Source organism: Artibeus jamaicensis, unplaced genomic scaffold (genome assembly GCF_021234435.1).
Source record: "Artibeus jamaicensis isolate MK-2021 breed Jamaican fruit bat unplaced genomic scaffold, CSHL_Jam_final scaffold_286, whole genome shotgun sequence".
In the NCBI taxonomy this organism is placed as follows: Eukaryota; Metazoa; Chordata; class Mammalia; order Chiroptera; family Phyllostomidae; genus Artibeus; species Artibeus jamaicensis.
This window is the reverse complement of record NW_026522034.1, coordinates 1,102,729-1,169,704: the sequence shown is the minus strand read 5'-3', so window position 1 is coordinate 1,169,704 and position 66,976 is coordinate 1,102,729. Positions and strand designations below refer to the sequence as shown.

Sequence of the window (66,976 nt, the reverse complement as noted above, 5' to 3'; positions counted from 1 at the left end):
GGCTGTGGGGCCAGCCTGCCTGGTGCGAAAGCCCTGCCTGGCCTCCACCGGTGGCCCTGGGCTCCCTACCCGAGCTCCCGGGGCCTCAACCGCTTCACCTATGAGGTGGGGAGGCCGCTGGTGCTGGCCTTGTCAGGTGCTTCTGTTACTGGACTTCGCTCCCAGAAAGGGGCGGAATGGACAGGGCAAGGCTGGAGGCTGGGGACCAGAGAGCGAGGATGAGGCCTAACTGAGGGAGGCAGGCATGGAGACAGTGAAGGGACAATGCCCAAGAAACATTTACAATAAAATGGCCAGGGGGCTCAGTTGGTTAGAGCGTCGTCCCAATACCCAAGGCTGCGGGTTTAGTCCCCATTCAGGACACGCGAGAATGAACCAATGATACACAAACAGGCGGAGCAACAAACTGATGTTTCTCTCTCTCCCCGCCCCCTTCTCTAAAAAAACCCAGCAGAAGCCCTGATTGGTGTAGCTCAGTGGATTGAGCACGGGCCTGTGAAGCAAAGGGTTGCTGGTTTGTCAGGGCACATTCCTGGGTTACAGCCAGTTCCCTAGTAGGGGACACATGAGAGGCAACCACACACTGATGTTTCTCTCCCACTCTTTCTCCTTCCCTTCCCCTCTCTCTAAAAATAAATAAATAAAATATCTTTAAAAATAAATTAAAATCCCCAGCAGAACATAGAGATGCGTGGGCAGGGCTGAAGCTGCCAAGGAGGGTAAGGGGAGCTTAGCATAGGTGACGGGGCATCTCTACGGGGCACACGGGAGCAGGGGAGATGCTGGGCTGCATTTAGAACTCCATGAGTGTGAGGAGCCAAAGGGGCTGCTGGGGCAGGTGGTGGTGGGGCCTGCGACCTTGAGGGATAGACACAGGAGAGAATTCTGGAACAAGCCTGGAGGTGTCGGGACAATGGCAGAGGTGGATGCTGTGTGGACAGATGAGGTTCAGGGAGAATGTGACATGTAAGAATGGCCCTGGGGTCATGTGTCAGTCCTACTGTGTGCAGCTGCTGACTCTACATGTTCCTCTGAACTCCCCTCCTGACCATGAAATAACTCAGCAATTGAATCATGCTGGGGTAGGTTGGGCTTCCTAATTCTGGTGACTCCAGGTTTGGGTCTGCTACTCTTCAGGGAGGCTTGGGCTGAGCTGGAGAGGGGCGGGAGCGTCCCGATGCCCCAGGTATGTTCGTTTGCTGGGGCTGCCGTAACCAAGTGCCACAGGTCTGGGGCTTCACAGACACACCTCACTGCTCTGGAGGCTGGGAGTCCAGGCCCGAGGTGCCTGCAGGGCGGGTTTCTTCTTGGCTTGTCGATGCCGTTGTCTCCCTGTGTCCTCCAGGGTCTTCCCGTTCTGCTGCCCACGTCTGAACCTCTCCTAACGGGTGTTGAACTCGCCCTTACCAGGGCCACCTCAGCCTTGTGTTGTCTGCAAAGGGCGGAATGTAAGGTTAGGGCTGTGTAACTGCAACTGCTTAACTAGGGCAAAAAGCTCAGGGCTGCCACCAGGTGGAGACTAGGTGGGGGGCCGGATTCAGCCCGAGGGCCTCGGGTGTGCCACCGCCTGTGTCTCGAAAGAACGCCAGTCACGCTGAGTCAGGGAGGGCCCGCCACAACAGGCTCGTTTTTCCTGAAGTCCTCACCTGAGAGTAGTTTTTAAAAATTGATTTGAGAGAGAGAGCGAAATTTCACCACGAGAGGGAAACATTGATCCACTGCCTCCTGTGTGCGCCCCAACTGGGGCTTAGCTTCACCACCTAGCTGTGAGCCCTGATGGGGGATTGAACCTGCAGCCTCTCAGTGCATGGGCCAGTGCTCCTGGGCCACTCAGCCGGGGCCTAGGTTCATTCTTCACTGCCTCCTTAAACACCCCACCCGCAGAGGTAGAGTGCACTCTTTCTGCGGTCCTGGGGATTAGGGCTTCAGCAAGTGATCTCAGGTGGGGGCGGGGGACACAGGTTCGCCCCATGAACCGGGGGAAGGATCACTGGAGCGGTGAGGCCACAGGAAGCACTGGCCGGGAGTTACACCACCTGATGTGAATTCCCATTTCTTCCAAATTCTGCGAGCAAAAGACTTGGCTTCTCGAGGTTTGGCTCCTGAGTGAGCTTCTTGGTGGTCTCAATAACAGTGCACACTCACCCTCAGTTCTGGAGGGCAGAACGGTGAGCCAGGACTTCTCCCTCTGGGAACCTGGTCTCAGGAGGCCAGCACCATGGGCAGCAAGGACCCTTGGTGGGGTGCTGCCGGGCCCCCCTTTCTGTGTGCCCCTCCAAAACCCCACAGCCCTGCCCCCTCCAGGTTTGGAGGGGCCGGAAGTTCAGCCCCCCACTTACCCGCCAGCGTCTCCGCCCACCCCCACTCATGTCGTTCCAACTGCATCAACATCCTCTCTGTTCCCCGAACGCCGCAGGTTCACGCCTCAAATATGGCATCTTCAGACCCCGAGGCCACCGACACGTCCCCCTGACCCTCTCTCTCCTTGCCTGTGAGTCATTCTCCACCATCGTTTTATGTGTTCATCTCTACCCAACATGCTCCAGCGTGTGTTTCCCCACGGGAGAAACCTTCACAGAAAAGCCCTTGGCTCTCAGTAGGTGCTCAATGAATGTTTGTTGAATGGGATGAAGCCCCAAAATGAAGCGAAGATGCCTGAGACGTCTCCCACTCTCGAGAAATTTCAAAGTCCCGCACTGAAACCACGTAATGTTCCCTTTCCTTCATTCATGTATAAACACTGCCAGGAGCAACAACAACAGTGATTAATTTATGGCAAGATTACCGCATGGCGGGCATATTTATTCTCTCTGGTTCCTCACAGTAACTCTATGGAGAGCACAGTATGGTCCTGTAGAGGAGCCAACTGAGGCTCAGAGACGCATCGCAGTTGCACAGCTGAGTGATGGAGTCAGGGGTCATGTTAGGCTTACCCCCCCCCCAGCCCCGTGCTGTTTCCCCGGGAAATGGGTCTGTCAAGGTCCCCACTGCAGGCTGCAGTCCTGGGAGCAGCACTTGACCTTCAGGGAAGAAGTCCCCCATGGGCCTGGGAGTCCCTAGAACCTACTGCTAAGGTGTCCCAAGTCTCGCCAGCTGAGGCTCTCGTCAACCACCCTTGCCTTCTCACTCGTCCTGGACGGATGGGCCCCCAGCACCTTGGAGTTGGTTGGAATGGAGTCGGTCAGGGCCTGAATTGGGCCCCTCAATTTACATGTGAAAGTCTTGACCCCAGCACTCAGAATGTGACTCTATATGGAGACAGGGTCCTTACAGAGATAAAGAAGTTAAAATGGGGTCTTTGGGGTGGGGTGATCCACTACAGCTGCTGTTCTGATACATAGAAGAAACTGAGACACACGCACACACAGAGGAAAGACAATATGAAGACACAGGGAGCACATCATCCACAAGCCACGGAAGGCCGGACCACCAGCTCCTAGGACCAGGGGCCGTCTCGGCCTCAGGAGAAACCAGGCCTGTCAACTGCCTGACTTCAGGCTTCAGCCTCCAGGACTGCGAGACCACACATTCCCGTCGTTCAAGCCCCTAGTCTGTGGTCCTTTGTTGAGGCAGCCCCAGCCAACTGATGTAGAGCCCTTGGCTGGAGCCCGGTGCCGTGATGTGGGTGGGTCGACTATCAGTCAGGATGAGTTACACGGTGCTGCTGTAACAAGGGGGTCCAAAGTCTTGGAGGCCTAAAACAACGCAAAATTAATTTCCTGCCCTCAGGATATACCCACTACAGGTCATCTAGGGATTATTTCTCATGTGCCCCACTGCACCAGAGTGATGAAGCAGCCACTCTCTGAAGTGGTTCAGGTCACTGCAGCAGAGGAAAGCAACCCCTGGGAGCCCTCGCACCAGCAATGAAGTACTCTGGCCTGGAAATGACGCCATGTTTCTGCTCACTGCTCATGGGCCAAAACAAGTCACATGGCCCTACCCAACCAGAGGAGACACGCCCCACCGATGTGTCAGGGGTGTAAACATTTGTTAACATCATTCAACACTAACAGTTGATTGGGCTTTCACTGGAGTTTCCAGGCCACTACTCTCTGGTTCCAGAGTTTGAGATTCAGCTAATGCCAAGAAATCATGGGGTTCCAGTGAGGGCCTAGGGTCCTGGGTCAGGGCACCGGCGCTGCATGCTGCCTGCAGGAGTTGGCCAAGAAGAGTGGAACCAGAGCACATTGATGGAACCAGGCTCCCAAGATGGTTTGCTTGGTGTGTTTGGGCCTGGTCTCTGGGAATGGCCTCATAGAAGTCAGGGAACTGGCAGCCAGATGGGACCCCAGGATCTGGGAAGCTAAGTTAAAGGGTCTCTCATATATAGTGTTTGCATACGACCCCCCCCAATCCCCTTCTAGATATCTACCAAGAGAAATGAGAACACATCCTATCAAAATCTTGTACATGAGCCCTGGCTGGTGGGGCCTGTGAACCAAAGGGTCATGGGTTCAATTGCCAGTCAGGGCACATGCCTGAGTTGTAGGCCAGGTCCCCAGTTGGGGGTGTGTGAGAGGCGACCACACATTGATGTTTCCCTCCCTTCCCCTCTCTCTAAAAATAAAATCTTTCTAAAAATCTTTTTAAGAATCTTGTACATGAAAGTTCATAGCAGCATTATTCATAATTGCCCATCAAAGCCCACCAGCGGGTAAGGGATGAACAATCTGTGGTGTACTCATACGATGGAGTATCATTCAGTCACAAAAAGGAGTGGAGCCCTGATACAAGCCACGGAGCGGATGACACTTGGAAACATTATGCTGAATGAAAGAAGCCCAATACAAAGGCCATATATCCCACGATCCCATTTGTACGAATGGTTCTATCTGTATGAAATATCTATAACGAGCCAATCCCTAGAGGCAGACAGTGGATGAGCAGTTGTCGGTGGTGGGGGGTGGGGGAATGTGGAGTGACTGCTAGTGAGTACAGGCAGGGCTTCTTTTGGAGTGATAGAAATGTTCTTTTTTCAGCTTTATTGTGGTATAACTGACAAACAAAACCGTATACTATCTAAAGCATACAACGGGATGATATGTATGTACACATTGCCGAAGGATCCGCCCACTGAGTTAGTAACACCTCCCTCGCCCCACCTGTTTACCTTGCTCTTGGTGAGTTCATTTCTGTTCTCCTCTCTTAGTGAATTCCAGTCCCAGGATACAGTGTCACTGACCACAGTCTCCACGGTTCACATCAGGGCCTCAGACCTCATTCACCGTGTAACCGGAGCTTCGCAGAGTCTCACCGACCGCCGTCCTTTCCTCCACCGCCCCCCCCCACCTCTGGCAGCCGCTTCTCTGTTCTCTGCTCCCCTGAGGTCCACGTCGTGAGTTCAGATTCCACGTAAAAGTGACACCATGCCGCATTTGTCTTTCTCTCTGGCTTCTGTCGCTCAGCATCATGTCAAATGTGCTGCTAACGCCAGGATTTCCTTCTTTTCAAAGGCGGCATGATATTCCCTTGTGTAAATACATCACCGCTTCTTGACCGACTCACTCACCCACAGCCACGCGGAGTGCGTCCGTGTCGTGGCCGTTGTGAGTAGCGCTGAGACGAGCGTGGGGTGCAGCCCTCTCTTCGAGATAAAGATTTCACCTCCTCTGCATACAGTGCCGGGAGCGAGATGGCCGGGTCCTGTGGCAGTTCCACTTTTAGTGTTTTGAGGCCCCTCCACCCTGTTTTCCGCAGCGGCTGCGCCGGTCGACACCCCGCACCCCCATCGGTGCGGGAGGGCGCCCTTTCCCCGCACCCTGTGAGGGAAGTGCTCCCACGGAGAATGGCAGCGGTCGTCCAGCTCCGTGAACACACGAAGGCCCATCGACTCGCACACTCTCCGCAGGTGAGTTGCACGGAGCGTGAATCGGATCCACGGGCAGGGGGGCCTTGGGAACAGAAGACTCAGTGACTGACGATAGGAACCTGGACTTTTCTCAGAGCGAGGGGACTCTGCCCCTCGTCGCCGGGCGGCTCAGATTTCTCACCTGTCTCTGACATAAGTTTAGTCCCCGACTCAAAAGGTTGCTTTGTGATTTAAGCGAAACGAGACATTCCTACGGGGACCAGCGCACAGGCACACAGGGCCCGCAACCCTTCCTGGGCCGCTGCGCATTTCTCTGCCGCCAGGGGGCGGTCCTGCCGCGCGGTCCCGGGATCTGGCCCCGGGTGTGCAGCCGTCAGGGGTGGAGTTTTCCTCGGGAGAGTTCGGCGCTCCCTGCGTGCGTGTCGCAGTCCAATAGCTCTGTGCTCGTTTTGGGGTGAACAACATTCACTGGGGCGCGGGCAGTGCTTTTTCCACTATTAAGTGATTATCGTGCACTTAAAATAAAGTTTAAAAATAAAGCATAAACGTAAAGGTGCCATGCCCTGGCCAGGTGGGTCAGTTGGTCGGAGCCTCCTTTCGGACAGCAAAAGGTTGCCGGTTCAATCCCCAGTTGGTCCGAGTGCACTGGGGAGGCAACCCACCCCCATGCGGAGGGGAGGGGAGATGAATGTTTCTCTCTCCCTTCCTCTCGCTCTCAAATCAATAAACAAAAAGTAAAGGTAATATGTGTTCATTCGGAAATACAGATCCATGAAAATATTTGGAAAACAGTATAAAAAAGGAAAACGAGCCACCCAACTTCCACTGCCCAGATGTGAACATTGCTACTATTTTCTTCTCTTTTCCCAGTTTCTCACTCCACGTTCACTTTAAATGTCTGGTTTTGCTTTTATGGAAACTCGAAGCCATTTTAAAAAAAAAAAACGATGGACAGAAACGATGACATGACAAAGACGAAAGACCAACAAAGCAACAGCCTGGAAGGAAGTATTTGCAACATAAATGATAGGCAAGAACTTGGTGGTCCTCCATCTTTATTAAACACACAGCCAACTGCTCTGGCCACCGCACACACACACACACACGCTGCTGTCACGCCAGCCCTCTGAGGCAGGCGCCGTCACTGCCTCCGTCCCACAGACGTGAGCCAGAGACGCGGGGGAGGTAAGCGACCTGCCCCAGGACACAGCCAGGAAACGTCAGACCTTGGATCAGAGCTGCTTGGCCCTGCGGCTCAGACTCCAAACCTTTACCTCATTACGTGGTTTGTGTAGGGTCTATGTTCACACCAGGACTGTGTAAACAGTAGAAATACAAACAGCAAAAAGAAATAAAATAAATAACAACATGCTCAGCCTTCCTAGTAATGAGGCAAATTTTCGTTTTCTTTCTTTTAATTTTTTTGTTTTCTCCCTCTTTTTATTCCCTAACCTAAAGTTTCCACTCTTTAACTTGGCAAATGTCAAAAATATCAACTACGTCCAGTTTTAACAGAGAATTGGATCAATGGCACGCATTGCCACACTGTTGGGCGAGGAGAGCACACATTACTGAAAGTTTTCGGGGAGAGAATTCGACTGTGGTTGAACACAGGATTTACAGTGCATCACTGATGTGGCCATTCCACAGCCCACAGTCACGTCCATCAACACAGGGCCTGGTGACGTGTGCTCGTTGCGATCTGGCTCACCACAGAGCCGCTGTTTGTGAAACTGAAACACGGGCAACAATCTCAGAGACTGACAGTAGGAGCATCGTTAGAGGCATCAGGGCGTGGCGTGCTAGGGGACACTCTGCAGCCGCTAAAAGCGAGACAGACAGCCCTGCGTTCCTGGCATGGAAGAATCCCCAGGCGTACGGCTCCAGGGGACACACATCCAGGGAACACCATGCACCACGTGCTCGTGTGCCAGCGAAACACAGGCACGGCCTACAGCCAACATCATACTCAACAAGTGAAAACTAAAAGTTTCCAGCCTTAAGTCTGGAAACAAGACAGGGATGTCCACATTCCCTTCTCTTATTCAACACATTAATTACTGCAAGTCCTGGCCACAGCAATGAGGCAAGAAGAAGAAATAAAAGCCATCCAGATTGGAAAGGGGGAAGTAAAACTGCCATTATTCACAGATAACATGCTATCATACATAGAAAACCCTAAAGACTTCACCAAAGAAGCTACTAGAACAAATGCATGAATTCAACAAAGTAGCAGGAGACAAAATTAATACCCAGAAATCAGTAGCATTTCTATGCACCAACAATGAACTATCAGAAAGAGAAACCAAGAAAACAATCCCATTTACTACTGAAACAAAAAAATTAGGTACCTAGGAATAAACTTTTTACATCCTCACCCAAGACTGTGTTTATAGATTTTGGAGAGGGGGGAAGGGGAAAAGGAGGGAGAAGCATTGGTCCGTTCCCTCCTGTACCCGCCCGGACCGAGGGTGGAGGTTGCAGCCCCGGTGTGTCACCTGACCCACACTTGAACCCACACCCTTTCGGTGTGTGGGACGGCGCTCCAACCAGCTGAGCCACCCAGCCAGGGCTGCCTAGGGAGAAATTTAACCAAAGAGGTGAAAGGCCTGCAGTCGGAAAACTAGAGGACGTTGAAGAAAGAAATTGAGGAAGATACCAATAAGTAAAAGCACATACTGTGTTAATGGATGGGAAGAATGAACATCATTAAATGTCCATACTCCCCAAAGCAATCTACAGATTCAACACAATCCCTATGAAAGTACCAATGACACATGTCATAGAATTAGGCCAAATAGTTCAAAAGTTTATTTGGAACTTAAGAAGACTCTGAATGGCCTCAGCGATCCTGAGAAAGAAGAACAAAGCTTGAAGGGATCACAATACCTGACATCAAACCACACAAGGCCACTGCAATCACGACAGTCTGGCGCTGGCACAAGAACAGACGTAAGGTCACTGCAACAGGAACCGAGAGCCCAGAAATAAACCCACACCTTTACAGTCTATTAGTATTTGACAGAGGGGCCAGAGCATACAGTGGAGTAAAGACAGTTTCTTCAGAAAATGGTGTTGGCAGAACTGAACTGGTACATGCAAAAAAAAAAAAAAACTAGACCACAAAACTCACACCACAGACCAGAATAAACTCAAAATGGATAAGGATTTAAATGTAAGCTGTGAAACTATAAAAAAACCCTTCAGAAAAACACAGGCAGCACAATTTTAGATACCTTTTGTAGCAATATTTTTGCCAATATATCACCTCAGGCAAGGGAAACAAAGGGAAAAATAAACAGATGGGACCATGTCAAACGGCTAAGCTTCTGCGCAGCAAGAGAAACCGTCGGCAAAACGGCGAGGGAGACGCTGCCTGGGAGAACACATTAGCCATCTGATGAGGAGTTAATATGAGACATCTGATAAGGAGTTAATATCCAAAACTGCAAAGAATTTTCACGACTCCACTTCAGGAAGACAAACAATCCAATTAAAAATGGGCAAAGGACATGAATAGACACTTCTCCAAAGAGGACACACAGATGAGCAACAGACATATAAAAAGTTCTCAATGTCATTAATCATCAGAGAGAGGAAAATTAAAACCACAGTGAGATATCACCTCACACCTGTCAGGATGGCCATCATCAATAAGTCAACAAACAGCAAGTGTTGGCGAGGATTCGGAGAAAAGGGAACCCTAGTGCACTGTTGGTGGGAGTGCAGCCACTGTGGAAAACGGTATGGAATTTCCTCAGAAATTAAAAATGAATCTGCCTTTTGACCCAGCAACCCCACTTCTGGGAATATAGCCCAAGAAACCCAAAACACCAGTAGAAAAGAATATATGCACCCTTATATTCCATAGCAGCATTATTTACAATCGTCAAGATCTGGAAACAGCCCCAGTGCCCATCAGTAGAAAAGTGGATAAAAAAGTGGTGGTACATCTACACGATGGAATAAATATTACTCAACATGAAAAAGAGGGAGCTCCTGCCCTTTGTAACAACATGGATGGACCTGGAGAACATGACACTCTGTGAAATAATCCAGTCAGAGAAAGACAAGTGCCACCTGATTTCATGTGCATGTGGAATGTAATGAACAGAACAAGCGGACAGACCAAATAGAAACAGAGGCCTGGACACATGGAACAGACTGACAGCTGTCAGAGGGGAGGGGGGACTGGATGACAGAAGGTGAAGGGATCAGCCCACAATCACGCATTGCAGAAGTTGGGGACACAGAAAACAGTGAGGTGATGGCCAGAGGGAAAGGAGGAGGGCGGCTGGGAGGAGGGGCACCAAGGGAGGAAGTGCGGATGTCTGCAATAGCGTCAACAATTAAAGAAAAAAAGAAGCCTGGAGTTCAGCACGGTGGGTTGAGACCCCGAGGTCATGGCCTCTCTAGCTGTACTCCCTTCTAGACGTCTCCAGTGCAGACTCCATGAGTAAGGACTCTGGGGCTTGGGGACCGTGCGATCTGGGTGGTGACCACTCAGCTCTCCACCTGGGACGCACAGGTGGCCAGACCGTGTGTGGAGGAGTGCGGCTGTGCTCCAGCAGAGCTTCATTTTCAGGTGCTGTCAAGTGTTCTTCTTTCAGGGTTTAAGAACCATTTCAGATGTCTGACCCGTTCGTAGCTTGCAGGCCACACAAAGCCAGTGGCAGGCAGCTGTGGTCCCTGAGCCCCAGGGGCCCTGCTCTGTCTCAGCCATTCGCTGTGTGTCAGAGAACCCATTGCAATTTTATGTTGCAAATACCTCTTTTAAAAATTTTTACTTATTTATTTTTAGAAAGAGGGGAAGGGAGGGAAACATCAATGTGTGTTGGCCTCTCATGCGCCCCCTACTGGGGACCTGGCCTGCAACCTAGGCATATGCCCTGGCCGGGAATTGAACCAGCAGCCCTTTGCTTCGCAGAGCAGCGCTCAATCCACTGAGATATACCAGCCAGGGCTGAAACTATTTTTATACCAACTTATTTTGTGGCTTCAGGTTTTTATTTGTAGTTCTTCTTTCAATCTTGAGTTTATTTTTTTATATGAGGGTTTGAATTAATTGTTTTCCCAAATGGTCACCCAGTTGTTCAAGCCACAGTTATTGGATATTCTATCCTTTCCCCACACATTTGAAATGCTATTTTATTACAAAATATTAAATATCATTAAAATGCACTATGCTACATTTTATAGGTAAGAAGAAGGACACACAGATAGATTAGAGCTAGAATCTGTGTAACCAGATAAGAGCTGCACTTCTTCAATGTGATTTCTTCCTTAATTCAAGCCGGCATCTCCTGTCGAGTGGCACCACGACACAGTACGTGTCCACTCCCCCAACTGCGATCGTCATGATTGTTGAGGCACCAGTGCAGCCCCTGCCAAGAAATTCTTCTATTTTTATTTTTTGTTTATTGATTTTTAGGGAGAGGAGAAGGGAGGGAGAAAGGGAGAGAAATACTGAGGTGGAAGAGATACATGGATCGGTTGCCCCACTGGGGACCCAGCCCACAACCTGGGCATGTGCCCTGACTGGGAATCGTACTGTTTGGTTCACAGGCTGGCACTCAATCCACTGACCCACACCAGCCAGGGCTAATTATTATTATTATTATTATTATTATTATTATTATTATTTAAACTTCCTTCCTTCCTGTTTTAATCTGCACCCAAGGATAGGTTTATTGATTTTAGAGAGAGAGGAAAGGAAAGGAGAGAGAGAACATCTGTGGGTGCCTCCTATTCATGCCCCAACCAGGGTTGAACCCGGAACCCAGGCAAGTGCCCTCCTGACTGGGAATTGAACCTGTGCCTTTTTAGTGGATGGGACAGTCCTCCAATCGACAGGGCTGTCCTGCCAGGGCCATTCCCTTAATTATTATGTCTTTAGGGCATGAGGTTCTGGTCGCGGTGTCCAGTTGCCTTGAGGATAAAGCCTCAGGCCCTGGCAGCTCAGTTTGTTGGAACACCGTCCAGGCACACCAAGTGTGTGGGTCCCACCCGGTCAGGGCAAGCAGAAGAAGCCACTAGCGAATGCAGGGACAAGTAGAACAACAAGTCGATGTCTTTCTCTCTTAAAAACATCAATAAAAAAAAGAAAGAAAGAAAAAGTTCACGCATGTTGATCAAGGGAACAGAGTCTTGGTCAAACTGAAGATAACATCTCGACCTCAGCTGCGTTTCAGCCTCAGGCTCTTGAAAGCGGAACGGACTGCGCTGACCCGCCAGCCTGCACGAAACCGGACGCCGTGACGCCACAGCTGACGCCAGGACCTGCCCCTGCCAGCAGCTGCCCTGCCCTGCCCCAGCCCAGCAGTGCAGCCCAGGGCCCAGCTCCTTCAGTCACGGGGACTGAGGATTCATCCCCTGTGCGCCTGGTCCCCTGCAGGCCATCGGGGAACCCGCTCTCAGGTGCTCACTTACCTGTGACTCTGGCTTGGTGCCATTTCCTTAAACAAACTTCACTTCTGTTTGAATTCCCGCTCACATTTTATCAGGCTTTGATGCACACGAGCAGATGAACCCCTTTAGGTTTTCTGTTCTTTTCTCTTAATGTTTTTTTTTCATTTTGGTAATAGTACACACTCTTCAGATTATTGTTCTTTTATGGTCATTTCATCCTTGTCTTCCCAAATTTGATTGTGATGTTGTTGCTTGTTTATCCTTCCAGATACATTCAAGGTCAGTCTTCCAGGGCTTTCCCCAAGTAGCTTCTTCCCCCCAGGGTGCTGGGATTTCTATCTGAAAGTATTTTAAACCTGTAAATCAATTCAGAGGACATCAGCAAACTTATAATGTAAAGTCACTACCCAGTAATGCTTTTGTTTTCCATGTAACTGAGGAGCTTACCGCGCCATTTGTGTCTCTCACAATATCACGTCCTGCCCAGTTCTTGTTAATTTCATCTTAATTCTGTTCCTATTGTGAACGAGTCTATTAAATGAGTCAATTATCTCTGGCATTTAGAAGAGCTATTGAATGTTCTATTTTTGCGTTGTAACTGGCAACACTTAAACTAGTTCTAATAACTTTGGGTTGGTTTTCTAAGCAAACAGTGATGTCAAAGGTGAGTCACCTCAGTCCCCCAGCAATCGCTTGTCGCTTCTGATGGCTGCCTTGTTGCAATCTCTGGCCCCTGCACAGATGAAACCAAACACTCCGCATGGTGTCAGTCGTTATTATTTCCTTTGAATTGTTCGAATTCACCTTGAGCATGCTGTCGGCTTTGATTTAGGAGCTTTTACTCAAGAAAAAGTGTTAAACTGACTGACCCTTTCTAAGGTGTGGGGATGGGTAAGGCAGGTGAGCTGGGCTATCCGAGTTCCCCTTGGAGGCAGTCTGCATTATTCAGGGACCCTCTTACCTCTTGGGGAATCTGAGAAAAGCCCCCTTCTCTGTGACTAATCCGAAATTGCCTCACAGACTGAACTTAGACCAGAATTTCCCCCAGATGAATCCCCTAAATTCTCTCCAGGAGTCGGGTAAAGAGGGTCTGTTCTGTGGGCCAGTATGTGCCTGAAGCTGGAGCTCTGCCGTCGCGGTGAACGGGCTCTGGGGGTCCACTCGGCAAAGCTCTGCGCCGCCCACTGCGTGTGACTACGGTGCTGGAATCTGTGAACACAGCGATGAGAAATTTTCAGCGACTTTGTCCCTGCCCTTCCATTCCTGTGGGAAAGTGAAGTTGTTGTGTCAGATGATACGCGTGTATTTGACTCCGTAAGATGCTGCCAGACTGTTTTCAGAAGTGGCCACACCACCCCCATCCCTGGCAGCCAGGTGTGAGCGACCACCCCGCGCGCAGGCCGACTTTTGCTGTCGCCACATTTTATCTCCTCATCCTGCTCTGGTGGCGCAGGGGCGTCTCCTCGCAGTTTCATATGAACTCCTCTGATAATTGCGCTGAACACCTTTTCCTGAGCTCATCTGCCATTTAGATAACTTCTTCCGTAAAACACTCATTTAAATCTTTTTACTCACGAGGGTGGGGCGGGGTGGGGAGTGAGTTGTTTGTCCTGATTGATTCATAAGGGAGTTTGATATATTCTGGATACATCTTTTATCAGATCTGTGTTTTGAGAATATTTTTTTGCCCATCTGTGGCTCGTGTTTTCATTCTCCTGACAGTATCGCTGAAAGGCAGAAGTTTTACGTTTTGGTTGAGTTCGGTTGGTCATTTTGTGTGATCCGTTTCCTGTCCGGGGTCCAGCCTGAGAGGCACTGGCCTAAACCTGCAGCGCGAAGGTTTCCTCTCAGGTTCTGCTCTGCAGGGGTCCCGGTTTTTACTTCTGGGCTTAGGTCTAGTTCTACTTGGAGTTATTTTCTATATCAGCTGTAAAGTAAGGGTTAACTTTTATTTTTTGCATATAGGTACACAATTGTCTTTATACTATTTGTCAAGAAAAGAACCCTCTCCTTTTGTCACCGAGCTACTTCAACACCTTCAACAGGAGGAAGATGTCAAAGTAACTCAATGAGAAAAGCTCTTGGGACTCTGTCATCTATCCTGCAGATGTGTGTCTATCTTTATATCAATGTCATGTTATTTTGCTTACTCAAACTGTATAATTCGTCTTGAGATCAGGAAATTTTTTTTCTTTTTAAAGATTTAATTTATTTATTTTTAGAGAGAAGAGAAGGAAAGGAGAAAGACAGGGAGATATCCATGTGTGGTTGCCTCTCACACACCCCGCACTGGGGACCTGGCCCCGCAACCCAGGCATGTGCTCCGACCGGGAATTGAACTGACGACCCCTTGATTTGCAGCCCGGGCTCAATCCAGTGAGCCACACCAGCCACGGCTGAGATCGGGAAGTTTAATTCCTTCAACTGCATTCTTCTTATTCAAATTTCTTAGGCTGCTTGAGGTCCTTTGCGTTTGTTTCTGTGAGTTTCAAATCAGCTCATCAGTCTGTAAGAGAAAACAGGCTGGAGTTTTTGTAGGCATTGCATTTAACCTAGAGATCGTTATAGGGAGAATCGACGCATGAGCAATGCTGAGTCCCCTCCTCATTCACGAACGTGGTGCATCTCTGTGTTCTGCGGCCTCTTCGGTTACTCTTCACAGTGTTTTTTAGTTTCAGTGCAGAGGTGTTACACACATTTTGTATATTTATCTCTAAATATTTTATGTCTTGCTATTATTAAAAGTAGTATTGGTTTTTTAAATGTCTGCTTGTCTGCTGTCTGAATGTAGAGATAATTCAAGTTCACAGATCCCCTTGCATCCTGCAGCTTTGCCGAACTCACCGGAGGTCTGGGAGCCTTCTTGGGCTTCTGCACTTGACCTTAGCCAACTGGCCAGCAAATGGTCTTGTGCTTTCTTTATGACTTTCTAAATAGATAATTATATTTTCTTTATTTTTCTTTTTGTTTATGTCGATTATCATGTTTAACTTTTTTCCAAATGGTGAGTTTTTATTACTTTTCTTGCCTTACTACACTTTCTGGGATTTCCTATACAAGGTTGAATAGAGGCAGTTAAAAGGACAGCCTTGCCTTGTCCCCAGTCTCAGTAGTGAAAAACATTTGTTCTTTCACTACTAAGTATGATGTTAGCTTTAAGATTTTCATAGATACTTTTTCTTTGGTAGAGGAAATTCCCTTTTATGCTTAAGTTTGCTGAGAGGTTTTTCTCTCTCGTGAACGAGCGTTGACTTTTGTCACATAAATTTTCTACATCTGTTGAGATGATGATTCTCATTTGATTTTGAAATGTTGAGCCAACCTCGAGTCTGTGGGATACATCCCACCTAACCGTGATGTGTTTTCCTTTCCGTGTGCCGCCGGGCTCCACGTGCTGACCTTCTGTGGGGACTGCTCGTGTCCGTATTCATGACAGCCCCTGGGCTGTGTGCTTTTTCTGGTAAAGTCTTTTTCCGACTGTGGTACCAGGATAACGCCAACCTCAGGGAGCTGATCGGCAAGTGTGCCTGCTCTTCTGTCTTCAGCAAGTGTTTGTGTTGTTTCATTCACCAGAGAAGCTGTCTGGGCATGGAGTTTTTTTCATGGAAAGGTTTTCAATCACAAATTTCATTTCATTTTTTAAAAGATTTTATTTATTTATCTTTAGAGGGGAAGGGAAGGAGAGAGGGAGAGAAATATCAATGTATGGTTGCCTCTTGTGCATCCCCTGCTGGGAACTGGCCTGCAACCCAGACATGTGCCCTGACTAGGAATCAAACCGCGATCCTCTGGGTCTCAATCCACTCAGCTACACCAGCCAGGGCACAAATTCTATTTTAAAATAGAAACAGGACTATTTAGGTTATCGGTTTCTTCTTAAGTAAGCTTTAGTAGTTTTGCATCTCCGTTTGTCTATGCCCTCTAAGTTGTGAGGTTTATCGATGTGAACTTGTTCCTAAAGCTTCCTCATCATCCTGTTACCGTCTGATGGGTCTGTACTCTTCTGCTGCCTTTCATTCCAGGGCAGCAAATGCTGCTCAAGCCTCGCTTCCGTTACACTCCCATTGGCCCAAACGAGTCATGTGGCTCTGTCCGGAATCACTGTGGGAGGGGCCTCCAGCCGTGGGTGGAGACGGGCAGAGGTGAACAAATGCGCAGTCCCTCTTAGTGGCAAGTTCCTGCCTTTAAGGAACAGAGTTGTTCACATTCGTTGCTTCATGACTTTGTGTGGCCAGTTTTATTTATGTAGGTGCAACCAAACCATTGAATGCACATCAAGACTGCCTGGTTGTACAGGTTACCTGTCTGTACTTCCCCGACACCTGTCCCCTCCCAGTGCCCTTACCACAGCTACAGTTAAATGGTGGTGTCTTTGGCTGTTCGGTGTCCGCATTCCCACTAGAACAGAGGCTCTGTGAGGAGAGAGAGACTGTCTGTCTTTGTCCGGGTGGTAGCTCTAGCTCCTAGCATGAGCAATTACTTAATGTGTTCTCTACTAATTAATGTATTCTAAATGAAAACCTGCATTGCTACACCTTGGCGATTCTCTTTATGTCTAGCATACATAATTTAATACGGAAGCTGGAAAATGTGGAGAGTAGCAGTGAAACAGATTCCACAGCATGCATTGAGCACCCACTATGGGAATACTCTGCTGAAGGAACAACACTGTACCCAGCAGAGCCAGAAGGGGCTGCTTCGTACAGTACTGAGCTCCCTAGTCATGGAAGGAATCAAGGATGGGCTGGGCAAGCGGAGACACAGTCACTGGAGAGGGGCTTGTGTGAGCTCTGGGTGAAGGTTTGGACGAGCCAGTGCCCACGGTCCTTTCATCTGTGACACAGCCACCACTCCTCAGCGGAGACGTTCGAGGAAGGAAAGGAGCACAAGGGGACGACCCCAGGAGAGGCAGCGTTGGGGCTGGGGGCAGAATGGCTTTGGAAAGAGGCAGAGGAAAGGCACGGGGGTGGCTGGAGGGGCAGAGGGGTGTCAGAGGCAAGATGCTGGGTGTCGAGTTGGCCCCCTCAACTCACTCAACAACCCGACTCCCTGCCTCTCCAGACGCACCCCCCTGAGGCTGCTTTCCCCGAGGGCACTGCTGAGCACTCTGTCCTCATAGCTCCCCGGGGTGCTCGCCAAGTGCCTGCCCTCCAGGCCGGTCCTGAATCCGGAGACCTCCGCACCTTCCAGGAGCCCTCGCCTCCACTGTTGCTCCTCCCCCGGCTCTGTCCTCAGCCTGTGTCTCAGGATCCAGGGGCCTCGGTGTCTCTGACACCCACAGGCCCCCTCTTGCCCTGATGATGACACTCGGGTCCAAACTGGCACTGCCCAGAGCCACAGACGCTCAGAGCCACGGAGGTCTCCCTCCTTGTGGTATCCCCGCCTCCCTTCCGTCCACCCGGAGAACTCCGCCTCCCAGGGGAGGGAAGGGCAGCAAGTGCTGACGGACAGAACATTTCTTTCCCTCAAGGACATGCAAAGGAGAGCAGCACGCTGAGATAATCTCTCCATGCTGACCAACATCGAGACAGAGGGTGTGCAGGAGTGTGTGTGTGTGTGCAAGAGACTATTTTTAGAGCACTTTTAGGTTCACAACAAAAATTAGCGTACAACTGCTGCCCCTACACAGGCACAACCTCTCCCTTTGTCAATACCCTGCACCAGATGGTGCCTTTGTTAACACCATTGACCCCACACCGACACGCTAGGGTCACCCAGCCCCGTCCTTGACCTCGAGGCTCATCCTGGAGTTGTCCACTGTGTGGGTTCAGATAAATGCACCGTGACAAACATTTATCACGTTGGTATTCTGCAGAGTCCTTTCAAGGAGCCGGAAGCCCCACCTGTTCACCCTCCGCCCCCCGCACCCCGTGCCCGGCAGCCACCCACCCTTTTGCAGTCTCCACAGACTCTCCTTGGCCACTCAGCGTCACGGTACCACTGAGCCGGAATCATGCAGCTCGTGGCCCGGTCGGGCTGGCTTCTTCCTCTCAGTCAGATGCATTCAAACTTCCTCCTGTCTTTTCACAGCCTGACAGCCCGTTTGTTTTTAGTGCTGAACGGTGTCCCATTGTTCGCTGTCGCCCAGTCCATGTGTCCACCCGCCTGCTGGGGGGTATTGTGTCCCCCAGCAGGGCAGGAGCCCACGATCCCAAGCCCAAGGCCCACTGTGTCCATGTGCAAGAGGAAAGGGGCTGCACTGCCCTCTGGGGCCCTGCACATCTGCAGACACGTGGGCTCGGGATCGTGGCTCCTGCTCTCCTCCCGGTCCCTCTGGGACCTGAAACTCAACCTGTCCAAGGCGAGACACATCACCCTCCCTCCCCAACCCAGCCCCTCATCTCCTGTGCCCATCTCAGCACAGGACACTGCCGTCCACCCAGCTGCACAAGGTGGAGACCTGGGCACCCTCCCAAATGCCTCCCTCCTGTCCTTGCCCCCCGCCCTGCCAGTCGGCGAGACCTGTCAGTCCTCTTTCCAACTCTCTCTACCCCCAAAGCCGTGCCCCAGGCCGCGGCCCACCTGGCACCCGTCCTGGAGACACCTGGACCCCCGAGGCAGCGCTGAAGCTCACAGACACAGACGCCTTTTCCCACAGCAGCTTCACAGAGTGACTGTCCCCTGCATGGGCATGTGCTTTTCAACGGGAGAGGGACTCAGCATGCGGGGGGACAGCAGGCGGCGGCTGCAGACATATTTGCTCGTCACAGTTGAAGGGGATGTGCTGTTGGCATCTAGGGGGTTTAGGTCCGGGATGCTGCTCAACCCCTGCAGTGCACAGGCCGGCCCACGGCGAAGCACAGCCTGGGCCTGATGTCCGGAGGGCTGAGTGGGAGCCCTGCTCCGAGCCGCTCCAAGTCGTCCCCTGGGGAACCGCCTGTCCCGATGAGAGAGCAGAGGAAATACCGTGTTTAGAAACGTTATGATATCTTAGCACAGACATTTTATAACTGTTAGGCTCCTGTTTTGCATGTCTCTTAATCTTTTTTTAATCAGTAGACTTTTGGAACAGTTTTACATTTAGAGAAATATAGAACAGATAGGCCCTGACTGGTGTGGCTCAGTTGGTGGAGCCACAGAGCAAATGGTCAGTGGTTTGACTCCTGGTCAGAGCACACGCCTGGAACTCGGGTTTGGTCCCCAGTCGGGGGCCCCCGCCAGAGGCAGGCCATCACGTTTCTCTCTCTCAAAAGAGAGGGAGAGAAACATCAACTGGTTACCTCTCATGGGGCCCCAACTGGGGGCCTGGCCTGCAACCCAGGCATGTACCCAGACTGGGATGTGAACCAGAGACACTTTGGTTTGCAGGCCAGCTCTCAATCCACTGAGCCACACCAGCCAGGGTAATAAGTAAAATCTTTTTTTTTTTAATTGCCCTGGCTGGCGTAGCTCAGTAAATTGAGCACGGACCTGTGAAGCAAAGGGTAACCGGTTCGATTCCCAGTCAGGGCACATGCCTGGGTTGCAGGCCAGGTCCCCAGTAGAGGACACATGAGAGGCAACCACACATTGATGTTTCTCTCCCACTCCTTCTCCTTCCCTTCCCCTCGCTCTAAAAATAAACAAAATATTAAAAATTTGATAGTACAGTTTCCATGTATTCCCTCCCCCAACACACACACACACACACACACACACACAGCGTCTCCGCCATTTGTAACATCTTTGCTAGTATGGGACATTTGTTACAAATTATGAACCAATACCGATACATTAGTATGGACTAAAGACCATGCTTTATTCAAATTTCTCCAGTTTTCTTGGAGTGTCTTTTCTCGAGTCCAGGATCCCACACGACACTCAGTTGTCACATTTCCTTAGGCCGCATTGGCTGTGCGTCTTTGGCTCGCTGTCAGGTGCCCTGGGGGACTTTCTCGGGTCGTCCCTGCCCCCCACCGCCTCAGGGTTATGGGTTTGGGGGGAGGATGTTCCCTGAGGCAACGAGCTGTGTTCACAACAGCACATTAACAGTGTACACTGTCAACTGCGTAACTGCTGTGGGCGCTGACCTTGGTCACCGAGCCAGGGGACACAGCGTGTGTTTCAGGTTCGTCCCCGGAAAAGTGACTCTTTCCCAGTCTTTCCAAACTGGGCCTTTTGGAAGGAAATCACCACGTGAAGCCCCACCCTTTCTCGAGGGCGGAGTATTTACGTAACATACTTGGAATTCTGCGGGTCAGGTTTGTCCTTCATTTGTTAATGAATTCGACCAGTCTTTCTCTCCGCCTGGACGCGGGAGTGAGTGTTTCGTTCTCGGGGCGATGCCCCGCGCTGTATCCGTTCTGTGGCGGCCGCCACCCGGCCTTGGCCGTGGCCGTGGGGAGCGCTGTCAGCGGACCCCAAGCGCCCCGAGCGCTCCGCGCGCCCCGTCCGGTCAGGGCGCTGTGCGCCTCCTTTTCCATGTGATGGTGCGCCTGGAAACGGGCGTTGATTGCATTTAGTTTGACAGAATAAAGAAAGCGGTCCCTCCGCTGGGGAAAATCGGAGAAGCCCTCCGAAACCTTCCACCGCCCCGCAGCTGCCGGACCCGCCAGCGTCCGCGCCCGGCCCGACTGCGGTGCCGGCCCTTCCCCCCACTCCCGTCCCCTCCCGGCCGCGGGCCTCACTCCCCCGCTGTTAGCTCGCGGTCCCGGCGCCGCGCCCCTCGCCGACGTGGTCTCTTCCGACGCGCTGGTTCATTGCCTCCCGGCGCAGGTGCCGTAAGGACCGGGACAGGCAGCCCCGAGTGCGCACAGGACCGTTGGTTCGTTTATTTGTTCGCTATTTCAGAAATGTCTCCCAGAGGTCCGTGGGGGTCAGTCATAAACTACCTCTTTTTCAGCTAACTTTTGGACGCGGACATTACTGACACGAATCTCTAGGAACGATTAATTTCACAACTCTGAATTTCTTTCTGTTTTTTATTATTATTCTCTTAATCCTCACCTGAGGACCAGCTCTCTGACTTTAGAGAGAAGGGAAGGAAGGGAGGCAGAGGGACGTCGATTGGCAGCCCAGGGCATGGTCCCCAACAGGGGATCTAACGCACAACCCAGGCGTGTGCTCCCACGGGAAATCCACCCCGTGACCCCTCCGTTTACCACGCCACCAGCTGAGCCACACCAGCCAGGGCCGAACTTCAGAGAGGCCACCAAGGGACCCTGTGTGGGAGGGGAGGGCAAAACCGGTGGCCACACCTGAACCCCATCACTGCAGCTCGCTGTGGGCTGGAGGGACAGAGGGGCTCCTCTGCTTGGCCTCACCCAACCCCCTCTGAGAGGCGAGGGTGTTTGGGGAAGGCGCAGGCTCAGGCCGGGAGGGCAGCGTAGCGGTTCTGCGGAGGACCCCTGACCCAGGGACTCTCGCTCAGAGCCTCCTTCCCGTCTCCTCAGGAAGGGATGTTGTGAGGATTTAATGAGATTGTGCTGGACACAAAAAACCCTTAAAAATCCTCACCTGTTAGTATGATTCCGGGAGCGTGCGCACGCGCACACACACACACACACACACACACACACACAGAACTGTACAGGAGATTCGGGAGGTGTTCTACACTCCCCCAAGTCCATTCCTGAGGCCTTGACCTACAGACACTCTAAGTCACCGGCCTCCCTGCTCCCCAGCTGCATCACCAGGGCCTAGCCTGTTGGGAGGCACGACAGCCTGAGGCAGCCCAGTTAGGAAGGGGCGGGAGACAAGGAGTTGGGATGGGCCCAGGGGTGCACTCAGAGGAGCCGGTGTGACTGCACCTGCCTGGGCCCAAGGAGCAGGCCCTCAGGGGCAGGTGGGACCTGATTCCAGCCGCCCTGTGTGGGTGGGGAGGTCCAGCCGGGCCAGGAGTTCCGGTTGGCCTGGTGTGCGGGAGGGGCCCATGAGGCCTCTGGCACAGGCAGAATTGGACAGGCCCAGCTCTGACTGCTGACCCCAGGCCCTCCTGGCCCAGAGCGCTGAGGGCCCACGGGCTTGTGCCAGGCTCGCACCTCTGTCTGAGTGTGCGCTCTGCCCCCGTGGGAGTGTATGCTGGTGGGCAGTGGGCACTGCCCTTACCTATATTTGGTTTTTGGGTCCACAGAAGTGGTAAGAACCTTCCCAGGAAAAGCAAATATGTGTGTGAGCTGGCCGGTCATGCCACACTCATTGGAGAAGCAGGGCACTGAGGCCCAGTAGGGAGAGGATTTGCCCGGGTCTTCCAGGGGGCTGGGACATGAGCCAGGGCATGTGCATCACACGCATCCTCACGTGTGCTCAGATGCATGCACACAGGCCTCTTTGTGCACCCATGCCCACTCCTGCACGGGCACATCCAGACAGGAGGGGCCACACCCCAGGTCCCCTCCCCTGGGCACACCCAGCCCTGCCCCGTCACACACTCCGGAGCACGAGACTCAGCCTCAACCACACCTGTGCAACAGGGCCTGGGACCTTCCTACAAAGGGGGGCACTGAGGGGCCGCCACCTGAGGAGGGCACAGGGTGGGACCTCGGGATGCTGACTGGCTATCGTGCTTCCTCATCTCATAGAATTTCATGTAGCTGAGAAAATGCACGTTGTTCCATGTTGATGGAAATCCCTCTGCAGCTGCAGCTACAGCTGCACAGCCTCGTGCTCACATCCCCGACCCAGAATTCACCCACCCGGTCGCACTTGCATGTGATGCACTAATGCCACTGGACACCCACAATGCCCACCCTACACCTACAGACCATTTCAAGCACAACTTACACACACATGCCTACACACCGCCGCCATTGTGTGCCACAACCAGGCACACCCAGACACCCACAAATGCACTCAAATGTAAAGCGATATGTTCAGCCACTCAATTTCCATTCAGAAAACTGGCACACATGCGTGTGCAGCTTGTCGCACTCACACTCAGCCCTATGTAACATTCACAAATTCACACAGATGCAAACACCAGTTTCCTACATACAAACACACTCAGAAACAAACCCAAACACATGTGCACTTATATACACACACAACCATAGCTGGATATGCACACTGAGACATACAGACATACAGGCCACAGAGACCTAACACACAAACACTGTGCATTCACTATTACATACAGCAGCAGACACGCAGCGGATGCTTCACTGCAAAAGCACAATGCAACACAAGCAACTATTAGACACATAGCCACAAATAGGGGCTTACAAATATGTCCAGACACTTACAAATATGTCCAGTAATGTGCACACACTTGCATGTGTGCACAACTATATTCGCATGCCTCCACACTGACACACATAATCAAACTCTTATCACACACAAATGTACTTACACAAATATGCAGTCCCTAAATAAATCTGCATGCTTGCACTCTCACAAGTGCATCCAGAAATGGATCTTCTTACAGAGTTACACCCACTTCCACGGCTTACACACCCTGTCACACCTGGCTGACACCACAGACTCAGACACAGTCACCTATAACCACACTCATGATGCATAAAGACACTCTCCAAAGGTGCCCCCCACACGCACCCACCACACCGAGACCATCACATACAAATGCACTTGGACACAAATACCCCCCACTACACACTGTTGGAGCCCCTGGCAAATTCTGTTGAAACCAGAAATACACATGTGGACGTTTGCAATTACACCCAGTAATAGCCACGCGAACACACACAGACACAGTCGCAAGTACACACTTTCAGCATCTGCCACACACTCCTTCACTGCCCTTCACCACACCCTGGTACAGAACACAAGTACATTTGTGTGTTCACAAATACACAAACTCTCAGAGCCACTGACGAGACACAGACACACACACACTCACCACTCCCACACCCTTAGGACAGACACCTACACAATGCAGGCCCTCTTACACGCATCACGTGGAAAACATATTTGTGCGCGTCCGCAGACATCCTCACACACACTCGTTCGGCACCTACACACAGTCAGCGACACGTGGAGATACGAATACAAACATTCTTGTACGCTCACAACACACTATCAGAAACAGGTGCACCCACACACATGCTCACACTCGCATCTAAGGGTACACACTCGGGCCAGCACGCACATTCAGAAACAGATGGTCCCTCATCCTTTCCAGTGCGTTCACAGGAACATAAGCGCACACACGTGCACGCGCACACATACTTCTCCGCAGCCTCCCCGCCCCACCCTGCGGCGAAGGCCCCGGCGAGGCGCGGGCACCGGCCTGGGGGCGGGGCGCACCTGGGCTCCGCCCCGGGGCGGGGCCGACGCTGCGTCGCGAACGCTGGCGGCCGCACCTGGCTCCGCGGCGGCCCGGGTGCGAGCGCCGAGCAGCGCAGCCCAGCCGGAGCGAGCACGGAGCCGGCGCCAGCAGCCCCGGCAGCGCCATGGTGGAGGCGGCGCCCCCCGGGCCCGGGCCGCTGCGGAGGACCTTCCTAGTCCCCGAGATCAAGTCGCTGGACCAATACGATTTCTCGCGGGCTAAGGCTGCGGCCAGCCTGGCGTGGGTGCTGCGGGCCGCGTTCGGGGGCGCAGGTACCCTCTGGGGGGCGACAGGTGCGGGGGGCGGGCCTGGGAGGTCGAGGTCGTGGGAACAATAGGGCGGGCCGCCGGGGTTCCCGGGCTCTGGGTTTGCGGCTCGGCCCCGGCGTTGGACTTTGGTCTCCGGGCTGCGGGAGCGCGGTGGGGGTGGGGCCAGCGGCCCAGCTCCGCGCCAGGACCCCGGCGTCGCTGGCCCCAGGTGAGCGGGGAGGTGCCAATAGGCCGCTTGGGGTCTCCAGGGCGGGCCTTGCCTTGCACGCTCTCCTCCCCTTTACACACTCGCATCACGCGTGCGAGGACTCCCAACTCACACCCAGGACCCACACCCGGAGGCCCGGACGCACACCCCGCGTTGGCCCCGCCTGTGCTGCGGGTGGCGCGGGGAGCTCCGGAGACCCTCTTTTGGCCTCCACGGCCCCGGCCAGGGCTGGCAGTTGTGACTTATTGCCTCGTTTTGCCCAGGAGGCGGGCGAGCCCAGTGGATGGGAAATAGCTTGTCCAAGATCGCCCGCGGCAGGGGCCCGGGCGCAGGCCCACTTGTGTGAAGAAGTCAGGCCACCCGGAGAGGGGAGGATGGGGTGGGTCCCCAGGATTGGAGGCCCCAGGCAGGCTCAGTTAGGGCCACATGTCAGAGCTGGGAGCCGGAGCCTGGCCATGGGGAAGCTGGGGTTAATTAAGGACTGGGCCTTCCTCGGGGGACGCCCTGCCCACCCACCGGTCCTGGCACCAGCTGGGCACAGCCCATCCTCCCTCAGTGGCCTTCCCAGATGAACCTGTTCTGGGCGTGGGTCTCTGTGATAGCAGTCCGACTCCCGGAGCCGCCCGAGCCTGTCTCTCTCTCACAGTCTCTCTCCCTGCACCCTTGCACACAGGGCCTGTTTGCCCCGGAGGATCGGCTTGAGGAGGGAAGGCGGTTGCTGGGGAGAGGCCCAGGTAGCCTCAGCCCCTCACACCCCAGGTTCTGAGGCCCCACAGCGCTCACCTCATGGAATCGGAGCTGGGTTTGAGTCCTAGCTCCACCAGACTGCGGGCGGTCTCAGTTCTTGAAGCTCCCATTTCCCCCTCAGTAAAAGAAGGCATTCCTTCACCTATTGGTCCATTTGCAAGTGGGCTGGGACAGTGCACGAGTGAGTGGGAACCCAGTTGGTACCTTCTGTGGGGCAGAGGAGAGGGTGCTACCACGGAATTCTCCCCACCGTACCTGGCCCACAGGAACCACTTGCTATTACTGCTGCTGGCACTGGTGTGCTGACTTTATTAATAACGTGAATAGTGTTCATCGCCCCCTGGCCAGGGGACAGCAGAAATCACTATCCCATTCCACAGAAAGGAAAGCGGAGTCCCCCGAGCAGATGCACTGACTCTTAGACCCAGCCTTCCGTGCCGTATGACACTGAAGGTCAATTTCCACCAGTTTCCCACCCACCTTCGCTAAACAGAGCGGGCTGAGGAAGGTGGGGCACCAGGCCCTGAGAGAGGGCAGAACTAGGCTTGGTTCACAAACTCCAAGACTCTTGACTGATGCCTTTGGGTGCCAGGCCAGTGCTGGGCTGGGGGTCAGGTGAGAGAGAGTGGCCTATGGGACGTGAAACTGGACCATCCCTGCCTTGAGCGACACCGAGAGGGATGCAGGAGGGAGGACGTTCCTGGAATCTCCCAGGGAGGGGAGAAAAGGAGAGGCACCCTAGAAGGAGGGCTTGAACCTCGAAGTATGTGTAGGAGTTTGCCAGGGGGAGGGGATCACATGTGCTAAGTAAGGCATGGGGTATGGACCAACAAGGAGAAGGAAGTGGGGGTCCTGGTGGACACCGAGGGAGGTGAGGATGAAGGAGGCGCATGAGACCGAGGAGGGCCTCTCCGGCCATGGGTGAGCGTCTGAGGGCACTGGGGGGTCATGGAAAATGTTTGGGGACTGGCATGATGATATCAGACGTGCAAGTGTGTGCCCAGGGGGGTCGTGGCTGGAGAAGGGGTAGTTCTGGTGACGGAGAAGCACAGATGCGAGGAGGCCGGGCAGCACGGCAAGTGGGCGGGCTCCACAGAACTCTAGCTCAGAGATAAGATGGAGGGGTGCCATTGTTAAGCAAGTTTGAGAAACAGCACATGCAGTCTCATGCCTTCAGAAAGCCAACTTGATGCACAGGGAAACTGGGTCCGTGTCCACTCTGTCGTTTACTAGGTGCGTGAGCTTTGGCGAGCCCTGGCGGGGGTCTGGACCTTGGTTTTCTCATCTGCACCATGGGCATCAGGACATCAGTGCTATAGGGACTAAGCAACTGAGTATGTGATGGTGACTGTGAAGCAGTGGTCACCATCAGTGCTGCTTCGCGCTGCTGAGCCAGGGCCACCAGACTGGGGGGCACGGTCAGTGGGACAAGCACAGTGGCTTCTGGAGACCTGGGGTGGGAACAGAATGTAAAACAGCTCAGTAATGATGTGTCAACATCGTTTACATGCTGGAAGGACACCGTGTTGGGTGTCCAGGGGACCCTTGAACAACACAGGGGCTGGGGCACTGACTCCCCCCCACCCCACACAGTTGAAAACCCGTGTGTGACTTCTGACCCCCCCAGGAACCTAACTACAAAGAGTCTGCTATTGACCTTACCAATAACAACAGTGGACTCACACACGTTTTTACGTGTTCTATGTATCACATGCTGTGTTCTTGCAGTGAAGTGAGCTAGAAAAAAGAAAATGGAATTCAGAGAATCATAAGGAGGAGAAGATGCTTTTACAGGATTTACTGGGGAAAATCCACGTATGCATGGGCCCATCTGGTTCAAACTCATGTTCAAGGGTCAACTGTGCGTTAGGTTGAAAGAACTACTAAGCGAACGTTATTCGATTCTACTTTTTCAGTGTGGCTCCTGGAATATCTAAAACCACATGTGTGGCTCGCACTATGTTCCCTCAGGCGGGCCCTGCTCTGCTGTCAGCACGTCACAAACAGTGTGTGGCACAGAGCGCTGGTGGGTCTCGGGGACACTGGCACTGTCCGTCCGCAGACACTGTCAGTTGTCGCTCCTTGGGAGGAAGGTGCTATTGGCCTCCAGTGACCAGAGACCAGGGATTCTGCTCAACACTTTACAACCCAGGACAGCCTGCCCCACCCCCAGGCAAACACAAAGACTTGTCCAGCCCCAAGTGCCAACAGAGCAGAGGTGGAGACACACTGGGATAGAGGAAGTGCTTGGTAAACATTAGCCATCGGTGCCAACATCTCACCTCAGGTTTCATTTCAAAGGCTCTGACAAGTCCTGCAGAAAAGAAACTTGTTCCGTTTTCGCCAGTGGGAATGAGCAGGAGCTGGAGACACAGGGAGGAGGGTTTGGCTTTGAAAGATGCCAGGAGGTCGAAGTTGACTGCATGTTGGAGGAGAGTGAAGGAGGGATGGTGATTTTTCACTGCGATGGGAACAGAGAGAAGGGGCAGGTTTGGAGCAAGATGCTAAGGATTATGGGAGTTGCCAAGGCCACGGCGGGTGCTCAGATGGCAGTGGAAGCCATCATACATGTGTGGGGGGTGAACATGTCTGTTTACAAGGCCGCCGAGACAGCTGTCAGGAGCTCTGCCTTGAGGGGGGCAGGTGTGCAGGGCCCTGGTTTGAGTGGTGGGAACCTGGGAGATGCCGAGGGGAGGATGGCTCCCGGAAGGATGAGGTCCCGGGCAGAGAGCCCAGGCAAGACACAGGCTGCGATTGTGCTCTGGGTGGCCACTGCTGGCCTTGAGGAGGCAGGGACCTGGAAGGGCAGGAGCCAGGCTGGGGAGGCTGGGCTGGGGTAGGCTGGAAGGAAGGGAAGGCTGGAGAACTCTTCTTTCAAGGAGCTAAGCTGGGAGGGGCAGGGAGTAGGCACAACTCTCCACTGGGGTGGGGCGTTAAGTGGAAGGTCAAGTATGATTTTAGGGGGTGGGGAGAGAGCCCAGCCTGGGAGGCACTGAAGGCAAGGATGCCCGGGTCCTTGTGGGTGGGAGGTATCTGGGAGTGTGGCCGAGTGGAGAGGTACGGAGGAAGGTCTGGTCACATTCAAATGTTCCAAGTGGTAGAATCCTGCCCACACTCTTTCAAACACATGGGGAACCCCAGTATACAAAACAGCTTCTCTGACTGGAATGAGCGTGGCCTCCCTGGAAGAACCCCCACACTGGCCTTCGTGACCTCTTCCTTGGCCTTCCTGGATTTTTCTGGCAGCTTATTCTGATCTTTCTCCTCCCCACCCTTGGGTCCTACTTGAGGCCCCGCCCCTTGTGGGGCTTCCTCAAGCCTCTTCCTAGTCTTCAGGGTGCCCAAGGCTGCATCTGTGACAGGACCCCACTGCTCTCCTAGGCCCCAGCCCCTCATACTGAGCCTCATGAACCCCCCAACCCCCACCCCAGTCACCACCCTTTTCCCCATGGGCCCCGGCACCTCCCTCCACATCCTCCCTTCAGTTGCCCAGTTCGCACACCCCCAAAGTGTCTGCAGTGTGTCCACCTCCCCCACTGGGTGTCCTGCCAGCCAGCCCCCACATCTGAGCTGAGAGGGTGTAGGGTCTACTAAAGGTCTGGATGGGAAGGCCGGCTCCACGGCTCCCTCACTGTGCGGTGGCCTGAGGCAGGTGCCTCCAGGGTTGCATTAAGGTGTAAATGAGCCTAATGGGGTGTCCTGCTTGGGGCACCAGCATGGGTGATTGAGCAGTATGGCATTGTAATGGTCCTCTCTCCCCTCCCCTCCCCCCCAGCAAGACCTCCCACCCTCTGCCCACATGCTCCTGTGCACGCTTCCTTCGCGTGCATCTGGAGCACCATCAGCCCTTCCTCTGGCAAACTCCACACTTGTGTCTTCTCTCCCGGTGCCATCCTCCCTGGCCCAGAGCCCCCCTTAGCTGGAGCCGTGTGACGGTGTGGGTGCGGTTGGTTGGTTTCCAGCGGCCCTGACCTGCCCTCACCCCCCTTGCCCGCACAGAGCACGTGCCCTCGGAGCTATGGGAGCCCTTCTACACCGACCAGTATGCGCAGGAGCACGTGAAGCCCCCGGTGACCCGGTTGCTGCTCTCAGCCGAGCTGTACTGCCGGGCCTGGAGGCAGGCGCTGCCACAGCTGGAGACGCCCCCCAGCCCCTCTGCACTGCTGGCCCTGCTGGCACGGAGGGGCACGGTGCCCGCACTGCCGGAACGCCCTGTGCAGGAGGCTGACCTGCGACACCAGCCTATCCTCATGGTAGGCCCCACCCACCAGGCCTGGCTCCTCCCACCAGGCTTGACTCCCTCCAGAAGATACTGCTGTGGCCTTTGAGAACTGGCCTACAGGGCCCGCCGGATCCTAAGACCTAGTGTGTGACCTCAAAGCCCAGCCCACCAAGAAGTAGCTCTGCCAGAACCCCTGTCCTGGTTGCTTTCCTGAGGCCCCCACTCTCAAGCCTGTCTCACTTCCAGATTCTTCCCCTTGATTCTGTTCTGGTCTCACCCTTCAGTCCTTGTGCCCGCAGGGAGCCCACCTAGCTGTCATTGACGCCCTCATGGTGGCCTTCGCCTTAGAATGGACAAAGACGCCGCCTGGTCCTTTGGCCCTGACCAGCTTGGAGCACAAGCTCCTTTTCTGGGTGGACACGGTAGGTGGGGTTAGGCCCTGGTGGGGTGTTATGCCAGGGTGGGCTCAGGGACAGCATCGCCCAGTGACCACAGTGCTGCCCTCTGCTGGTTCCCCAGACGATCCGGCGGCTGCAAGAGAAGACGGAGCAGGAAGCAGGCCAAAGAACATCTCCCGCAGCCCCTGCAGACGGGGCCGCCCCAGCGCAGCCCTCGGTGAGACAAAGGCAATGGATGGACGAAAGGACAGTCAGAGGCCGGGTGGGCGGGGCGGGCGGACCTCATGGCCCTTTGTGCACTGAGGCTGTTGGAGGTGACTCTCTCTCTCCCCCACTCCGCCCCTCCCCCCTGCCCGCCCCTCTCATCTCTCTGCCTCTGGCGTCAGTGCCCCACCCGCTGGTACTGGAAGCTGGTTCCTGTAAGTGGGGCCGTCTCTGCCCCGTCTGCCTGCCCTGCCTGTCACTCTGTGTCTGCCTGCCTGTCTACTCCTCCTACCCGCCCCAGCTGTGAGCAAAGGAGGCATGACCCCCAGCCCTGGGGGACAGACAGAAGGCCCCTGTGAACCGAGGTGGGGGGGGGTATCTCCGGTGTTCACTGAGAGGGTGGGCCCCTGCTCAGTTACCTGACAGAAGGAACCTCCCCTCCCACAGTCAGGAAGGTAGAGCTCCCTTAGCTGGTCCACTGAGCCCAGGTGGGGAGTCCCCAGGAGTTTCGGGAGGACTGCAGCGCAGCAGACACATGGCCCTGCCCTGAGTGGCCAGGCACACGGACAAGACCCCTCCTAGCCAAGAGGAAGGCCCTCACACCCAGAAGGGGGCCCATCTTCCCGAGACTTCAGCTTCCCTAGGAGAGATGTCAGCTTTGGGGGGTGGGGAGTGCCCCTCCCAGAAGCACAACGAGGGGAAAGGGGCAGCTGCACGTGGAGGGAGGAGGCTTTGGGCTGGAAAGGGTCCCCTGCCTTTTCTCACTCCTGGCGCCTGGGTCGGGGGTCCCTCCTCTTCTGCCTGCCTGCTTCCTCTGCGTCCCCTCCCGAGCCGGGGCCCGGGTCATCTGTGAGGGGAGGAGTCCCCGCATGAAGGCTGCTCTGTGGGGTCCCTCCAGGCTGGGAGGAGCTGGGATCCCCAAAGCCGGCAGGAGTGCAGGCAGGGCGCTGGATGGCCACGGGCTCGGGAGAGGGCTCCGGGCTTTCGGCCCTACTCCCGGAGGTGTGCTTGGGCGCCCAGCGAGTCAGCACCCCTCCCGTCCCGCTGATGGCTGCTCCTCTCCCCCCAGCACGCAATTGCCTTCTGTTTGAAGGAGTCGGGGAGCAAACCCCCCATGGTAACGTATCCCCCACCCCAGGGTCCCAGGAGCCCCTGCCCCGGCCCCCCACCGCTGGCCTGGCTGCTCAGAGACACCTCCTCTGCCTCGCTGCTGCCCTTCCCCCACTCCAGGCTGGCCCTCACTCTGGCTCTGGGACCCTTGGCTTCATGCCCCCTCGTGGCGGAAACCCCAGGCCTCCCTGCCCAGCCTGCATGACCACTGACCTGGGGGCCAGCCTGACCTCTGGTCTGACCTGGCTCCCACCTACAGATCCGATACCGCAAGGACCGTACTGTGGCCAGATGTGCCCCCTGCTTTCCCAACGTGACTGGCCTCCAGGACCTGGCCAATGGAGCTGCACTGGCCGCCACAATCCACTGCTATTGTCCCCAGCTATTGCGACTTGAGGGTGAGTAACCAGGCCTGGGCCAGACCTTGCTCTTGGGAGCCCAGTGTTCCGAGACTGTTCCCAGGCCAGTGCCGTCATTATGAGTGCAGCTTCCGGAAACAGCAAGCCTGGGTTTAAACCTCTCTGTTCCCCTAGATAGCTGTGTGATGTCACATAAGTGTCTAAACCTCTCTGCACTTCATAAGATTTATTCCTGCACCAAATGCTTCTAGTGTGATTTGTGTGCCAGGCTCCATTTTAGAGGCCAGGGATCCAGTGAGAATGAACGATACAGACCTCAGGTGGCTCCCATCCCAGGTGGGGCAGAAAGACAGTAAGTTCATCCAGAACATTATCCCAGATGTTGGGCACCCTGAAGGGTGCAGGGAAATCAGGACGAGCTTTGTGCGTCGAGTTCCTTGGGGACGAGTGTCGTAGGTGTTGGCAGCAGCAGATGCAGGGACCTGGGGAGAAGCCTGTCCCAGGGTCCACCTCTCGGAGGGTGCCTGGCCCCAGGTCCACAGCGGGACTCCCTCGTCTGGGGCCCCTGCCCACCCCCAGACCGGCCTCTGTCCCCGCAGAGGTGTGCCTCAAGGACCCCATGTCCGTGGCCGACAGCCTGTACAACCTGCAGCTGGTGCAGGATTTCTGTGCCTCCCGCCTTCCTCGAGGCTGCCCGCTGTCCCTCGAGGACCTGCTTTATGTGCCGCCGCCCCTGAAGGTGAGGCTGCCTTGGCATCTGGTGGGCCAGGGTAGTGTCCGGGGCCATGGGTCCCATGGACTGAGCCCTCCTTCTGCCTCCAGACCAACCTGGTGGTGCTGCTGGCCGAGATGTTCGTGTGCTTCGAGGTGCTGAAACCCGACTTCGTGCAGGGCAAGGGCCTTCCCGATGGCCATGGTGAGGCCTGGCTTAATCTGGGTGGGGGGTGGGGGGCCGTGCCCTGCCTGACCCTCCTCTCTCTGCTGCAGCTGCCTCCCCGCAGGCCACGGAGGCCTCCACACCACAGAACAGCAGTGGCAGTAGGTACGCTCTTCCCACTGGGTGAGTGTCCCTGGCCATGACGGGCCCCTCCTCCCGGCTGGTCACTGGACAGGACTCGGGGGTGCTCGTGCCCTACCATGGGAGAGGTGGGGGTCCCATGGCTCACAGGCGTCTCTTGCAGTTCTCCTGTCTTCAACTTCCGCCACCCACTCCTGTCACCCGGCGGCCCCCGGTCCCCACTTCGAGGATCCACAGGTGAGGGTGGGGGCAGCTTGGACCTGGAAACCACCCCCAAAGTGCCAGCTGACTTCATGTTGTCACCTTCTGACCCCTCCCGTGGGTTCCTCTGGCACATGGTGACACTCAGACCCCACACTGACCTCCCCAGTGGCTCAACAGGACTCCCAGTAACACTGAGTGGCCCCCAGCTGTCCATCCACATGCAGATCCATCTGCGGCTTACCCAGTGACCTGCCCTGGCTAACCCCACCTAGGGTCCCCAGTGCCCCCCTTAGTGAGCACTGAGTGACCCCTCACCACCCCTCCCAGGCTCACTGAAGTCCTCCCCATCCATGTCCCACATGGAGGCCCTCAGCAAGGCCTGGAACCGGCAGCTCAGGTGAGGGCAACTCCGGCCCCCACGGGCAGTGGAGAGGGCGGGGCCAGGCTGGGGCAGGGCCAGGGCTTGACCCAGGGCTGACGCCTCCCTCTGGCCACCCAGCCGCCCCCTTTCCCAGGCTGTGTCATTCAGCACCCCCTTTGGCCTGGACAGCGATGTGGATGTCGTCATGGGAGACCCTGTCTTGCTCCGCTCTGTCAGCTCGGACAGCCTGGGCCCCCCGCGCCCCCCTATGCCGGCCCTGACCCCCGCCCACCAACCACCAGAGCCGGGCGACCTGCCTACCATCGAGGAGGCCCTGCAGATCATCCACAGTGCTGAGCCCCGGCTGCTTCCAGACGGGGCTGCCGACGGCAGCTTCTACCTCCACTCACCTGAGGGGCCCTCCAAACCCCCACTGGCCTCCTCCTACCCACCCAGCAGAACACCTGTCTACTTGCCTCACCTTGAGGGCCCCTCGAAACTGTCTACCTGCCTGGCAGGGGAGGTACTGAAACCGCCAGCCCAATCTGAGGGCTCCCCAAAGGTGGTGGCTTCCTCACCAGCTGCCGGCAACTCGGAAGTGAAGATGACAAGCTTTGCTGAACGCAAGAAGCAGCTGGTGAAGGCCGAGGTGGAGGCTGGAGCAGGGTCCCCAGGACCTACCCCAATGGCGCCAGAGGCCCTGAGCTCAGAGATGAGTGAGCTTGGAGCCCGGCTGGAGGAGAAACGGCGGGCCATCGAGGCTCAGAAGCGGCGGATAGAGGCCATCTTTGCCAAGCACCGCCAGCGACTGGGCAAGAGTGCTTTCCTGCAGGTGCAGCCACGGGAGGCCGGTGGGGAGGCGGAGGCAGAGGCAGAGCCTGAGCCAGCCCCTGAGCCAGCCCCTGGGGGGGAGAGGCCGTCAGGTGAGGGCCAGGGTGAGCCATCCCCGAGGCCCAAGGCAGTGACCTTCTCACCAGAGCTGGGCCCGCTGCCTCCCGAGGGTGTGGGGGACTACAACCGGGCAGTCAGCAAGCTGAGCGCCGCACTCAGCTCCCTGCAGAGGGACATGCAGCGGCTCACGGACCAGCAGCAACGGCTCCTAGCCCCTCCCGAGGCGCCCGGGCCCACCCCACCACCTGCTGCGTGGGTCATCCCTGTCCCCTCGACGAGTCCCAAAGCCACATCCACCAGCCCTGCACGGCGTGCCCCAGCTGCCCGGCGCAGCCCCGGACCAGGTCCCAGCCCAACACCCCGCAGCCCGAAGCACACGCGGCCGGCGGAGCTGCGCCTGGCACCCCTGACAAGGGTGCTCACGCCTCCCCACGATGTAGACAGCCTGCCCCACCTGCGTAAGTTCTCGCCGAGCCAGGTGCCCGTGCAGACACGCTCCTCCATCCTCCTGGCCGAGGGGCCACCTCCCGAGGAACCCATGGCCAGGCCGGGCCTCATCGAGATCCCACTGGGTAGCCTGGAGGAGCCGTTGGCTGAGAACGAGGGAGATGGGAGCCCCCCTGGCGCTGATGATTCTTTAGAGGAAGAGGCATCTTCAGAAGGAGTTCCCCGCACCGGGCTGGGCTTCTTCTATAAGGTGAGTGAGCCACCTTAGTAGGTGGAGGAGAGAGGGAGGGAGGGCGGGCCGGCTGGTCAGGGAGTGGGTAGAAGGGCGGGTGGACACGTGGTCAGGTGGAGAGGGCATTCCAAAGGATGGATGGATAGAAGGAACTGGTGGATGGAGTGGGCAGGTGGGTGCTGCACAGCCACATGGGAGTGGGCAGGCAGACTCGGTGTGTGTAGCCAGATGGATGGCAGGTGGGGTGGGCGGATGTGCAGCCAGCCAGGTGTAGGTGTGCAGATGGGTGGGTGAGGGACAGAATGGACAGACCAGGCAGGCGTCTACTCCCCATCCTGCTGTCTCCCTCCTGACGGCCTGGCCAATTCCCCTTCCTCGTGGCACCCCCAGCCTGGGCCACCATCTCTCACCTGGACACCTGCAGTCACATCCCGACTGGTCTGTGCTGACCCTTTGCACACCCTACAAATCCCTGGCAGTTTACAACTGAGCCACTGGAGTTTCAGGAAGTGTAGACTGGTCCTTGTCACATCCCTGTTGAAGCCCCTCTGGAGCTCAGAACTAAACCGTTCCTGTGGCTCACCCCACAGCCTCCTGGCTGCTCCCCACCTCCCTGCTGTGCCACAGGCTCACAGGGCTTGTTCCGGCCTCAGGGCCTTTGTCTGTGCTATTCCTGCTGCATGGACTGCTCTCCTCACCCCTCCCCAGTTAAGTCCTCCTCCTCCTCCTCATTCTCTGGGCCGCCTCCCCCAGGGAGCCTGACTTGGTGCCCCCCCCCCACAGTGGAGACTGGTAGTTGCCTGTTGGGGTGCTATCAGACTGTCCTCCCCGCCGGGTTAAGCGCCCTGTGCGAGCAGTGCCCAGGCCTGCGCAGCCCAATGCACCAGCGCCCAGCACATAGGGCTCTGTACACACTGGGTGCCAACTAAGTGCCTTTGGGCAAATGCAAAAACCCGAGGGCCAGGTGAGTGGCTGGCAGTCTGGTTGGTCAGATGACCAGTTTGGTCGCTGGGCGAGGGAAGAGGCAGCCAGCCACACTCTGTCCCCAGAATGAAGACAAGCCCGAGGATGAGATGGCCCAGAAGCGGGCCAGCCTGCTGGAGCGGCAGCAACGGCGGGCAGAGGAGGTGCAGCGGCGCAAACAGTGGCAGGAGGCGGAGAAAGAGCAGCGAAGGGAGGAGGCCGCACGGTGAGGCCACCTGGCCCCAGGGACCCCGGTCCCAGGGACCCCGTGACCTGTCTGACTGCTTCGCTCCCTCCACCTGCAGGCTGGCCCAAGAGGAACTGGCCCCTGGCCCCCTGGCCCCCACTGCCAGGGCTCCAGCTGAAGAGGAGGTGGGCCCTCGGCGGGGGGAGTTCACACGGCTCGAGTATGAGCGCCGAGCCCAGCTGAAGCTGATGGACGACCTGGACAAGGTGCTGCGGCCTCGGTCCTTGGGGACCGGAGGGCCTGGCCGGGGTGGACGGAGGGCCCCCAGGCCGCGTTCTGGTTGCTGTGACGACTCGGCCCTGGCTCGAAGCCCAGCCCGTGGCCTGCTTGGTAAGCCCCTGTGGGGCGGGGATGGGTCTACTGCAGCAGCAGAGGTGGGCACCTGTGGGTCATTAGGGTCTCCGGTGAGAATGCCCTGCCTCCTGGGGGGACTTCCAGAGGGATGTGGTTCTGCACAGGGGAAGGGCCTGTCAGGCAAAGCCCCACTGGGCATTTCGGGGGGCAAGGGGCTTTCGGGCGGCTTCTGACTCACTGCACTCTGCCCCCAGGTTCTCGGCTCAGCAAGGTCTACTCCCAGTCCACCCTCTCACTGTCGACCGTGGCCAACGAGTCCCCCAATCACCTTGGTGTGAAGAGGCCCACGTCTCGGTGAGTTGGGCCCACGCAGGCAGCCTCTCCAAGCCTATGTGTGCATGTGAGCTTCTGCAGGTGACATGGCAGAAGTGTGAGTTTTACCTGCCACTGTAGGGCTGGAAGGGCATGTGCCCGGGGGGGACTGTCCCCCTGCTGTAGCAGACTGACAGCTAGGCCTCAGAGCTGCAGGGAAGGGTCAGCACACCTGAGGCTGGGGGGCAATGCCTGGATTCCGCCGTGCTTATGACGCACACGTGCACCTCCTACTCTGCCCAGAGTCCCAGGCTCTCCCTTCCTGGTCCCACTGCACGCTGGGCAGTGCTGCCCCCACCAACTGCATCTCCATCCCACCCTCTTCCCTGCAGGGCTCCGTCCCCATCAGGCCTCATGTCCCCCAGCCGCCTGCCTGGCAGCCGTGAGCGTGACTGGGAGAATGGCAGCAACGCCTCCTCCCCTGCTTCAGTGCCCGAGTACACAGGTGAGTGGGCTGCAGGTGGGCCACTTGGGGCCCCACCTGGGCCCAACCACCCTGCTTACAGCCCTGCCCCTTAGGTCCTCGGCTGTACAAGGAGCCCAGCGCCAAATCCAACAAGTTCATCATCCACAACGCCCTGTCACACTGCTGCCTGGCAGGCAAGGTGAACGAGCCGCAGAAGAACCGCATTCTCGAGGTCAGTCTGGGTGGGGATGAGGGCTGGCAGGAGGGCCAGAGGCTTTGCTGGGCTGGCTGACGGCCTGCCTCCCCTGCCCACCAGGAAATTGAGAAGAGCAAGGCCAACCACTTCCTGATCCTCTTCCGGGACTCGAGCTGCCAGTTCCGGGCCCTCTACACACTGTCAGGGGAGACGGAGGAGCTGTCTAGGCTGGCAGGTTACGGCCCCCGCACGGTCACGCCCGCCATGGTCGAGGGCATCTACAAGTACAACTCTGACCGCAAGCGCTTCACCCAGATCCCCGCCAAGACCATGTCCATGAGCGTGGATGCCTTCACCATCCAGGGACACCTCTGGCAAAGCAAGAAGCCCACCACCCCCAAGAAGGGGGGCAGCACCCCCAAATAGCCCCACCCTGGGTGGTGCGTGCCCACCACCCTCTCGGAGGACAACCTAAAGGACACCAGTGGGTATTCCTGGGTCCTGTCTGTCCCCAACCTTGTCTGGGGCGGGGGACCGCAGTCCCCACCCTCTGACTTTCGTCTGATCCTGCTGTAGGGGCTGAGCTGGGAGGTTCAGGGACTCAGGGCTCAGCTCGGCCCCCTGTCTGTCCTCCCTTCCTCCTTGAATAAAGTCACTGAAAGAGCCCTTGAGTGTGGGCACCGATGTGGGGTTGGCTGGGGCACCTGGTGCTGTCTGCCTGAGGGTCTCTCAGTGTCCTGTCCACTCTGAAGCTGCTCGTCTCTCGAGCCCCCTTGCTGGCCCCAATGCAGCTCCAGCTAAGGACGTGACTCCCCTGCCAATGCTCCCACCCCATCCTCATGACCATTTCTCAGTCCTTCATTGGCTCTGGACACAGGAGACCCCTGCCCAGCCCTCCTCTGCCTGTGGCCTTCCCCATCTCTGCTCAATGTGGCTATTACTATTTGTCTCGCCTGCTGCTTGGTTGTGGCCGACTGCTACACTCGACTGCCCTCCAGCCACCTGCCGCCCCTCTGGGCTTGGTCACTGCCCCCGAGCCAAGAAGCCCCACGTTCTCTCCTGAGCGCCTCATCTGAGGGTCCTGCTGCCTTCTGGGACGGCCACTGGACATCTCAGGTGGGCTCTACACTGTACGCCTGAGCTAGGCTGCGCTCCTGGTCTCCCTGCAGCTCTGGCATGCCAGGTGAGGGCCAGCATCCTCAGTGCCACCCAGCATGGCACACTTCACCCCCTGAAGCCCTCTGCTGTCTCCAGCACCTCTCTCCGCCCCCATAACCACCCCCATACAAACCAACAGCCTGGGCCTCCCAACATTCCCAGCAGTCTGCTAGCACAAGGCAATCCCCCACAGCAGCATGCCTGGCTTATTCGACACAAATCTGATTATATCTCCAAATGCTTAAAATCCCTTAAAGGCTTAGAGTCCACTAATGGCTTCCCAGAGCTTAGGACCAAGGGCCCCACCCTGGTCCTTAGTCCTCAGCAGAGGTGGAGCTGCCTAGCTCGCTCAGTCTCAGAACTGCCTGCCTCCCAGGCCTGTGATGAGTCTCCCTGAGGGAGGCTGGGAATCCACCTGTAGACTGTGGGGCAGACAGGCCTTCAGGGGGCAGGGGCTGGTGAGACCTGAGCAGTTAGGGGCTGGTTTCCCCTCCCCGCCCCCAACTGCCAAAACCTCAGGGATCAGGAAAGCCTCAGGCAGCCTCCAAATCCAGAACTGGCTCTGCAGGGTGAGGATGGGCGTGTAGCCTGGCCCAGTGCCCAGCTGCACCACCTCCTACACCAGCCAATCTGGGGGTGGAGGGGACTGGGCCGAGAGCCAGAGGGAGAATGAGCTGGCAGTCCCTGAAGGCACCTGGGCAGCAGGAAGGAGGCTCAGACCAGGCCATACAATCACAGGCTTCATTGCAGGGTGGGGGTGGCGTGGGGATGGGGCGGGGGGTCAGTCTTCCTTCAGACTCCCAAACACAGCTGCTGGCACGCTCTGCTGCTCCAGCCGCACCTCTGGGGATGGGGGGTGACACAGTCACTTCGCAGCTCTCCCAAAAGGCCTCCCGCCCTTGCCACCACCCCTTGACCCTGCTGGGCGGTCTGCCCCTCACCGTTGGGCTCCAGGTCCATCTCGTCGTCATCCTCGTCCTCGCCCAGCTCGATCTCCTCCGGGTTGGCCTGCTGGGCCAGCTCAGCCAGCTCCTCCCGGGATGCGTCGCTCCTGCGGCGGGCGGGGCCACAGTGTTCAGCTAGGCCTGGCACCCTCTCCAGCCTCCCCAGTGACCTGTCCCAAGGAGGGACCAGCTCACTCCCACCCCCAGCCCCTCGTCCTCACCTCACAAACAGGATCTTGTTCTGAGCCCGTGTGGGCTGGTCATGCTCGGCCTCGGCCGCCAGCTGCTCGGCCCGCTGCTCCAGCAGCTTCATGTCATCCATGCCGCTCTGCCCAGGGGCCAGGTCGGACACTGGTGGGGAAGTGGTGGGTCACACAAAGTGGACACGCCCTCTCCACACTCACAACAGATGCCAGATGACCCCCACCTGTCCTCAAGGCCCCAGCCCTCAAGATGTTCCCGGGCTCAGGCAGGACCCATGGGGGGGGGGACCATGCTGCTCCCCAGACAGGGGTGGCTGCAGCCACTCACCAGTGCCTGCGGCACTGCCCGACACCTTGAGCATCTGGGAAGCCATGAAGTTGACCTGCGTGTTGTACGTGGCCTGCACGCTGCGGCGGATGCGCAGCATCTCCCGGATGGTGTCCTCGTTGCCGTGCCGCACCTCGAAGTCCTTCCATGTCTGCCAGAAGGCGCCGGTCGTCTGTGGAGGGGGAGGGTGCCAGGGTAGAAGCTGACCTGCTCAGCCACAGCTTGCCCACGCCGGCCCACCTGCCCTGGGCCCATGCCTACCCGGGGGTCACAGATCTGGGAGCAGAAGCTGTAGATGGCCCGGGCGCGGTCGATCTCTCCCAGCTTGCACTCCATGTCCGCGAACCGAAGGCACATCTCCCGGGCGTGTTCGTCTGACAGCACCTGGGAGAGGGGCAGGGGGCTGCCACAGGGGGTCCTCACACGCCAGCTGCTCCCCGAGCTTCCAGAATGCACCCTGCCAGCCCCTGGGCGCAGGCTCACTCAGACCTGCAGCCTGCAGGACCCCTCGCACCTCCTAAGGGAGGTCCCACCCCACCTCCCGCGGCGGGCACCTCGATGGCCTTCTGGTAGATGCTGCGGGTGTGGGTGACGCCGTAGATCTCCGCGGCCCGCTTGATGTAGATGTTGAACATGTCGTACTGCTGGGCAGGCTCCACAGCCTGGGTGGCGCGCTCATACACGGCCATGGCGTGCCGGGCCAGGCCCCACTCCTCCTCCAGCTGTGCGTACAGCAGGTACAGGGCTGTGGCGGGACACGGAGGTCAGAGGGTCATGGTCCAGCCCCCTGCCCTCCCCTCGGCTGCCTGGCCCCGCTTACTCTTGGCGTATCTTGGAGGGCAGCCGTCCAGCGCCTGCTCGAAGAGGTCCCGTGCCCGCTCCAGCTTGCGGCCCCCATAGCGGGCAATGAACTTGGTCAGGTAGGTGCTCCAGATGTCGGACACGTTGGGCCACTTGAACAGCGAGATGCCTCGCTCGTATGCCTGCAGAGGGGGATCACGTGTGAGCCCACCAGGCGAGTCACCTGTGCTGTCTGCCAGGATGCTGCCCGTGTTTCCTCCGGCTCAGTGAGGGGCCTCCTTCCTGTCCACCTGCCTGTGGTCACGGCTTGGCGAGGCGGGCCTATGTGCTGCCTGTCTCCCTGCCAAGGCCCACGTGAGCTCAGGGCCTGTCCTCCAGGCAGGGCCAGCACTTGTGCACACGCACGACCTCTCCATCCGTATACACAGTGTCCAGTACGAAATGTCCCACACACCACTGACCCGTCACCTGAGCAGCCCACACACCTACACCAACACCTCTGCTGCCTCTTACACACACAGATGTAGGACTCGGTGCCTGGGGTAGGCTGACCTGTGTCCTCTGAAATTCGTGCCGAAGCCCTAACCCCAGCATCTTAGAACGTGACTATATTTGGAGAAAAGGTATTTACAGAAGTAACTAGGTTAGAATGAGGTTGCTGCAGCAGACCCTACTCTAACACAATGGGTGTCCTTGTGCGCGGAGACCTAGACATGTGGGGAGACATCAGAAACGAGCACAGACACAGGTGAACAGCTGAGGACGAGGCCAAAGAGAGGCCTCAGGAGGAATCGGCCCTGCTGAAGCCTGGACCTCAGGCCTCCAGCCTCCAGAGCCACAAGCCAGTGCACCGCTGCTGGGTGAGCCCACGGTCCTTTGTCACCACCGCCTGGGCAGGCTGACACCGTGCCCAAAGCACTAGGGTGGGGACAACTGGCCTTCTCACCTTGAAGCTCTCCTCAAAGTACTTGTGCTCCTCCAAGAACATGGCATAGTTGATGACGATCTGGGGCGTGGCGATGCGCAGGTCCAGAATGCGGTCATACACAGCCTTGGTGGACTGCAGGGTGAGGGCAGGGGCAGGTCACAGCGCATCCCGGGCTGAGGTGGTAGCCCCACCCCTTTCCCAGGACCCACTGCGTCCTGGCAGCTCACCTGGAAGGTGCCAAGGCTCTCCTCCAGGTCAGCAAGTATGGACCACACCTTCAGGGACTTGTACACACGGTTCTGCACAGGCTCCGAGCCATCAAAGTATTCAGCCCGGCGGGCAGGTAGCGCTGTGGCCTTCTGCAGAAACAGGCCCGAGGCGGGGCTGGGAGGGTGTGTCCCAGACCCGGTCCACAGTGGTAGCCCCGCCCCACAATCCCAGATCTCAGTGTTAAGTACCCGAAGCAGCCGCAAGGCCTGGTCGTAATTCTCGTGCCGGAGCTCCAGCTCACCACACTCGCACCACACGCTGGCCAGGTCGTCCACCTGCTTGAAGCTCACCCTGGTGGCCTTCTCCAGGATGACACGGGCCTGCAGGAGGTCAGAGGTCAGGCTGAGACCCTGCCTGCCCACCTGCACCTGGGTCCTCAGGACAAGGGCACATCTGCACTCACGTCATCCAGCTGCCCATTGTCCTCGTAGAACTTGGCGAATGCTACCCACAGCGTGTGGGGCTTGCCCGTGGCCTTGAAGGGGTCCACCGTCTGCACCGCCTCCGTGTACGTGTTGATGATCTGTGCAAGGAGTGGGGGGTCAGCTGTTCAGCTGGGGCCTGGCAGGTGAGGGTGGGGTGGGCTCCGGGGGGCGGGGTGTCACACACCTCTCGGGGGCGGCCCTGGTGCAGGGCCACACGCTTGTGCCACTCGTGCACGTGGTGTGGGTTCTGGCGCAGCAGGACGCTGTTGAGCAGCAGGGGCCGCCGGCCGATGAGCTGCTCGAAGCGGGCCAGTCGCAGCTCCAGGTCCACGTCGTCTGGGGCCCACGGGGGTCAGAGGGAGGGCCGTGACATTGAGGGTCTTTATTGCACAGCCCCTCCCACCTCCCAGCCCTGGACCAGGTGCTCTGGCCTTCCAGACCCACCCCGCTGTCCACCCTGCACTCCCTCTTGCTGGCCCAGGCCTAAGCTGCCCCAGGGCCAGCCTGACCCAACTCACCTCCAGCCCCCAACATTCCCCCTGGCCCTCCTTTCCTGCTAACCACTACCGTCCCCCCAGACTGTGTCCAGCCAGAGCCCGAGATGTATGCTCAGTCGGGGCTGCTCGGCAAGAGTCCCTACGCTGTCCACCCAGTCTCCCTTAAGTGTGCCTTGGGGTCTGGCCATGGCCACGCAGGACTACCCTAGCACCAACTGCTCACCATCCTCCTCCCGCCCCAGCTCAGAGGCGGTCTCCATCTGAGCTGCAATCATGCTCTCCTCAAACTGAGCATAGCTGTCGAACACCTGGGTGAAGTCCCGCACAGTCATCACGGTCCGGATGGCCTCCTCGTATACGTCCCGAGCCTGCGGGTTTTGGGACGGGTAAAGTGCTGGCAAGGAAGAGACACATGTCTCTCCCAAATGCACACAGAGAACCCAGCAGCACAGCCCTGGGCAACAGACCCACGTCAGGGCCCTGTAGGGCCTTCTCTGGGGCCCACGCGGCACCACTGGGCTCTGGGCAGCTGCAGCCCCGTTCAGCAGAGCCTGCTTGGAGCCTTTCCCCGCCCCACTGGGGACCAGGAGACCTAGGCTGCTCCTCGGTAACCTGAGTTCTTCATTTTTTTCCCCTTACTTTAGTTCCTCCTTATCTCACAGCTAACACACAAGGCCGAGCACTCACTTAATAGTTATTGTTTCCCTAGGCTTCTTCCTGGAGAGATAACAATGTTGGGCACCATCTTTGGACCCACTTCACAGGCCACAACGCGCAGCCAGCTGCACACATGGTCAGGGGTGCCCACTGCCGGGTGGCGCAGCCCCAGGGGAGACACCTGGTCTGGAAGAAAACTTCTGCTCGGGCAGGTACTTCAACTAATAAACACGTGATGGAAACTTATCACACACCCTAGAGAAGATTGCTGGAGCTACTGCCAAAGCAACAGTCAGCCAGGAAAATCCTTCAGGTTCCCTTGCATGAACTGTATTAGACAACAGAACTTCACTTCCCTGTATCCTAACTGAGCAAGATACAGTTTGCTCTGCTGTCAATACCTCCTGTTGGAAAAAATGCCTCTGGTAAAACAGATAGAAGCGGATAAAATCTGAGCACGAGGCAAATGATTAAACACAGTGGACACCTCAGGGTTCTCCAATATCTTAGGTGACTTTCCGCAGGCATCACTTCCTTGTTCAGATCCGGTCTTCAATTTGAAGACTTAACACTATACTTATTACAGGAATTCTTGCTGTTAGAAACTCTGTTTTGCAGAGCTCAGTGTTTTAAAGACACTGACCACACTCCGATAATGGTCGCTCGACGTTCTGAAATGACCACTGAGGCCTGTGAGACTTCCTGCGAGATCAGCCTAAAGAAAGCAGAAGAGCTGTCTGCCTGTGGAGGAGCGTGACGGTGGAGCCTTCCTCAGTCCTGACACCCGCTGCTCCACAGTGCCACCTCAGGCCCCCAGAAAACTCGTTCCACCTTCACAGGACAGGGCACACCAGCAAGGGGCCCGCCCAGTGCTTGGGGGCTGACACACTGAAAATGAACCTGCCCGACCTGCAGGACCAACAAAGCCTTTAATAACGGATCAGCGCTGCTTTCCAGAAACTGATCAGCAATGCTTTCAAGGCAAGACCTCAATTAAAAGGGGGAGGGAGGGATGTCAAAAGTAAAACAAATGCAGCCTTTAGCCACTGTAAAACAGTGTGGGAGCTGCCACCCCAGAGGGACTGCCAGGCACGCCTTACTCCTCCAACCTCTGGAAGGTCAAACGGGGCAGAATAGCCTGCGCCCTGGGCCTAAAGCAATGTGCTTCCTAGACTGCCCGCAAGGACAGGAGAGCAGGTGTGACGACCGCCAGACTAGAAATTAAAGACGTTCTTTGGAGCTGGCGTGACTGTGCTGGCTGGTCCACACCTGTGGATACTCTCCCTTCTGCCAACGCAGCTGCCCCCCTTCTTTGCGCATGCAGGCCCCGGGCCTTCACACCCAGCCAGGGCACTGCTCGGGCCTTTGCCTGAGTCAGTGCTTTCAGGACAGCTGTGCTTTTGGGCCTGAAAAAGATGCTCGCTGACCCTCACTCTGGCCTTTTATCTTCAGGTTAACAACACAAACACCTTGGGAGTGATCCTTGAGTCAGGTACTCACTTGGCACCTGACCCTCCACAAGTGAAGGCAGGACTGTCACTTTCAATTTTTCACATGAAGACACCCAGACTTAGAGGGTCCGGGGCCTCACAGCCATGGAGAACCGAGGTCTGGCTGACCCCAGGTGGGCACTTGGTGGGCCCTCAGCAAGGTGAACGCATGTGTGAGCCATGCGTGTGTACACAATGGCACGTCTGCTAGTGTTTCCTGCTCCCAAATGTGCCCACGAGTCCTGGGCACCATGCCCAGGTGGGAGGCCCTACCCCATACCCAGTGTGCCCGCACACCTTCTCGAAGTGGCCACTGCGGATGTAGTAGTCGGCCAGTGAGCACCAGAGCTTGCCCAGCTGGTCAGTGAAGCGGGTGAGGCCCCCCCGGATGATGGCGTCCACGTTCAGCGACTGCACCTTGTCCGGGTTCTGGGAGATGAGGTCACAGAGCTCGTGCCACAGCTGCAGGCCCGGTAAAATATCTCAGCCTTGGGTCACAAGAGGGTGGGCCCTCCCATGGCCCCCGTCTCCCCAGAGGCCCACCTGGTAGTTGGACTTGCCGGCCTTGGACACGAAGCGCTCGTCATTCACCACGGTGGCCAGACGCTGTGCGGCCTCATCCAGCCGGTCGCTGGACTTGAGGTACTCGATGTACTCCTCTGCACTCTCAGGGCTCAGCTGGGCACCGGCCCCCATGCCACAGTCAGTGGGGCCGCAGGGCCACACCACTGTGCCCAAACCCACCTCAGTGGTTCTCGGCCATCTGTCAGCCTACTGCCACCGTCCTGGCCCAGAGGCAGCCTCAACCCCACCTGTCCAGCCTAGACCCCACCGGTCTAGTCGCAGCTGTGTGAGCATCCTTGGCCCCAGTGGTCCAGCCTCAGCCCTGGCTGGCCTGCTTAGACACCAGTGGCCACCCGCATGGGGCAGGCCGTGACTTCATCACAAGACCCCTCCCCACACAGCACCGCACTGAGGGCTTCACAATGGATGTCCAAAGGACAAGTCTGAGAAAAACATGGGACAACCCTGTTTACACCTTGACTCTCTGCCCTGCCTGGTATACATTCCCAGGGCTGTGCTTCCCCCACAGCGGCAGTTATGTTCTGGTTTACGACCTGGTCAGCTCACGTGCCCTTGTCTACCCTCGTGTAGGCAGGGACTGTCTCGGTCACAGTGCCCCAAACCATTTAAAGAATAAACAAACAAACTGCAACCAAAAGTCTGCCTGTCTCAAGGAGCCTTTCCCCATACCCCTTCTGCTCGGGGACACCTTGCATGGGGCTAGTGTCCCAGTGAGCCAGTGGGGAACTCCTGACCCAGGGAGCGGCCCACCTACCTCAGCCCCACCAGGGCTCACCTTGAGGAAGCGCCGGTAGCCTCGCACGGCTGTCTCAGGCAGTGGGTGTGAGCGTAGGAAGCGCAGGTACAGAGGCCAAATGCGAGAGTGCTGAGTGATGGGCAGTGCCCGGAGGGCACGGTCGAAGGTGCGGCGGGTATGAGTGACGCGGCCCTGGTCCATCAGGAACTGGCAATAGTCCAGCCACAGACGCGGCATCTGCAGGCACAAGAAGAGGTGAGGTCTGCGCCGCCAGCATCCAGCACAGCAGGGAGACACCATGTGTCCTATGGCCAAACCAGTGTTGGCGGGACCCAGAACCCCATCCTCCGGGACTGAGTCAGCTTGACCACAAGTGCACAGAGGCCACAGGACTCCGACTCCTCTGCTTCCCCCACTGCCCCACGTCAGCCGCCCACACCCCACCTTGTGCATGAACACAAAGGCCCTCTCGTGGCAGTTGTTGACGTCTTCGTAGGCAGGATCGGTGACACAGCGATGCTTCACCTGTGCCCGGCGCGCCTTCAGATAGCGGTACCAGAGCTTGTAGCTGGGGCCGAGGGGAGGGGGCAGACACAGATGGGTCAGCTCTGTGGACCCCAGAATCTTTCCCCTGGCCCTATGAGGCAACTGGGAGAAGGGGCCAGGGAGGGGTGACAAGCATCAGCAATTGGGGCATGGACCAGGATGTCAGGGAGGCTGTGCTGACCCTTCAGAGGATGCACACTCAGTGACAGAACACACAGCAACCCCCTGGGACATGCTGGCTAGGTCCGTTATGACCGGACAGGTGGTGCTGGGCTGGTGCACAAAGGGCAGATAAGGCAGTCCCCACCTGCAGGGCAGCAGCTTCAGGGCTCGCTCGTACAGCTGATTGAGCCTGGGCTTCGGGGCCCCTTGTTTGAACTCGATGTAGCGGAGCCAGCACTTGACAGAGAACTGGTTCCGCATAATTTCCTCCTCGTAGGGGAGATCCTCTTCATCCTGCCGGGCAGGTGATGGGGAGAAGGACGCCTGCCCTCAGACCCTGAGCACACTGTCCCCCACTCCAAACTCCCAGCCCTTACCCTGACCCCAGTGCCCACCTCACAGCCCAGCCGCCAGAAGCCCACATAACAGGACCTTCATCCAGACTGGGCCCTCAGAATTCTCCCACCACAATCAGACCCAGATTAGCAGAGTCCGCTGTCCCAGGGCTCTGGGCCACCACCAGCCCTCTGCCCAGGTCAGCAAGCCTGGCTCCTCACAGAACACCTTTGCCCAGATACCAGGCCTTTGGCACCAAAGGTCCCACTAGCCAGAGTCTGGTAGACTGTGCCCAGAACTTGGAAGCCAGACCTTTATCTCCGAAGCCCACGTATGAACCAGAAACGAAGCCTTTGGCCCTGAACACCGAGGGACAGAGTGAAGAAATAAAGTGAAAGAATCACATGGTAGGCGGCAAAATACGTCTCAGGAAATTCAGGAACCCTGAAGTCCCAGCAAACATTTCTTCCGACTACTACATCATGAAAGTGGAAGTCAACCCCGGGAAGGACGCAGGATGCACGCAGATGCACCACTTCCTCACACCACGTACAAAAATAACCTCAGAATGGATCACCCCTCAATGGAAGACATGAAACCATAAGACTCCTAGGGAAAAACATAGGCAGCAAACTCTCGGACATCAGTCTTAACAGTATCCTTTTGGCTACATCTCCTCAGGCAACAGCAGTGACAAGAAAAATAAATGGGATGACTTCAAACTAAAGAGTTTCTGCAACAGCCAAGAGAACCACCAACAGAACAGAAATACAGCCTAGTGGCCCTGGCCAGGGTCTCCCCTGGTGAAGCATCTTCTCATCCACCAAGACAAAGGCTGCATGTTCGGTCCCCAATAGGGGCACATACCTAGGTTGCAGGCTCTGTCCCCGGTGGGGGGGTGTGTACAGGAAGCAACTGATCGTTTCTCTCTCATATAACATCAAAGTCTCTCTTTCTCTCTCTCCCCCTTCCTCTCTCTCTAAAATCAATAAACATCTTCAGGCAAAGATTTAAAAATTTTAAAACAAAATTTAAAAAAAGACAACCTACTGCCCTGGCTGGTGTGGTTCCGTGGATGGAGCGTTGGCCTGTGAACCAAAGGGTCAGAGGTTCAATTCCTAGTCAGGGCACATGCCTGGGTTGCAGGCCAGGTCCCCAGTAGGGTGCACATGACAGGCAACCACACATGGATGTTTCTCTCCTCTTTCTCCCTTCCTACCCCTCTGTCTAAAATCAATAAATAAAATCTAAAAAAAAAGACAACCTACTGAATGGGAGAAGGTATTCGCAAATGATACACCCAGCAATGCCTTAATATCCACTATATGTGAGGAATTCACACAAGTTAACACCAAAAAACCTGAACAATCCAATTAAAAACGTGCAGAGAACCTGAATAGACATTTCTTCAAAGAGGACATACAGATGGCCGAAAGACGTGAAAAGATGCCCAACATCACTAACCCTCGGGGAAATCAAATCAAAACCACAGTTAGGTATCACCTCACACCCGTCAGAATGACTGTCATCGAAAGGTCAACAAACAGCAAGTGCTGGTAAGGATGTGGAGGAAAGAAAACCCCTGGACACCCTTAGTGGGACTGTGAAGTGGAAAACAGTGTGGAGGTTCCTCGGAAAATTAAAAATAGAACTGCCTTATGACCGCATCTGGGTATTTATCTGAAGAATACAAGTTTGAACACATATATACACCTGTCTATTAGCTGCAGCATTATTTACAATAGCCACGACATAGAAACAACCTAGGTATCAATCCTAGGTGGCTGGATTAAGATGTGGTATGTGTATATACAGCTGAATATTATTCAGCAATAAAAGAGAATGAAATCTTGACATTTGCCACAATATGGACAGACTCGGAGGGTATCTTGCTAAGTGAATAAATCAGAGAAAGTGAATATATATAAATAGTGAATGATCTCAGTTATGCATGGGATTTGAAATAATAACATACATGTAAGAACAAAACAGATACTGACCCCTAGGTAGAAAGAACAAGCTATTGGATGTAAAAGAGCCAGGGAGTGGTCAGGGAGTGGTTTAAAAACTAAAAAGACAATATGATTTAAGGAAGAAAAAAAAACAACAAACACCCAGCTCTACAGGGATCTCCAGTTATCTGAGTAGGTGCTTTAAAATTTCTTACTGTTTGTCCCTCCTGAAACCCGACAGGGTATTTCAAAGAGTTTACTACGCTATGATCAGAAATTTGGGTTTGGATCCCCGGAGAGAGATCAGACCTCGACCCTCTGAGGCATCCAGGCTCTGTGTCCCCACCTGGGCCATCCTCCGCCCCACAATGGACTCACAAAGACCAGATCCGGCCGCTCCTGCCGCGAGAGTCGCGCCATGACCACCATTTTCCTAGTTCTCCAGCTACGGCAAAAGTCGCGTTATAATGACAGATCCTCCCAAAGGCCCGCCCCCCTGGGTTAGACTCACTTCCTATTGGCTGACCTCCAGGTGCGTGCAGGCCCCGCTTATCCTTGGCCAGCGATGAGAAGCCGCAAGTAGGAGCCCGGAGATGACGTCACCCAGGGCTCCTCGGCCAATGAGCTTCAGTAGTCGAGCCCGGGGCTTCCCAATGAGCTGCTGTCATTTTGTAAGGTTGGCTTTTGGACAGAAGCGGCTGTGCAGCCTGGGAGAAGCGAGATGGGGGTGAAGTTGGAGGTGTTTCGGGTCAGTGGACACCCGAGCTGGTGGGCAGGGGCATGTTCCCTGAGGAGGAGGCTCTGAATAGAGAGAAAGGTCCTGTGATTTAAGAAGGCTTTTTAGGGTTGGACGCTCCGAGGAGGGGGCGCCGGTGGAGGGGGGCCCTCGTAGGGCTGGTGTGAGGAAGGGCCTCTGAGATGGGTGGTTTGAGGAGAGGCTCCAAGAAGGAAGGCTCCAGACTCTGGGGTGGGGGTGTGTCACGGGTAGACTCCGAAGAAAGGGATTTGGAGTGCCCCCTGGATCTGACTTTGGGGCGGCGGCAGTGAGATCTCAGATGCCTGTGATTGTGTGGGAGCTCTGGTCCTCCTGGGCCAGGGTGTGTGCGCATGCGTGTGTGTCGTTTGAGAGAGAGTCCCCCAGACGCGGAGGGAGCTCCAGAAACAAGGTCTTTTGGATTATGGGGGACGGACTCCCTTAATCCTGGGCTTCTTGGGGGGCCCTGTGGAGGCGCTCCGGGGCTGTGCAGTAGCACCCTCTGCTCCAGGCTCTGAGCCGCCTCCCCTTGACCTCTCCCGCCTCCTAGATGACTCTCTACCTCACCTTCCCTGTGGCTATGTTCTGGATTGCTAATCAGGCTGAGTGGTTTGAGGACGCCGTCATACAGCGAAAGGTGGGCACGGGGAGTTTTCATGGGTTCACTGCAGAGGGCGGGGGGAGAGAGCACGGGGCAGTGATGCCTGCCTTCCATGAGCTGACCTGCCTAGGTGACTCCTGGCTCATCTGTGACTTTATCCCTACAGAGGGAGCTGTGGCCACCTGAGGGGGACCAGGTAAGTAACCTCCTCTGTCTCCCATCAGAGGGACCAAGGGGCCCGGGTCCCTGTGACCATGATGGATTTGAATGGAAGTGCTACCCTCAGTCATGAGCAGGGAACTGAGGGTGAAGGCACACGTGGTTTCCTCGTGGTCCTCCCCCAAATGATCAAACTGATCCCACCTGAACCCTGCTTGCAGTTGGCACAGGGCTCCCAGTGTAGACACTAAACTCTGAATCTGTGGCCTGGGGAAGTAGGAGGCAAGGCGGTGGGGAGAGGGAGGGGTCCAGGCTCTGAGGTGTGTCCCACTCCTTCCCCATCACCAGCGCCAACAGCTAGAGGAGTTCAAAGAGAGGCTACGGAAGCAGCGGGAGGAGAAGCTGCTTCGAGCCGCTCAGGAGAGCTCGAAACCCTCGAGTTCCTGAGTGCCACCCGTGAAACAACATACACTCAGTTCTTTGTTCCCCATGGAAGTGTTTTATTGTCTGCTTTCGGGGGGCACAAGTAGGGCACAAGAGGGCCCCCAGCCTTCAGGGGGCTTGTGTCTGGGGCTGGGGGCTACTGTTCCGGCGGAAGCTGAGAGCAGATGGGTCCTGAGGGGTGAGGAGGGGCTGGGGGCTGAGGGTCCCAGCTCGTTTCTGTACTCCGTCCTGTGGATGAAGAGGGGTCAGCCAGAGGGAGGAACCAAGGGCAGTACTGGCCCGTGGTGACACAAGCGTTGGAAGGAGGGTGCAGGTGGGAACTGTTGTCCCACCTCCCACCATCTGCCCCCGCCCCACCCCCCAACTTCTACGTACTTGAGTTCTCAACACTTATGGTGGTATTTGAATGTGAGGTGGGGGTCTTGGGGGTCCCACTGGGGTCTTGATCAGAACCCAAGCTGTGTTTGATCACATGTGACACAGACATGTGAGCATATGAGCTCGTGTGCCCACCTCCCTAGATTTGTCTTCCCAAGAGGGTGTTCATTCTCTCAACTCTTCCTTAAATCCTGGGTCCTGGGGGTGGGAGCCAGGACTTCCAGCCATGGCTCTGACATTAATGTGCCCTCTGCATGACCTGGGGGGCCTTCTCAGCCTTGTCTGGGCCTTCATTCTCCTGTCTGAGTTGGGTATTGGATTGGATGGGGCCTTGTGACTGGGAGGGACATAGGGCAAGCACTCCTACCAGGCACTCATCCATCCCCAGGAGGCACATGAGGGACAGAGGTGGGGTGGGAGGCAGGACCGGGGGCTCAGCATGGCTGGTCTCCCTCAGCTCCAGCACAGCATCACCTACCTTGGGGCCCACAGGCTGGAAGCCAGGCAGGTTGCTGACTGTCACACGTTGGTCATCCATGCGGTGACCCTGGGTGCTGGCCAGCATGTCCATAAGACTGTCCATCTCTGGCACGGGACCACTCTCTGCGTGGCACAGAAGCAGGTGGGGATAGACATATATGCAGATTCCAGGGAACACTGCACAGCTGGAGCCCCCAGCCCACCTCTTCCCCTGCCGACATTCTCCAGGAAGCTGGCTCATCTCTCCCCTCCGTCCTTTGCCCCTAGACCCACTAGCATCTGTGTCGCCAGTGGTCTCTCACTCTCAGACTCTTACCTACCGGGCCCCTCAGATGGTCACTTGTCCTGTACCCCTACACCCTGCCCCATTTATATTCCCGGACAACACGCCCACCCTACACACTCCACTGTCCACTCACCACTCTTGGAGGGGGTGCCAGGACCTGCCTGCAGCGGGCAGCGCTGCTCCTCCATTCGGTCGCCCTGCACGTGGCTCAGCAGGTTGAAGAAGCCCTCCTGGTCTGGGGAGCCTGCCTGGGAGAGAGACACACCTGGTCCAGCCGGCCCCTCCGTTGGGGGCCCCCTCACCAGCTCCCACCCTGACCCTGGAGTCTTTCCGCCCCTCCTCCTTGGCTCTCACCATGGTCCCTGCCGATGTGCTGCTCTGCAGAGCTGCTGCGAATGAGACACAAGTCTCCTTACCAACCGGAGCCCCCAGGCCCCAGCCAGTGGTGCCGCTGCACGTGGTGTTGCCTCAAGGGAGAGGCTGCTGGCAGCCTGTTGTCCTAAATTGGGGCCTGACTACAGGGCACCAGCCAGGGAGACATCCCAGGGGCTGCCCCCAGATCCCAGCACACACACACCCCCACCCCACCCCGCTCACCAGGACCATCACTGAGAGCACTGACCTCTGCCCTGGGGCTGGGCTGGGCACTCGGACCCTCATGCCCACCAGCACTTCCTTAGGCTGCAAACTGGGTCAGGGGTCCCAGGAGACCCAATCGCTAATGAGGTGCCCTACAAACTAGTTAGTCTTGTCATTCATTGCTCTTGAGGAGTTGGGGGCATGTGGGGGTGGGATCTGCTTACCTTGACGCAGGGAGTTGAGCCCCCATCCACCCTCTCTTCCTGGTCCATCTTTGCTCCTGCTTCCTGAGCCCGACCCACTTCTCTGCTCGCCTCTGGCCCAGGCCTGTGCCAGAGAAGGCTTTTTAAAAGACAGACGTGGGACAGTGGATACACAGCCCCAAATCCCCTGCTCATACCGCATCTGCTCCCACCTAAGCTTAAGCCCCATAAAGATGATCCAGATAATCGTTTTTGCTGCAAAATGCCGGGGCTGCTGTGGGGGCAGGAAGCGGGGTGGCCTGGGTTGGGACCTTGCTGACCCAGCAGGACTCACCACGCCCCCAGGACTCTCAGGTGGGGCAGTGACAAGCCAGAGCAGAGTCCCCACGTGGAATGGGGGCTGTCTGGGCCCCACTGGGAAAAGACAGGCCAACCAGGCAGCTCAGAGGGGACTGCAGCCCAGACACAGGAAGCAGTGCTCGGCCGACTGGAGGGCAGTTAGACCTGAAGACCCCTGAGGCACCACCAGCAGCCTGGCTCCATCTCGGTCTCTTGGCGAGGTCTACCCCTCCTCACTGTCCCTGGGTCTGGTTGCCTCCCACAGGCCCCCAAGCAAGGCCCAGCATCTCCTACCTCCCCAACACCACTGTCTCTGAGTTGCACCCCAGCCCTGCCTGGGCACTGGAGGCTACACTCCTGGGAAGGGAGGCAGTAGGGAAGCCCTGCTGCTCCCCCCACCCCTGCACCCCAGCAACTATGGCTTCTCTCCGTGTTCTGGGAGTGGATGTCACTGAAGGGTCCCACCCACGCCCTATCCCCATCCCCTCCTGAAGATGCCTTTTTGGAAACTAGTTAAAGTTTCTTCCTGGAATAAATGGGCCACACTGTCACCACCCCTGCCAGAATGTAAAGCTTGGTCCCCCTTCCCAGGCAGCCCTTCCCTCTCCGTGGTCCCAAGTCCTTCATGCCAACGGGATGTCCTGCTCTACCACAGATGTGTTAGTTTCCTAGGGCTGCCTTAATGTGTCACAAACAGGGCATCTGAGAACAGACATTTATTGTCATGCAGTTTTGGAGGCCAGACGTCTGAAAGCATGCCAGCAGGGCCGTGCTCCTGAGATGTGCAGGGTGTTCCCTCTCCCCTCCCTGGGCCTGATGGATTGCTGGCAGACCTTGATGTGCCTTGGCTTGTAGCTACAGCACTTCAGTCTCAGCTTCTGTCACCACATGGCATTCCTCATGTGTCATCACCTTCACATGGCTCCACATGGCTGTCATAAGACATGGACACCAATCATATTGCATTGGGGACCCAGCTTCCTGCGCTATGGCCTCCCCTAACCTCATCTGCAACGACTCTGACCCAATTTCCAAATAAGGTCACATTCTGAGGTCCTGGGGGTCAGGGTTCTCATTTTATTTGGGCAGGGGGTAGACAGGAACCCATTCAGCCCATAGCAGCTGAAAAGCATGTTCACCGAGTATGTGTGGGGTGGCAGGAGACAGGCTGTGGGGCTAGAGGTGACCTCAGCTTCCTCCTGGTCTCCCAGCCCCCCCTTAGCACCCGCAGTTTATCCTCCCCCACCCTGGGAGCTGCAGGGATCCCCTCCTTTCCCTGCTCAGAACTCTCCCTTTGTCTTCATTGTCCTTTGGAGAAAATTCAAACAACTTGGAGACAATGGGAATGGTCTGGAATGGACTGATGATGGTCACACAACTCTGAATATGCTAAAAGCTATTGAATTGTACACTCTTGGTGGGTAAATATTGTGCTAATATTCTAATTATGTCTCAATAAAGCTGTTAAAGAAAAGGAAGGAAAAAGACAGGGAGGGAGGGAAGGAAGGAGAGAGGAAGAAAAGAATGAAAAACAAGTAAGGAAAGAAAACAAGTAAGAAAGAGACAAAAGAATGAAGAGGGAAGGGAGGGAAAGGAAAGGAAAAGAAAAAGAAAGAAAGGTGAGAAAAAACCCCAAACCCCTGTACAGGGTGGCCAGCCCCTCTGCTCTGCCTGGGGCAGTCCCTGTGGTAGCAGGGCCCTGTGCCCCAGAAACCTCTCAGTCCTGGGCAGGCCAGGCTGGGTCGTTCCTGCCTTGTCCCACAAAAGCCTGGTCTCTGCAGTTCCCCTGGGTCTCGCCTCCTGTCCAGTCTCCCTTCCCCCTACCCCCTGCTCTCCTCTGCCTGGATAACTGGCATGGCTGCTGCTTGGTGTCACTCACCGTTATGTCTGAGGGCCACCCCCTCAGAGAGGGGTACTACCCCCAATAAAGCACTCCCAGCATGGCACTTACTACCATATCACTATTTCATGTCGGACAGAAATGATTATTTTCTGTTCCCTTCCCTCCTAAACTCAACTGTAAGTCGCACATGGCAGAACTTCTGTTGCCTGTCCCATCTTGTCCCGTGTAAATGGCAAAGGTCCTGGTGTATGGTCAGCTCTTCACTAGTCACTAAATGAAAGAACCACTTCAGGACTCTGCCTTCACACTTCACACCCGAATCACACTTTGAATCTGAGACCTCATTCTCATGGGTGCTGCTGGACTGTGCCCTGTCTGAGACGGGGTGTCAGCCTTTTGCAGACACACGCGGGAGCAATCCCCAAGGTTTCGAGTGAAGTGTGAATTGAGGTGTGTGTGAGTGTCCCAGCGGTTGAGCATGCCATTCCATCTCCGTGTGTTCAGACTACAAATGTGACTGTCACATGTGCGTGTGTGCATGCCACCAGTGAGCACAAGGCCCTGAGGAGCATTTCTCCTGGGACAAACTCTTGATTCGAATCCGGTGAGCCTACTCACCAGGCAGCCTTGGACACAGGTCCAGTGAGCCAGGCGTCGCTGCTACACTGTGCTCCCTCTCAGGGTCTCTGGGAGGACGGAGTATACAGCAGGTGCTGGCTTCTCTCCACCTTCCCTCCAGGCCAACTCCTGAGTTTACCAAATGTTGCAAAACTTGCTGCTGCCGCCGCTGCTAAATTCTGGGGCGCAGAAGGTAAGTGGGTCGCGGGTTCGTAACCCCGCTGCCCCGTGTGGGCACACAGCACCCCTCCGCCGCGGAGAAGGTCGTGGACGTGCCCAGGGAAGACGAAGGGGTTATTACTGCCCCGCAGTTCCACTTTCTCGCTGCCCGCAAGCAGGGGACGCGCGTTTGAGCTCCCGTTTGTGTGTCGTCGAGGTGGGCCCCTCCGGAAACTCGGTGCCGGTCTGTTCGGGCAAATCCCCTCCTCCACTCTGCGAGGGCCCCCACGTCCGAGAACCTGGCGGCGCCAGGTGTGCAGGGGCGGGGCCAGGTGTGCAGGGGCGGGGCCAGGTCCTACGGGGCGGGGCCCACATGGGTGACGCTCGGGGCCACGCCCCCACCTTAGACAGACCCGGAAGCCGGGCTGCGCCGTTGGGGAAGATGGCGCCCTCGGGGCTGAAGGCGGTGGTGGGGGAAAGTGAGTGACGCCCGCGGCCGGGCCTCTTGCGTCCCCTGGGGGTCGGGGGGCAGGTCGCACGGAGTCTGGGACCCCGGCGGCGGGGAGTCGGGGCGGGGCTGGGCGTCTAGCACCCGACCATCGAGGGGGCGGGCAGGAAGTTGGTTCCAGCCTGCAGTCCCGGCTCTCCCCTGCCGGGGCCGAACGAAATTGGGAGGTTGGACTGCGGCAGCCCAAAGGGTGGCGTGGGCAGGTGTCGGGGCCCGGATTCCTGAGCCCCGCGAAGTCCGGGGGGCTGGATTCTTGGGGCCCAATGCTGCGGACTGGGGCTGGGCTGGGTGCTCTGATCGGTGCACCCCAGATGGTGTGAACGTTCAGGGGGTGTGTCCAGACCCCTGTTCAGGCCCAGGGTGGGGACGCCTCCCTTTTCGAAGCCCATGAAACGTGAGGACCCAGGCGTCCAGGCCGTGTGGGCCGGATTCTTGGGGGAGGGGTGGAGATCGCCTCCTCTCGAACCACCAGAGGTTCCGGCCTCAGCTGCTCCTTCCGCCCTGGCGGTCCAGATAACCACGATGACACTCTGGCAAGGCGGGGCCATCCCTTCCTTTCTGTCCCCTCAGCTAGGCAGGGCAGAGCGTGGCTTACACCCCCTGCACCTTAACGAGAAAAGGAGCCTATGACCGAGTGGTTAACCTGCAGTCGGGAAAGCCACTGATTCCATTTTACTGATGAGGAAACTGAGGCTGGAGGTTGGGTGGTAGAAAACAGCCTCAGCCAGGCACATTTCAAAGCTGGGGTCCAGGGGGTCCTGCACTGTAGCCCAGTGGAAACTGATGGAGGGGGAGTGGGGGCTCTGGCCAAAACCTCCACTCAAGGAGAACTCCAGGCGGTCCGTGGGGAAGCCAAGGGTCCAGCTCTGGAGGCAGGAAGACCTGACTTTCCAATTATTGTTTATTTAAAGTGTATCTATTTGAAGTGTATTTAGCATCTACTCATGTACCAGGCTTCAGGCCACTTGGGCCCTCAGGCTGCTCGGTCTAGTTACCTGCCCTCTTGGAACCTCAGTTTCCCTGTCTGTAGTTGGGGGAGACACCAATAGCTACGTCACAGAATGGGGAGCATGGTGGTGGTAAACAGTAGTTAAGATGGAAGTCCAGCCTGGGATTCAGAAGGTTTTGGGGTGTAGTGGGGCCAGAGAACCCAGCATCCTGAGCCCATCCTCCCCTGCAGAAATTCTGAGCGGAGTCATTCGAAGCGTCAAAAAGGATGGGGAGTGGAAGGTAGGAGTGAGGCAGAATGCTCTGTCCAGACCCAGGTGGGGGTCCCCGAATGTGGGACCACATCCCAAACTCCCTGAGGAAGCTGGGCAGGTCTGGGATGGGATGGGGTGGGGTCCTGGGTCCACCCATTCAGCCAACTCTTGAAGCTGACACTCCTGCCCAGCACTCCAGCCCCACCTCTGGTGGGGTTTCAGCCTCTCCTGCTTACTTTTCTGTCCGTTGGTCCATCTGTCCATCCATCTGGACAGGTGCTCATCATGGACCATCCAAGCATGCGCATTTTGTCATCCTGCTGCAAGATGTCAGACATCCTGGAAGAGGGCATCACCAGTGAGTGGACACCCCCACCCGGTGCTCCCCAGATGGGACCCGACTGTGGAAATGCAGGATGGGCAGAGCCCCCTCCCCCACAGGACTTGTGATTGCAGCCCCTGAGGGGTCAGTCTCCCCAGCTGTGCAACCCCTGTGTGTGGGACCCTGTGTAGAACTGAGGGCGAGCTCAGTGTGGGGTCCCCAGAATGCATAGCTTTCTGTGGGAGGCCCCTGGGGTGCAAATTGCAACCTCAGATGTGCAGAACACTGCTAACATCTGACGCTCACTCAGTGCCAGTCCCAGTGCACCAGTCCCAGTGCCTCCTTTATGTGTCCCTTCCTCTGTTCCTCCTAGTTGTTGAGGACATCAACAAGCGGCGAGAACCCATCCCCAGCCTGGAGGCCATTTATTTGTTGAGCCCCACGGAGAAGGTGCCTATGTGAGCGAGTGTGTGTGAGCATGCATGGGTGCATGCCTCTGCATGTCTGCACATGCATGGGCGCACTGGTGGCCGCTGGGGGCTGAGGCAGAGGGCAGATGGGTCAGGGGGTACAGGGCCAGGCCCAGAGTGTGATCTGCATTCTCCAGTCAGTGCAGGCCCTGATCGCAGACTTCCGTGGGACCCCGACCTTCACCTATAAAGCAGCACATGTCTTCTTCACAGACAGTAAGTGAGGGTAACCTGAGGAGAGCGTAGGGTTTGGGTCTGGGGGTATGGTGGTGGTTCTGGCCTAATGTCCCCTCTTGCCCATGCAGCCTGTCCTGAGCCTCTGTTTGGTGAGCTGGGCCGCTCCCGTCTGGCAAAGGTGGTGAAGACGCTGAAAGAAATCCACCTTGCCTTCCTCCCCTATGAGGCCCAGGTACAGCCCAGCCTCATCCTGGGCAGGGCTTGGGGTCAATGACCAGATGACTCAGCTTCCCTCAGAAACAGCCCCTGAGACAAGGAAAGGGGACAGCAAGTCAGAAAGGAAAGGAGCCAGCGTGGAACGAACGAGGTCACCATGGGACTCCTGGAGCTGGGTCTCACTGAGCAATGCAGGGGGCAGCCTAGAGCAGCCTCAGTCATCTTGCCCGAGGCAGAGGGGCTGCGGTGTTTCTCCGCCTACCCCCAGGCCCTGTGTCCTTGCAGGTGTTCTCCCTAGATGCCCCCCACAGCACCTACAACCTCTACTGCCCCTTCCGGGCCAGCGAACGGACGCGGCAGCTCGAGGCGCTGGCCCAGCAGATCGCCACGCTTTGTGCCACACTGCAGGAGTACCCGGCCATCCGCTACCACAAGTGGGGCCTTCCCCTGATGCCACCGCCCCACCTTGACCCCATCCTGCATCCCACCTTTTACCTCTTCTTTAATCCCGCCCCAGTCCTCACCCTGATACTTGACTCCTGTCCCTCACCCTATCCTTGACCCCAGTCTGTGGTTGGCCCTCCCCCACCCCATACCACAGGGCCCCACATGTGTCCATCCCACCCCCAGGGGCCCAGAGGACACAGCCCAGCTGGCTCATGCAGTCCTGGCCAAGCTGAATGCCTTCAAGGCAGACACTCCCAGTCTGGGCGAGGTGAGGGGGAATGCTGGGGAGGTGGGGGAGGTCCTGGCCAGGAGGATCTGGGTTAACACCCTAATCCCTGCCCACCCCCTGCCACCCCCAGGGCCCTGAGAAAACACGCTCACAGCTGCTGATCATGGACCGGGCGGCCGACCTCGTGTCCCCACTGCTGCATGAGCTCACATTCCAGGCTATGGCCTATGACCTGCTGGACATCGAGCAGGACACGTACAGGTAGGTGGACCTGGCAAGCCCTTCCCCTCACGGCCAACCTGGGCCCTGTCCTCAGGTAGCTCTCTGTGCCTCCCACCTGGCAGGTACGAGACAGCAGGGCTGAGCGAGGCCTGTGAGAAGGCCGTTCTGCTGGACGAGGACGACGATCTGTGGATGGAGCTGCGGCACATGCACATTGCGGACGTGTCCAAGTGCGTGCTCGGGACAGGGGGGTGCTGGGGTGTGGGCCTTCTGCAGGTGGTCTCTGGCTGGATTCTCCCCACCCACATCGCCACCCCTCCCTCGACAGGGGCCTGGTCAGGGCCTTCCACCTTCCGTGAGCGTGCTCTCTCCACGAGCCCCGCCCCTCAGCCAACTCCCCAGGGCATCCCCTGTGTGGGCTCGCACGTGCGTCCCGCAGGGACATGCGTCCCCTGGCTCCCGTGCCTCCTAGCCCCGTAACCCCCATGCCGCTCTCAAACTACCGTCTTGGTATCAGCCCCCAACCTCACCTGTGCCCACCCTCATGGCCAGGAAGGTCACAGAGCTTCTGAAGACATTCTGTGAGAGCAAGAGATTGACCACTGACAAGGTAGGGCCAGCCTGCATTGGGGTGGGCAGCCTGGGCGCCACCAGAGCAGGGGAGAGGCCTCAGTCTGGATCCCAACCCTGGTGTGGGAACCTCCCCTCTGCCCTGTTCCTAGGCCAACATCAAAGACCTGTCCCACATCCTGAAAAAGATGCCGCAATACCAGAAGGAGCTGAACAAGGTGAGCACGGGCCAGGACCCTGCCTCCCGCGGCCCTGCCTCCCCAGACTCAGTCTCGGCCCTTCCTGACCACCACCCACCCACCCTACAGTACTCCACACACCTGCACTTGGCCGATGACTGCATGAAGCGCTTCAAGGGCTCCGTGGAGAAGCTGTGTGGTGTGGAGCAGGTACGCCTCTGGGCAGGCACCACGGGGTGTGGCCGAGTGAGGGGCGGGGCTTGTGGGGGGCAGGGCGGAATCTGCAGAGACCAGGTACCAGGATGAAGGGAGCCCCAGAGGCCTTAGCGAGGACCCCGGGGGTGCTCCTGCCATATCCATCCCCACCAGTGGCTGCCAGGACAGCTGCCCTCCAACCCCGTAGGACTTGGCCATGGGCACCGACGCGGAGGGCGAGAAGATAAAGGATGCCATGAAGCTGATCGTGCCAGTGCTGCTGGACGCTGCGGTGCCCGCCTACGACAAGATCCGCGTCTTGTTGCTCTACATTCTTCTTCGGAACGGTGTGGGGGGCGGGGGAGGGGCGGCCTTGGGAAACCCTGACTCACCTGGGCCTCTAGGGGGCCTAGGCTTCCCTCAACCCCATGGTTCCCCTGTTATTGAGATTCCTGCATTGGCCAGGCATGCCAGACTCACAGATTCCCCTTCGGATCCTGGATGCCCCCTCCATTGACCTGGGGAACCTCTCGTTGATGTGAAAGCTCCGTTAACAGGGAGAGCTCCCCAAGTCTATGACTTCTTGAAACTTGGCCCCCCACCTGATTCCACAGGAATCCAGTCTGTCCCCTCTGGACTTCATGCACACCCAGGGCTCTGACATCAGGACTCCCCTTCACACTACCCCGTAGAGGTCTCCTGTCCCCCTCTTGTGCCCCTGCCCTCCCAGAGCCCACTCCCCAGGAGAATCCCACCCATGTGAGCACCCCCCCACCAGGTGTGAGTGAGGAGAACCTGGCCAAGCTGATCCAGCATGCCAACGTGCAGGCCCACAGCAGCCTGATCCGGAATCTGGAGCAGCTGGGGGCCACTGTCATCAGCCCTGGGGTATGCTGGGGCCAGAGCCTGAGAGCGGGGCATCGCGTCAGGGCCTGGGCCCTGGGGTGGAGGGCACATCACAGAGTTGGGGTCCACAGGGCATGGTGTGTTTTGGGGGGACAGAGTGCTGTGCAGTGATTGGCCTGGGGACCAGGGCGCACCAGGGCTATCCCCAACTTTGGGCCACATGGTAAGCAGGGGCTGAGGTGGAGTCAGAGCCTGGTGGTGGTGCAGCGTGGGTCTGCAGTCTGAGTCCCGGGGGGGGTGGGCAGCAGGGGGGACGGGACAGCAGCGTTGCCAATGTTGGGCAACAACACAGGAGACCCTGGGCTCCTGGGCGTCTCAGAGGGCTGCTGTGCCCCCAGCACACGCACCACGGTGTCCTCTGCCAGCCTTCCCTCCCTGCCCCACAGCTCTGGCCCTGCCCACCCCACCTCCCTGTGGGGTCTCCTCTGCTGTGCTCCGCCCCTGGGTGAAGCCTGTCATGCCTCCCATCTCTCCCCTCCGCCCCCTTCTCTCTGTCCCCATTTTTCTCTTTTTGTCTCTCTCTTTCTCTGCCCTCTCTGTCTCACTGCCTGTTTCTCCCTCCCTCTCTCCATCTTTCATTCTCTCTTCTCTCTCTCTCTCTCTGTAGTTCTCTGCCCCATTTCCTCCCAAACAATAGGAGCCCCTAGCCCTGCGTATGACCTGCCTCCTTCTCTTCAATACCCCCACTGGCCTGCTGCATTCCGCCTGTAGGGCCCTGGGACCTCCAGCCGGCTGGAGCGGAGAGAGCGCTTGGAGCCCACCTATCAGCTGTCCCGCTGGACCCCAGTCATCAAGGATGTGATGGAGGTACCATGGGCAGGAGTGGGCCCCGGGAAGTTAGGCCTGGGGACCGACCTCTCATGCTCCACCAAGTCCTGCCCTGATCTGGGCATCAGCCCAGCTCCCTCCATACTCACAGTGCTTCAGGGCTTAATGGGAAATCCCTCATTACAGGCGTTCCCCAGCACCCAGTCTGTTCTGCTGGGGGTGCCCTAAACCCATACCCAAGAAATTGGGGCAGCAGCAGGGCCCCTCATGGGTGTCTCATTTTTTTCTCCATCCACCTGTCTCCTCCTCTGTCCCTCTCCATGTTTTGGGTCTCTTCCCCTGCCCCTGGGAAAGCCCTCTTTTCCCCCCTTTGCCTTACCAACACCAGCCCCTGCCCATCCCAGGCACCAAAAGCAGCAGAAGCAAAGAGGACTGGGTGGGGGGTTGCCCAGCTGCCTGGCCGCCTGCCTGCCAGCCACCCTGTGGAGTTCTAGTACATCCACACACTGGCGGGCCCAGTGACTGCGGCTCCTCCATCCCACGGACGGTGGATGTCTGGATTCCTGGGTGCCTGAGTGGCTGGGGTCCTGGACTGTTGGGTCCCAGGAGGCTGAGAGCCCACCCTGCCAAGTCCTCAGTTGGCTGAGGGTCCCAACTCATGAGTCTTCCAGGGGATGCAGGTGCAGATGGTGGCTCCTGTCTGCTCGGATCTTGGCTCCTGAGACTCCCAGTGAAGGGGTTCCAGAGCCTGGGCCCTGCTGCCTGGAGCTTCCCTCCCAAGCCTCCCTGTCTGGCCCCCAGGATGCTGTGGAGGACCGGCTGGACCGCAAGCTGTGGCCCTTTGTGTCTGACCCTGCCCCCATGCAGAGCTCCCAGGCTGCAGTCAGGTGAAGGCCCAGGCACGCCCCCTACTGGTTCCCAGAGCTGTTAGGTGGTGAGGGGTGTGGGGGGTCTCCTGTCCAGACTGACCTCTGTCCCCCACCCCCCGCTTCCACCTGCACAGTGCCCGCTTCGGCCACTGGCACAAGAACAAGGCTGGGGTGGAGGCGCGGGCAGGGCCGCGGCTCATTGTCTACGTCGTGGGTGGCGTGGCCATGTCCGAGATGAGGGCTGCCTACGAGGTGACCAGAGCCACGGACGGCAAGTGGGAGGTGCTCATTGGTGAGTAGTCAGGACTGGGGTCTCTGGGCAGGGGCGGGCCCCTCGGGCTGGGGCTGGACTCCTAGGCACTTTCGAAGGGTGAGCCCAACAGCCTGGTGACCTCTCAGGGCTGGCATCTGGGATGAGGGGGGTGGCTGGATACCTGGGTTTCCTGGGGAAGGGGGCCTGGGTCCCGTGTTTCTGCGGAGTGTTTGCAGTCAAGGCCTGGCTTCCCAGGACTCTGGCTAGGGGGTGTTGGAGGCTGAGCTGTGACCCACCATCCTACCCCTCCCCTCTTGCCCAGGCTCCTCACATATCCTCACTCCAACCCGTTTCCTCGACGACCTCAAGACACTGGATCAGAAATTAGAGGACATTTCTTTGCCTTGACCCTCTGCACCTACTCTGACCTGCTCCCCTCTCTTTCCAGAAAAATAAACGCCTCTTTCCAGTCTAGAGCCAGGGCCCACCTTGATTCTTTCCCAGCAGCTCTCCCGGGCAGCCTCTCACAGTCCCATCCCCTGACCTGGGCTCCGGGCCTGTCTCACCGTGATGTCCTGCTTGAGGACATCTGAAGCCCACGTGGAGATTAAGGACTTGGGCTCTGGTGTGAATGTTGGCTCCTAGGCTGACTAGCCGTTAGTTAGGTCTCGGCCAGCTTGCTGGGTCCCCTCCCAAAAACGGGCCCAGAAGGGCCGCTGCTTCGTGGAGGAAATGAGACAATGGCCGTAAGCCAATGGTGACAGCTGCTGTCCTGTACTGTCACCAGAGTTACCTTGGTGGCTCCAATGGGATTGTTAGTAGCATCATTGACAAATGGAATGGACCCTTTGTGCTCCCTCCCTGTGGCCACACAGGCGGGGGGGGGGGGGGGCGTCTCCAATTCCTGGGGTCAGAGCCTCTGCCTGCGTGAGGACCAGCACGTAGCAAGTCACACGGGATTCCTACCCCGGCAGGTCAGAGCTCCCCCTGCTCGCCCTCCTCCTCATCCCCGGGCTGTTCTGGGGACTCTGCTGTAGGACTTCTCAGAGCCTGTGCCAGGGGCATTAGTTTTCCAGGGCCACCATTACAAAGTGCCGCATTCCAGCCGATGGAAGGCTGGAAGTCCAATACCAAGTGGCTGGTAGACTGCTGTCTCCTCCCTGTGTGCTCACTGGACTCCCTTCTGTGCAAGTCTGCGTCTTAATCACCTCTTAAAAGGACACCAGCCACGTTGGATTAGGGCCCACCCTAGTGGCCTCATGTTAATTTAAGTGTCTTTTCGAAGGCCCTTTCTTTCAACACAGTCACATTCTGAGGTACTGGAGGTTAGGGCTTTAATGTGTAAAATTGGGGGGAGACAAAGCAGCTCATTCGCCTAAGATGACCCATGAACCCAATGGCACTGAGACCAACGTGGTGGTCTCTGGGGCACAGACGCACAGCCAGGCAGACCATCGCAGCAGTGGGGTCTGGGGGAGGCCAGAGGACACCCTAGTCAGCCTAGTCTGGGGGCAGTCAGGAAGCCTTCCTGGAGGAGGTGAAGTTGGAGCTGAGAATGAAGAGGAGTTGGAGAAGAGGAGAGGGCACATGCAGGAGGCCCTCCCCTGGGAGGCCAGAGGAGGCAAACGCAGGAGAGTGGAATGAAGCCGGAGGGAAGGTATTAAGGGAAGACAAGATCTGAGCCATTCAGGGGCCTGGCAGGCGGCGGGGAGAATGCCAGTGCTTGGGCCAGTGTCCTCGGTGCATGGGCGGGAGGGTTGGGTAGGATAGCGCCCCCTCCCCCGTGGAGTGCTGCTGATTGTCATTCCACTCCATCACCTCTGGGAATGTACTCCATACAAGGCTGGGACCAGGAGCGCATGGGCCGAGACAGGCAGACAGGCCAGCCCCGCCTACCCCGCCCACTGAGGACTTGGCCCTGATTTTCAGGTCAACTATTTTGAGAATTCAGGGAACTCTAAGGACACCCTTCCTAGAAGAACTGCACACACACTGTGCGTGGGGGGCCTCAGAGAGACACAAAACTGATGCAGCAACTCTAGGATTTACCTGAGACTCCCACCAGGGCAGAAAGATGGGTGTAAGAAGTTGTTACCTGGTGGGTCAGTGCAGAGCCTCGAAACTGCTCGCCCTGTGTAGTTGTGTCAGGGAAGCAATTTAACGAGAGATTGTGGGGCAGATGGTTTTACTTTTTAAAGATTTTATGTATTTATTTTTCAAGAGGGGAAAGGAAGGGGAAAAGGGGGGGGTGGGAATCAACGTGTGGTTACCTCTTCCACACCCCACCCCGTAGTGAGGCCCTGGCCTGCAACCCAAGCACGTACCCTGCTTCGGAATTGGACTGGTAGCCTTTTGGTTCTCAGGCCAGCTTTCAGTCCATTGAGCTCTCAACCCATTGAGCCATAGCAGCTAGGGCCATGGGGGAGAGGTTGTGAAAATTAAACCTGTAAACTCCCCTTCTGGGGAGGGGCTGTTTTCCTCTAGGACCTGCCTGTGTAGGTAGGTGCTGAGAGCACCAGAGGGCCCTGTGGCTCAATTTCCTGGTTTCTTTGTCCTTTTGCATTTGTAGCTGGAGCTCTGGGGACTGCAAATTAGAAAGGACAGGTAAGAAGGTCAGGGGGCCCTGGCTGGGTATCTCCTCTGGATAGGGCGTCCTCTTGTAAACCAAGATTGGGGGTCCCATCTCTTAGGGTACACAATAAGTGGATGTTTCTTCCTTCCTCTCTAAAGTCAATTAAAAAAAAAAAAGTTAGCTCTTAACCCTGGCTGGTGTGGCTCAGTGGATTGAGAGCTGGCCTGTGAACCAAAGAGTTGCCGGATGGATTCTCGGTCAGAGTACATGCCTCAGGTTCAGGCCATGTCCCCAGTAGGGGTTATGCGATAAGCAACCACACAGTGATGTTTCTCTCCTCTTTCTCCCTCCCTTCCCCTCTCTTTAAAAATAAAGAAATATTTTTTAAAAAAAGGTCAGGTCTTACCAAAGATATTCTAATTCTACAAATATTCATGGGC

The 66,976-nt window shown here is 56.8% G+C and overlaps 5 protein-coding genes across 14 annotated transcripts; 3 read left to right on the top strand and 2 right to left on the bottom strand.

The window, feature by feature from the left end:
* Nucleotides 1-24,426: 24,426 nt before the first annotated feature.
* CAMSAP3 (calmodulin regulated spectrin associated protein family member 3) lies at nt 24,427-38,235 on the top strand. Of its 8 annotated transcripts, none has more exons than XM_053656851.1 (19): nt 24,427-24,694; nt 29,646-29,899; nt 30,168-30,290; nt 30,388-30,483; nt 30,653-30,685; nt 31,540-31,587; nt 31,840-31,978; nt 32,539-32,678; nt 32,762-32,855; nt 32,927-32,981; nt 33,121-33,194; nt 33,489-33,558; nt 33,661-35,110; nt 36,142-36,281; nt 36,361-36,632; nt 36,851-36,950; nt 37,301-37,413; nt 37,488-37,606; nt 37,691-38,235. In XM_053656851.1, exons 1-19 carry the CDS (start codon nt 24,547-24,549, stop codon nt 37,994-37,996), a joined length of 3,774 nt encoding a protein of 1,257 aa, XP_053512826.1. In that variant the 5' UTR covers nt 24,427-24,546; the 3' UTR covers nt 37,997-38,235. The 8 variants fall into 8 exon arrangements, with proteins under 8 accessions (XP_053512826.1, XP_053512825.1, XP_053512828.1 ...); XM_053656850.1 differs by having other exon boundaries at nt 30,153-30,290; XM_053656853.1 differs by lacking the exon at nt 30,653-30,685.
* Nucleotides 38,236-39,455: 1,220 nt separating this feature from the next.
* XAB2 (XPA binding protein 2) lies at nt 39,456-50,046 on the bottom strand. The gene is made up of 19 exons (XM_037139976.2): nt 49,967-50,046; nt 47,446-47,594; nt 47,037-47,160; nt 46,632-46,829; nt 45,815-45,949; nt 45,569-45,733; nt 43,348-43,492; nt 42,812-42,963; nt 42,606-42,725; nt 42,391-42,522; nt 42,160-42,291; nt 41,951-42,064; nt 41,024-41,186; nt 40,758-40,948; nt 40,465-40,587; nt 40,204-40,375; nt 39,894-40,023; nt 39,670-39,779; nt 39,456-39,571 (listed from the first exon to the last, which is right to left on the bottom strand). Exons 1-19 carry the CDS (start codon nt 50,015-50,017, stop codon nt 39,510-39,512), a joined length of 2,568 nt encoding a protein of 855 aa, XP_036995871.2. The 5' UTR covers nt 50,018-50,046; the 3' UTR covers nt 39,456-39,509.
* A 183-nt stretch (nt 50,047-50,229) lies between these two features.
* Nucleotides 50,230-51,592, top strand: LOC119045320 (protein PET100 homolog, mitochondrial). Its single transcript, XM_037139975.2, has 4 exons — nt 50,230-50,336; nt 50,893-50,979; nt 51,110-51,139; nt 51,451-51,592. The coding sequence occupies exons 1-4, from the start codon at nt 50,310-50,312 to the stop codon at nt 51,547-51,549; spliced, it is 243 nt and encodes an 80-aa protein (XP_036995870.1). The 5' UTR covers nt 50,230-50,309; the 3' UTR covers nt 51,550-51,592.
* A 7-nt stretch (nt 51,593-51,599) lies between these two features.
* Nucleotides 51,600-54,740, bottom strand: PCP2 (Purkinje cell protein 2). 2 transcript variants are annotated; one of them, XM_053656859.1, is made up of 5 exons: nt 54,645-54,740; nt 53,494-53,596; nt 52,824-52,938; nt 52,403-52,527; nt 51,600-51,774 (listed from the first exon to the last, which is right to left on the bottom strand). In XM_053656859.1, the coding sequence occupies exons 2-5, from the start codon at nt 53,539-53,541 to the stop codon at nt 51,655-51,657; spliced, it is 408 nt and encodes a 135-aa protein (XP_053512834.1). In that variant the 5' UTR covers nt 53,542-53,596; nt 54,645-54,740; the 3' UTR covers nt 51,600-51,654. The 2 variants fall into 2 exon arrangements, with proteins under 2 accessions (XP_053512834.1, XP_036995868.1); XM_037139973.2 differs by lacking the exon at nt 54,645-54,740 and having other exon boundaries at nt 53,494-53,728.
* Nucleotides 54,741-56,839: 2,099 nt separating this feature from the next.
* Nucleotides 56,840-64,440, top strand: STXBP2 (syntaxin binding protein 2). Of its 2 annotated transcripts, XM_037139971.2 has the most exons (19): nt 56,840-56,910; nt 58,120-58,169; nt 58,418-58,499; nt 58,837-58,913; nt 59,071-59,149; nt 59,239-59,342; nt 59,612-59,760; nt 59,957-60,041; nt 60,133-60,263; nt 60,347-60,454; nt 60,777-60,834; nt 60,947-61,012; nt 61,103-61,183; nt 61,377-61,515; nt 61,947-62,056; nt 62,786-62,881; nt 63,644-63,729; nt 63,846-64,003; nt 64,287-64,440. In XM_037139971.2, the coding sequence occupies exons 1-19, from the start codon at nt 56,874-56,876 to the stop codon at nt 64,370-64,372; spliced, it is 1,782 nt and encodes a 593-aa protein (XP_036995866.2). In that variant the 5' UTR covers nt 56,840-56,873; the 3' UTR covers nt 64,373-64,440. The 2 variants fall into 2 exon arrangements, with proteins under 2 accessions (XP_036995866.2, XP_036995867.2); XM_037139972.2 differs by lacking the exon at nt 58,120-58,169 and having other exon boundaries at nt 56,847-56,910.
* The last annotated feature ends 2,536 nt before the right edge of the window (nt 64,441-66,976 follow it).

Excerpts from the sequence above, each read along its gene's own strand:
- CAMSAP3 (XM_053656850.1), top strand. The coding sequence starts at position 24,547 with ATGGTGGAGGCGGCGCCCCCCGGGCCCGGGCCGCTGCGGAGGACCTTC. Across the intron at positions 30,291-30,387 it reads TCCTTTTCTGGGTGGACACG|ACGATCCGGCGGCTGCAAGA; the intron begins GTAGGTGGGGTT and ends CTGGTTCCCCAG. Across the intron at positions 35,111-36,141 it reads GGCTGGGCTTCTTCTATAAG|AATGAAGACAAGCCCGAGGA; the intron begins GTGAGTGAGCCA and ends CTCTGTCCCCAG.
- XAB2 (XM_037139976.2), bottom strand. The coding sequence starts at position 50,017 with ATGGTGGTCATGGCGCGACTCTCGCGGCAGGAGCGGCCGGATCTGGTC. Across the intron at positions 42,523-42,605 it reads ACAATGGGCAGCTGGATGAC|GCCCGTGTCATCCTGGAGAA; the intron begins GTGAGTGCAGAT and ends GACCTCCTGCAG. Across the intron at positions 40,588-40,757 it reads TCTACCAGAAGGCCATCGAG|GTGCTGTCAGACGAACACGC; the intron begins GTGCCCGCCGCG and ends CCCCTCTCCCAG.
- LOC119045320 (XM_037139975.2), top strand. The coding sequence starts at position 50,310 with ATGGGGGTGAAGTTGGAGGTGTTTCGG. Across the intron at positions 50,980-51,109 it reads ACGCCGTCATACAGCGAAAG|AGGGAGCTGTGGCCACCTGA; the intron begins GTGGGCACGGGG and ends TTATCCCTACAG. Across the intron at positions 51,140-51,450 it reads GGCCACCTGAGGGGGACCAG|CGCCAACAGCTAGAGGAGTT; the intron begins GTAAGTAACCTC and ends CCCCATCACCAG.
- PCP2 (XM_037139973.2), bottom strand. The coding sequence starts at position 53,667 with ATGAGCAGGGGATTTGGGGCTGTGTATCCACTGTCCCACGTCTGTCTT. Across the intron at positions 52,939-53,493 it reads GCTCAACTCCCTGCGTCAAG|GCAGGCTCCCCAGACCAGGA; the intron begins GTAAGCAGATCC and ends TCTCTCTCCCAG. Across the intron at positions 52,528-52,823 it reads TGGCACCCCCTCCAAGAGTG|AGAGTGGTCCCGTGCCAGAG; the intron begins GTGAGTGGACAG and ends TGTGCCACGCAG.
- STXBP2 (XM_037139971.2), top strand. The coding sequence starts at position 56,874 with ATGGCGCCCTCGGGGCTGAAGGCGGTGGTGGGGGAAA. Across the intron at positions 60,835-60,946 it reads AGAGATTGACCACTGACAAG|GCCAACATCAAAGACCTGTC; the intron begins GTAGGGCCAGCC and ends CCCTGTTCCTAG. Across the intron at positions 61,184-61,376 it reads AGCTGTGTGGTGTGGAGCAG|GACTTGGCCATGGGCACCGA; the intron begins GTACGCCTCTGG and ends CCAACCCCGTAG.